Source organism: Natator depressus, chromosome 1 (assembly GCF_965152275.1).
Source record: "Natator depressus isolate rNatDep1 chromosome 1, rNatDep2.hap1, whole genome shotgun sequence".
Lineage (NCBI taxonomy): Eukaryota > Metazoa > Chordata > Testudines > Cheloniidae > Natator > Natator depressus.
The window spans coordinates 217,108,979-217,181,067 of NC_134234.1; the positions used below are offsets into that span (position 1 = coordinate 217,108,979).

General features: G+C 42.1%; 1 protein-coding gene across 1 annotated transcript; it reads right to left on the bottom strand.

Moving 5' to 3' along the window:
• Window positions 1-8,935: 8,935 nt before the first annotated feature.
• On the bottom strand, window positions 8,936-58,630 carry CCND2 (cyclin D2). Its single transcript, XM_074935742.1, has 5 exons — window positions 58,409-58,630; window positions 56,729-56,944; window positions 53,698-53,857; window positions 38,873-39,021; window positions 8,936-9,729 (listed from the first exon to the last, which is right to left on the bottom strand). Exons 1-5 carry the CDS (start codon window positions 58,601-58,603, stop codon window positions 9,574-9,576), a joined length of 876 nt encoding a protein of 291 aa, XP_074791843.1. The 5' UTR covers window positions 58,604-58,630; the 3' UTR covers window positions 8,936-9,573.
• Window positions 58,631-72,089: the final 13,459 nt, after the last annotated feature.

A 72,089-nucleotide genomic window follows, 5' to 3' on the forward strand; every position in this document is an offset into this window, starting at 1 on the left:
GAGTACACCGATGGTTAGATGCCGTGTTGAGAAACATACCACCAGCAGTAGGAGTGTTTGAAAAACTCCACAGCAAGTACTAGGACTGCCCTCCATGATTTAGGAAAACAAAAAACATAAAAGAAAAATCTCTGCCTTGATTTTTTAAAAATAAAATCAAGTTTCTAGTCCAGGCAATTATTGCTTGAAAATATAAACTGATATAATCCAATCACTGGGACTGAAAGGCAGAAGCAACTGGAATCCTCTTACTCATTGCTAAAGCATTCTTGCCTTCCTCTCCACAATTTTTTAAAATGTAAAATTAGTCAGTTAAGTTTGAAATATGTCCCAATGAGTCAGCTCACTATCCTATCCCTCCCTAAAATCCTTAGGCTGTCCTTGTGCAAAGTGATGTGATCATGATGGTCAGGAGTTGCCTACATTTGGGGAAGGGGATCATAATTGTTTCACATGCCCTGAAGTACTCAAGCTGTTTCCTGACTTTTAGCACTTCACTCAGCTAGAAGAAGAAAGTAAACTGGTCAGTGTCTAGTGAATTTCATTTTTTAGTTCTCAGGCACTCATTTGTTTAGATTGCAAATACATTATTTTTATAAACATGTTTGTTAAAATTAAAAAAAAGAAAAATAGCCTTTTTTGTTACTATAGGTTTGATAAACTCTCTCTTTAAAAAACAGAAAGGTCCTGATTCTGATCTCACACTGGTTTATATTAGTGTAACTATAGACGTTTCAACTGTTTCTGCTCATGTACTGCACACTAGTGTGAGATCAGAATCAAGCCCCCAAACCCTAAATTGAAGGCATAAAGCATCTCTTTAAGCTGCAGTTTGAATACATAAATGCGAGTTATAAAAACCACCCTTAGCTTGTTTCCGATCTGAGGCTTAATGGTGATATGTATGAAGCTGCATGGACTAAAACCAGACATTGTGCAAGTTGTCTGAAATGCAGTTTAACCAGCTGACAAAAAATCTCTTTATAGTGGTGTGACACTGTACTTCCAAGTAGCACCCAGTAACCCCCATATTCATCATTCCTATGTGATTGTGATATTTCTAACAAAGCATGCCATGTAAGATATCATATGAAAGGTCATAATCTACTGAAACTCACTGTTCTGTCAAAATATGTATATTGTTAGTGTAATATGAAGTTATGAGATGTTGCTATATGGTTATTATTGAAATATGTTGTGAGTTTGGGAGTCACCCACTGCTAGTTCTCCAGTGACAGCAAAGGAGGTGACCCACACCCAGGCAGGTGTTGAAAAACCCATGACCAGCAGGGGAATTGTAAACAAGAGATCTACAATTCAGTAAGGCCTTCTCTATACTACAAAGTTTTGCTACAGTTATACTACAAAACAGTGTAGGTGTACACACTACAAAGCTACTTTTGGTGGTAAAACCCAGGCAGGCAGGTAGAGTGGATTGCTTCTGCCAGGATGGGGGGAAAGACTGCTGTGCAAGTAGAGCCAGGGGCTGATGTCTCAGGATAGGTCGATCAGCCTGCTGTCCCGTCCCCATCCCCCACCACCACTCTCAAGAAACCTGCATCATGTGACACTATACATTCCCCATGAGGCATTGCAAACCCTTCCCAAAGCACCTTTAGGCCAGTTGCATAGTGGGATAGCAACCCACAGTGTACTGCTCTGTGTCTTTGCAAGAGCTGCTAGTGTAGATGTGCTCTACCAACATAAGGCGCATACTGTGGACATGCAATAGCTGTTTTAATTAAAGCGCTTTAATTAAAGTGGCATAACTTTTGCAGACAAAACTTTGTGGTGTGGACAAGGCCTAAGAGACAGTTGTGCAGCACACAATGAGGATTGCTCCACTCTGTGACTCAGCAAGGCCCACCAGGACATGTATTGAGAGTACAAAATAAGGTGCAGGGGCATCATGAGATCATCTTTCTCCACCCTCCCTCTGTTGAAGACGACAAGAACACTGGGAAGAAAAAGACTTTGAACTGAGACTGGTCCCAGGCTGAGAAGGAAATTCTTCCTGTGTATTAAGAACTGTAACCTACCTGCAACATCCAGTGGGGTGGAAAAAGCTGTTTGATTCAACTCTTGCTTAGTCTAAAAGTTTAGGATTTAGAATGCATGTTTACTTTTTATTTTCATACGATAACTACCTCTGATCTGCCTACCACTTATAATCAATTATAATCAATTAAAATTTATCTTTCTGAGATTAATAAACTTAATGTAATGTTTTATCCTTACCAGTGAGTTTGTCTAAAGTGCTTGGGGAATCTGCTCAGATTACAAAGGCTGGTGCATGTCCACTTTCCTTTGACAAAATGGCAAACTAATTAATGAGCTTGCACTGTTCAAGAAATGGTCTTGAGCAGTGTAACATGGTATATTTCTGGGGTGCAAGGCTGGCGGCTTGGGAGAATTGCTGGTGTTTCCCTGTGTATATAGTTCATGAGTGGCTTGGAGAGCATTCATGCAATTTAGCTGGGTGTGCCTCTGCATGCTGGTGGCTGAGGGATAACAGCGTCTGGAAGGGTTTGCTGCTTGTCACTGGCAAAGCATTGTGAGAGATAGCCCAAGTTGGAGAGTTAAGGGGTCCCACAGTTCCAGGCTGTACCCCGGGGATCCCGTCACAAGTGGTTCCTCATTTAGTGATGAATCTTGATCCTCCTTATGGGCAAACAAGACCTGAAATGCTGAGCCAAATTCACTCCTGCCATTAGCAGGAGTAACTCCACTGAAGTCAATGAAGGTATGCCAGCAGATAATTTGACCTGCTGTTTTTACTGAATAGGTAGTGTAAAGGCCACTCAGAGATCATGAAGTCTTTGCAGTGTCTCTTTAATAAGGCACTGTGGAGTGGGGGAGAAGGGGCACTGTGGTCACACCACACAAGTGAATGGGAAGGAATGGTCAGCTTACAGCATGTATCCATGAGCTTAAAACCCTGCATGTGAGTGTGAAGGAGGTGGTGGAACCTCAGAAGGTTGTGGTCAGTTCTCCTGCCCGAAGTCTGAAGCACGAGATTTGTTGCCTGGAAGCCCATTTCTCCTCAAATTCTCCATGTCTTTGTCCAACACAAAGCCTTTTTTTTTCTTTTTCTCTTTTTTTCCCCAAATTTTGCACAGTACTTATGGAAAAGTCCAACAGAACTTAAGTTTTCTGTAGGTTTTTCTTGTTTTTTAAAAACACCCTATAGAAACGAGTAGAGAATTAAATAAACTGCTATAGATAGAATTCTATAGGCCGGTTTGGAAAACATACAGAAAGGTTTTTTTTTTTCCAATAAATTATATACATTTTTAGAGAAATGTCTGTAGACCCCAAAGAACTCTTAAAACCCACTTTTTTTGTGTGGTTTTACCTCTATCAAATACTACAGGACCTTTCCATGAGAGAACATAGCAGAGTCTGGCTGTAAGTCTTGACCAATGAGCTAACTTTTAAAGTAGGTCTATTTTACTATGACACTCAGTTAAATATGGGGAGCCATTTTACATGTACAGTTTACCTACATAAGTTGCTTTGCTGTGGAGAACAATTTATGAAAAGAGTATTGGGCTCTAGAAATGCACCTCTTTTTACAGGATTTTCATGCTGAATGACTAAAAACAGGACAGGCAGTTCAGGTCAAGGTGAGTTTATTGTCCATACAGCATACCTAATCCCGTCAAAACACATTTCTTAAAACCATCTTTAAACTAGTCAAAACAACAGGTTATTAATAAAAATGACTTAACACTGAACAGAGACGACCTTTTAAAAGGTAATCGAGACTACACTTTATCAGAATCTTATCCATCAAAAAACAATCTCACATACTTTCTAAATACTTTTTGTTTACACTGATCATGTCTACTACCGCACTCTCTAGCATCCCCTGACCATATAAACATCCACACCTCTTAAAGAGCACATTGTGAGAGGATAACTTTGACTTGATATGGCATCACACTCATTAAAGCAAAAAAAAAAAAAAGTTTGAGAACAGAAACTGTGCAACTGAGAGTGATTTCTGAGGTACATGATAACATGGTAATACACATAGTGGAAAAAATCCAGTGGCCGGGTGAGTTGCTGGGAACTTTTGAGCTGTCCAATTATTCAAGCAAAGACCAGCAGCATTAGGTAGGGATAATAGCACTTCCCTACCTCACCGGGGTATTAGGAGCATGTATACATTAAAGATTGTGAGGCACTCAGATACTATAGTGATGGGGACCATATAAGTACCTAAGACAGAAGATAGATAGAAAAACCAAATATTCCACTAAAAATGACAAATATTTGCCATACTATATCAAAGATCTGGGAAGGTACAATCTGCAAGGCACTTTTTTCAAAGTGGGCTGTAGAGAAAAAGGCTGGATTATGGTATTTGAAAAAAATCACACACTGGTGCTTTGAGATAGCAGTTTTTGATGCCAGACAAAAAAACAACAAACCAATGTTGACTTTCTTGTCCTCAGTTTGAAATGAAAATTGTGCAAAACGTACGATAGTTTTCATTTTAAGTGATATTGTCAAGTTGTTAGGACCCAGATTTTACATACTTTGAGTGCTCTGTATTATAATAGTAAATGCCCTCTTGATTCTAACCACATAGTAATTGTTTATTTTTTACTACACCACTGCAGCATCAAATGTATTTGTTAAAAATGACTGCACACAGTGTAGGTCCTATGAAATAAATTGTGCATGTGGGCTCCAACTGTACTTTTTATGTGTCAGCTTTACACAGAATAAAGGACTACATTATTTAACTATATCATGCTCAGAGGCAGTTTTTAAAGGAATACTAAGGTACAAAAAAAACCTAACGCTACATGGTAATGCAGTGAGGACTTGATTCAACAAACGCATATACCCCTGAATAATTTTACAGTAGTCCCATTGTCAATGGGAGTACTCATACGGGTGAAGTTCTCACATGCACAGGTTTTTGCAGGATAAGGCTCTGAGTTATAATCTATCAGGTTCTTTAGGGTGAAATTCGCCCATGACTGCATAATGCCTGAGTAATTGTGCTATATGCAGGGCACAAACCTGGAGTGACGGGGATGAAATTCATCCCTAATCTACTGACAGGTCAAAAGCTCCTATGTAGCTTCTCCACATCCCTTTCTGGAAACTAATCTGTGTATTCACTTTCCTGTCCCCAGAACTCTCTTCAAGCTGGCCTATTCCAAGATGACGTGAAGACCCCTCTCTGCACTACACAGGGGTACAGAAAGGCAGTTAGCCCTCCATAACATAGGGAATTTCACATTTACCTCTCACTCCTGTAATCAGATCAGCACAAGTGGACTTCAGTGCCTGCACTGAGTTCCACAGAAGTCATTTGGGCTCCACATGGGTGCAAGAGACTGCCTGCACAGATCTGATTGCAGGAGAGAGGCCTTAATGATGAACCTTTCAAGGAAAACGTATGCACTGCAGGAAATGGTGCTAGTGATTCAGCAGACAGCACTCTTCCTTCTGAGTCCATAGCGAGCCAATGCCTAGCATGGTGCTAGAAGGAACTGTGCTTGGGAAAGTGCTATTTTTTGAATGAAATGAAAACCAAGGTCCTGACCATTGTGGTTGTTAAAAGTCCTATGATACTTTTCACAATTCTTAACCTTGCTGTCCTGGCCAAATTCCAGCGTTGGGTAATTACGTTCCATTCTGCTGGCCTACATTCTCTCCTTAAATTTCAGTTCTACAAACAGTTGTTTAGTGTTGCTGGCACACGACTGCTGTGTTCCAGACCAGAAGTAGGTGAAGTGATCTCCACACACACAGTGGCCAAATACTATGCTGACTTACACATGTACAGCTCCTCTAAAATCAAGGGCGTTTTAAGGGCACAAGTCAGCACAAAATTTGGTCCAGTCCATAAATCACTTTGGTATATGTCCATATGAAAGTTCTATATGTCACAGTAAGATCTTATAAGGAGCAGGGCTGTGCAGATTTTTGGGGGGCATAATCTCACTTTTCATGATTTTTTCATAATATGAGTTTTTTGTACCAGAACCTGCTAAATTTCATGTTTTTAATGTGAAAATGTTTACCTTTGTAAGAACTAAATTCCACAATTTGGAAAATGTCAAGGTTTCTGTTTAATTATATGGCCATTTTAGAGTGAAAATTTTACTGTTTTCACTTGCTCTATCTTTTTAAGCAAAATACCTAACATTTTGCAGGACGTTGGCTGCTTTGCAAAATTGGACTGATTTCAGAAAATTGAAACAAAATACAAAAATCTCAAATATCTCAGGGCCTGATGCTGCAAACACCTTTGCATGGACAGACAGCTGAAATTGCATGGAGTGCCCTCCAAAGGAATTTGTGGGAACTGGAGCTATGTTTTCTGTTTTCATTGAGAACACTTAACATAGCCCTAACAAAAAGGTGTTTTCTGTTATAATATGCAGTGTTAAAAGCATGTAAAATCTGGGGCTCAAAAAGCCTGGCAGTATTACTTTAAGACCATTTGTTTTGTCTTTTGATACCCAGCCACTGAGAGAAGACTGTTGGGCCTAATCCTGTAGTCCATACTCAGGTAAAACTCCCTTTGAGGATTACAAAAGTACTGGGCTGATTATTTCTAAATCCACTGCAAATTAAGGGCCTGATTCCACAAACACTATTGAGCCAAGTGCTTACTACCACAAGTAGGCCCATTGATTTCTATATGCCAAACCATGGTGTGGCTAACTAGCAGTATGACAGGCAGCATCGTGGGCAAGGAAGCAGGCGCCACACAGCTGGACAGCCCCATCCCTACGCAGGTGGGTAGAAAGGGGGAGAGACCCGGCTCCCCCACCCTCAATGTGGCCAGCCATGTCGCTGCACTGGTGCATTGTGATGCATACGCTGCACCGAGTATAGACCTGGTGCAGTTTATTCCCTTTTTGAAGTAGACAGGAGACCAGGAGGGGACTGTGACTTCAGGGGTCATAATCTGTTTTCTGGACTGCTCTAGGGGCAGCTTAACAATGCAGACAACCACAAAGTCATGATCTAGCCCTGTGGGATTACTTATGGTAGTAAAGCATTACACTAGGTAGCAAAGGTTCAAAGTTCACTGTCCAGCTCCTTGAGTAATCATTTGCATCGGGGCAAAGTAAGCGTAAAATGCTCCCAAACCAGAATTTTCTACGTATGTCTGAGGTAACATTTTAATATCCACAAGACACTCATTTTGCACAAATACAAATGACTAAATAAGGTGACATACAGTGGAGAATCAGGTCTTAAGTGCTTCCAGGATTGAGACCTATACATGCAGAAATCTTTGCTGAACGGATCCTCATGTTAATGTATTTTTTCCACTATGAAATGGACACCTAAGACCAAACGGGAGCCCAATGTCCCTGCAATCTACAACTGTTCCCCTACACAACTGAAGCAACTGTGCTTTGCTCACCAAAACACAGGCTTTGGCTGCCTTTTGCACTGACCATTCCATGAGGCTCCCAGCGGAAAGAACTGTAAAGTTGTGAGGTATTGTGAAAATGGGAACCTTTTTTGTCCAGTAAACCTGAGGTAAATATACTGTCTTTGCAGGATGTGATCAGAAAAATAAAATAAAATAAAATAAAAAAAAATCATGAGCACGCTATTAGAAAACAACTGTACAGGGCATTTCCAGTAAATCTAACAACTCATCTTATCTCCACTTAACCGTCTACTTCAGGATTTGAAATTTAAGCAGTAAAATAATATATTATAAAAATGTTTATAAAATAGCAGCACACTCAGTGAAACAATACAGCTAAGTACTGTTAATGTGAATAAGAATGAAACAAATCATAGCTTCTTAGCAGCGCAAAAAAAAAAAAAAAACCAAACAAAATAAACCCCTTAGATTCTTACTCCATTTTCTACCCTCATCTAGCCAAATATGGCAGAGTCCATTCATAAAATATTCTTCAAAGTAGCATGTTCTTTCTGGATTTTTATCTTTAAAAAAATGCAAACATTAACATTTCATCCAACAGCTTCAAACTGTATATTTGCAATCTGTTAATACAATTGTGCAAAAAAAAAAAAAAATTGCCCCATCTCCTTTGCCATCTAAATGCCTCTTCTTTACAGATGGAGCAGGAAAAATAAATTCAAGTACACTGAATACACCTTTGTAATAAAAATCAAAGTCACGCACCTTGATGTTTACCATTTGTGTCTTTTGCACCAGCAATTTTCTTTCATTGTCCATAGATAAGCATGCGGGTGGTATTAAGATCCTTCTGACACTGAACAATACACAGAATTGTCAGACTTTCATCCGGAATGTTGTGACAGGAATGTCATCCGAAGCAGGTGTTGGAATTTCCAGCAACACCAGAACTAGCAAAGTACATCAGATACTGGAAAATATTGACTATTAAAAGCTATATGCATTGCTGCTTTTTTTTTTTTTTTTTTTTTTTGCTCAGCACAATTGTCATAAACCATCTCATTTATCCCTTAGGAACAATTTTCAAAGTGCTTTTCGAATGAAATGGTTTATAATAATGCTAACTGTGGACCAGTAAAGTTATAAAAATCTGGAAAATGTGTTTTCTGGAGGGAGAGGGGGGATCAAAGGTAATCACATCTTCTTTAACACAGTGAGGATATGTTAAAAAGGAAGATGGGCAGAGCATCATTTAATTGCCTTTACACCAAACTAAGGAGCTGCCAAAAGTTAACATTGACGTGTAGCATTAGCATTGTGAATGAATATAATGCTTTTTCACAGATGATCCACTGCATCTAGGAATCCAAAGTTCTGAGGTGGTCTGATTTGTTGACAGGTCATTTTTAATCTGTATATTTCTGCCATCTAATGCAAGCATTCTATACTTTGGCTTGGACCATTGCTGGATAGCAGGATCAGCTTTAAGCCAAAGATGCTGTTGTGTTTAGAATGAACCATTTCTGGAGGAAAAGTAGGAAGCAGTGGTGGGGGGCGAGGGGGGGAGGGGGCGGGCGAAGAAACACCTGCTCTTCCGGCTGGCAAAATAAAGCATCTTCTTTCTTAGGTAGCAGCTACCACAGACAGCAAGAGTAAACAAAACTAACTTACAGAGATCCAACAAACAGTTCTGACTAATAACAGAGGTGATAGATCAGCAAATCTCTTCTGCATCCAAAATGGTTCAATCACTTCAGGGATCTTTTCCCACTTTGCCCTAACCCCTTAATTCTATTGCTTTGCAATCTAGTCAAGCCATAACATCACACACACAATTCCTTTCTTAAGTTTAAAAAAGGGTGTGTATGCACTAGGTCATAATGCACGCACAAAAAAGTATACTCTACTTTGTTCCCACAAATGCAGGCTTACATTTATCTAGCTACTTTTTATGCTTTTATAAGCACTTAATATCACCGATACATAATCAAACAGCAATTATCAAATATATCGTGGGATTCCCTTCTGTAGAACATCACAGGCACCAAATGCTTTTTTAAATTACTCATTTTTTTTGTTTTGTATCTAAAAGAGCTTTAAATACGTTCTATGTGGGAGCAGATTAAAAAAAAGATTTCACTCTAAAAAAGGGGGGAGAGCAGGGGGAGCAAGCATGACTGTCTGGGCTGACGTCCTCACAGGTTGATGTCTCTCACATCTGTGGGAGTGCTGGCCTGGTCCAGTTCATCCACCATCTTTGAAGGATTGCTTTGCTGTTGCTGCTGCTGGACTTGCCTAAGGTTGCTTACTAGCACCGACTCAATCTGTTCTTGGCAGGCTTTAAGGCAGTCCTAGAGAATAGAAGCAAAGTGATCTGTTAGTGAATCTTTTCCCACTGTGCCAATCAAAACTTCAAGACAAGCAGAAATGAGGAAAACCAAGATGTTCAGAGGCTATGTGAATGGAAATCATGCATTCACCCTAGAATCGTGCTATGAAGGGAAACAGGCTGCAATCACTAGAAGCAGCCCACGTATGCAGTCCTTTGGGTGGAGTAAAGCAAATACCACATTTGTTACAATCTTGGCACCTTAAAATTCTAACTCTCCTGCAAGAAAGTAGTGCCTTTTGGAATGGGAACTCAATGGTATTCATTGGCAATCTCCTGCAGGACAGGTATAAATCCAAAGGCAGGACTATACCTAGCTCTGCAGTAGCTCCTGCATTCCCTCTGCAGGGCAAAATGTGTATCATCCCTGTGCAAGAAGAAACATGCCTTTAATAAAATCAAGTCTACAGTACTCTACAGTAATGGTCCAAAGTACTACATCTTACAGCACTGCAATGAAATAGGCCGTTACTATAGAACACTGAAGTATTTTCTTTAGAAGGGTCAGCAACAAAGAGGTAAAAAGGAGATGCCCCCAAGCTCAGAGAATCTGTATCCAGACTCCCAAAAATGTTATCCTGCCTCCAAACACTGCTTGATAGTTGAGTCTCATGAAAGACAACCCTGGTAGAAACAGGACAAACGCAGTTGCGAAGCGACCCACCAGATAATCCACGACACAGAGCACCAAGACCATTGTCAGCAGTTTGCACAGACCATCTTCCACCCACGGAGTAAATTCAAATTGAAACAACCAAAATGATTCCAATAACAGGGGAAAGAGCAGGTCAAAGCTAGGACACCTATGTCTCACTGAAAATGGCACACTTATTCAGGGTGCAGGAAAAATTAAAATAGTAACAATAACAATATAGTAGGACCTCAGAGTTACGAATACCAGAGTTATAAACTGATCAGTCAACCGCACACCTCATTTGGAAGTGGAAGTACACAATCAGGCAGCAGCAGAGACAAAAACAAAAAACCCACCACCACCAAAATAAACAAATACAGTACAGTACTGTGTTAAATGTAAACTACTAAAAAATAAAGGGAAAGTTTTAAAAAAAAGATTTAAAAAGATAAGGATATTGTTTCTGTGCTTGTTTCATTTAAATTAAGAGGGTTAAAAGTAGCAGTTTTCTACCGCACAGTAAATTTTCAAAGCTGTCTTATGTTCAGCTGTAAACTTTTGAAAGAACAACAATAATGTTTTGTTCATTTGAACATTTCAGAGTTATGAACCTCCATCCCCAAGGTGTTCGTAACTCTAAGGTTCCACTGTAGTAATATCAGAAAACTACAAATATCCATAACCATGTTTCTGCCACAGACCTCAAAGCACTTTGCACAGAGGATTAGATAAGTATCTTTATTCCCATTTCACAGACTCAGCAACTGAGTTACAGAGGAGAAGTGATTTGCATCAGGTCACACATGGTGTCAGTGGTTGAGTCAGGAACAGAACAAAGTACTGCAGCACAACGGATCAAACCAGGGACCTATCTGGCAAGCCCCCTCACTCTCACCCACATAGTGGCAACCAGTAGAGTTTGAAGTCTGCACACAGGTATGCTTCATCCCAGGCCTGCAATGTATATCTGTTGTCCTAGCCTGACTGGGAAAGCATAAGTCATGTATGTCTGGGCATGTCCGCTCCATAGGTGACATTTATGTGCTTGATACAATTTGTGCTGGTGTGATTATTCCAGGTGATAAAATTCATTCTGTGCCAGGAATACCACTTTGTGTTGGACCCTGGAGACTCAATGCTAGCAGTAAAGTCACACCCTCTCTCTGCAAAGAAACTACCATGCCTATATCCTGGAGCACCATTCCCAAACATTATTTGTACATATATATATATATATACCAGCAAAAGAGTACAAGGGGATGGTTTGTTATGCTGATCAGATTCAAGGAAGAGTGGACTGGATGAGACATTGGTCCTATCATGAACAAGAAACTTACCAAGGATGTGGAGGCCACTACCCAATTCTAGGTTTCAGAGTAGCAGCCGTGTTGGTCTGTATTCGCAAAAAGAAAAGGAGGACTTGTGGCACCTTAGAGACTAACAAATTTATTTGAGCATAAGCTTCCGTGAGCTACAGCTCAATTCTAGCATCAGTAAGCTAGGTACAGAGCATGGCGGCACCATTAGAACATCAGTAACAAGAGGCCAGTTCATCACTATTGCCTGGGCATAACTGGACCAGGATGGCGTCGTATTTTCCAGCTTAATAGTCAGAATCAACTGTTATCAAGAATAACGTTGATCAATACCATTGTTAGATCAGTAGCAGAGAGCAAGGCAATACTTAAAATCTGTGTTGCAGTGTCATGCCCGTGTGACGTGCAGTGGGTGGATTGTTACTTCTCTGTGTTTGTCATAGCTATGTGCTTCTTTAACCCACGGCTCTGTGCTCCAGAGATGGATGCCCCAACAAAGATCGGTGAGACTGATATTAAACACTTAACTATAGGTGAAGAAAGTGGCAATTCCCATAGTTCAAGTTGCCTAACACTTTCCATTGTAAGCCAGTGCTTTCAGTTGCTTGTCACTTTGCCAAACTTCTATCCCTTGGGCTGAAATTTGCCATGTTTACTCTGTGTCTCAGGCTGAATTGATCTGGGAAAAATTCAGCAAAAACAGCTCAGCCATTTCCAAGAATGAGGCTAGGGAAAGCAGGTAGTTTGACAAGAGTTAATAAAAAATCCCAACAGTTTCTCTGAAGAGTTCTAGCACCTTCAGGATTTGGAGCAGGACCTTCCAATTTGGATTAGGAGAAGTGTGGGGTCAGGTGCCGTATGCTCTCCCCAGGAACATACACCGAGACATAACCAAGTTATAAGCCTCCGAAAATTGTCATTTGCACATGCTCAGTAGAGCCCATGAGATCCTTGCTGCTAAAAGCCCCAGAAAGCCCCTTGACATACCAACTACACTGAAACATGCCTCAGGAGTAGAGCTAGAGTGCTAGATTTAATGTGGATGTAACAGATGGAGTAGCAGCTGCTGTGGCCTCTTAGCCTAGGAGAAGGCAGAGATTAAAGTGAGGGGAAATGACATTCTCTTTGGCTTGAGATGCCAACACTCTACCTCCTGTTTCAATATACTTGCTCCATTGGAGGAAAGGTGTGCTGGGCATCAGGGAGAAACCATAAGTTCTACTGTCATCTCTTCCACTTGTTGGTGTTAATAAGCCTGTGCACTTCACAGTCATTACTGAGCAAGGCCTCATATCCCTACCATAAGGAGGCAGGCAACTCCCATTCTCCCCATTTTACAGAAGAGGAACTAAGTTTACACAAGGTCCCTTTGGAAAAGCTTTGGCACAGAATTCAGGGACCAGATTCTAGACTGTATGTCACATGAAGTGCAGTGGGGACAATGATGTCTTTTAAGTCACCTTTGCACTATGCAGAATCTGGCCTGCTCTTTGGCATCAGTGTAGCCCTTATCATAAATTAGAGGAACCCCAGAGGCATGCACTAGTTTATGGCAATCTGTCTGAAATAGCAATGTGCCCCTAATGACAGATATAGTCACTCTGTACTGTTCTGATTATGAGACAGCCCTCTAAGATGTACCCTAGCCTCAGAAGAAGGAGAGTGTAGATCATGTATTCATTCCACAGCATACTCCTTTTAATTTCCTGGGGTCAGTTTTTCTTAGGACATCTGACCAGAATGTAATTCTTCATCTTCACTTTTCATGAAACACCCTTATTTCTGTCTCTCTGCATTCATACCCACACTCTGTGTACAGGCCTGTTGTCCTCTGGAAATTAGAGGTATATTGTGGGCACAAACAATGAGTAACAATGTAAGTTAGCTAATACTCAGATGCACTGAGCAACCACAACTCCAGTTTAGTCAATGGGAGCAGGGGATGCTCAGAAACTGAGAAACTCAAGATAGTGCCTCAAGATGGACCCCCCCCCCCCCCCCCGGCCCCAGACGCAGTGCCCAAAGTGAGAGGTCGTGTCTAAAAATGCTGGCCTATATGACTTGCACTAGGCCACACAGTGAGTCAGTGGCAATGACAGGAAGAGAATGCTGATCTCTTGACTCATGGTCAAGTACCCTATCCACTGGACTACATGTACTGTCAGCACACTGGATCAGTCATTGAATGGACATGTTTCAAAATGCTAAAACTGCACTCCAACAACAGGTATTCGCGCACACTGTCTATGCACCATACCACAGCAAGAAGGCTTGCCCGTAATCCTGTATTAAGAATTCATGTAGAAACCATGCCAGCAGGAATTACCCATATTAAGACGCTTAATTACCAAAACCACGTTTTCTCTGGTTTCGGTAAATCTACAAAAGACTTCGCTGCCTTATTGGAAAAGGAGTCCTGTTGAGGATGGCAGGCTAGGGTTGCCAACCCTCCAGGATTGTCCTGGAGTCTTTGGGAATTGAAGATTAATCTTTAACTGAAAATTATGTCATGTGATGAAACTTCCAGGAATACGTCCAACCAAAATTGGCGACCCCATGTCAGGCCTAAAATTAGACCTCCTACCAACTTTTTTGGTATGAGGTGCACTGTACTGTCTATCCCTCCTTATACTCTGCATACATGCTACATTCTTATCAGAAAGCAAGGGACTGACACCTACAGGATTCCTGCTCTTGGAGAGATGTGAAGTTTGAATACCCGGTTTGCTAAGAATGGAGCAGGAAGACTGATGTGAAGGAGTACCGTACATGTCACTGACAAAAAGAAACTAAATACCCTGGATTTATTGGTGATGGGAGGTGAAGCAAAAAAATCTGGATTTTTTACAATGCTGCAGCCATTACATGTTGGGATATTTCTATTGGGTTTTTTTGCAAGAGGTGTGTAGGGGGACTGATTGTTTTGTTTTTAATGGTCCTGCTGGTGATGACAAATCTGTCTAGTTATTGTAAGGTGAGAACTTTTGCTTTTATTCATCTTGCTGGGAAACGGATGGATGCTTTCTATAGTCAGGGAATTGATCATTTAATGGTGAGGGCTGGGCCTCTCGCCCCAAATATATTTCTGCCAAAAACCCTAAAAAATTCAGATAAATCCCATGCTCAAGAACACATGTGCATTCTAGGTCCATTACCAACATTCACATATTTAAGAGGTAGTAACTGTAACATCATGTCCACCAGTTAGTAAAATGACTGGGCTTATGTTAAAATGCCCAGTGAGTCCATTATAGCATATTCCGGCAACTGCTTGTTACAATAGAATTGGGTCTTCTGTTTGTGGTCTGTTTCCCTTTTCCATAAACTGGTACTGGTGTGCTTGTGTTCACTGGACAAGACCTAAGCAAATGCATATAAATGTATCATCAGACACAATATCTCGTTTTCAAACAGCTTTTGCAGATAGATTGACAGAAATGCAAGGTAATCAAGGGATGAGCCCCAAGGTCACAAAGAAGTTTACTAGCACAGATGACCCCCCCCACATTAGAAAGATTTCATCGAGCGTGTACATCTCCCTCTCACCAAACAGAAGTTTCCAGCCATGCTAACCTTCCTTCAAACAGGGCCTACGTTACTCCCATTGAAGTTGATGGCAAAATAGTGAAGATCAGGCTCAGACATAAAAAACTGGAAGTGAGGATATCCATTTGCAGAATATCATAAAACGTTGCATTTATAAAGCACGTTTCATACAAAGATCTCAGTATGCTTTTAAAACATTAAGGGCCAAAATTGCAAAGCAGAATGTCTTTCTAAAACAAATCAGGCATTTACACAGCCAAGTACCCATCTCAGTGCTTTACAACCCAATTCTCTACATAACTGCAGAGTTTTTGCATGTAACGTAAATCCTGAAAATCTTCACCCAGTTAAGTCAGTTTCAGAATACTCTTATAATATTAAACATCTTTTAATAGTAATAATTAATAGCAAAAACAAATAAAGATCCATTTAATTTATGCAGAGCCCTAAAATGACACTTCCCAGGGCTGTGAGGCACCCTGCCCTTAGCGTGAGGAAGTTTTGTCTGTGTCTGTGGTGGATCAGCTCCCTGAAATCACCAGTCTCTGGTAGCACAAGTACTGCCCCCAGGCCTCCACAGGCCTTGCTCTCTCTGTAAAGGTTAACAATAGGCACACACCAACCCCAAGTTCTCCGAGCATTCTCTGTAGAGTCCAGCCCCCTTATCCACTGAACTCTCCCAGAATTACCAGGCTCACTGTTTCCAAAGGAACTGTACACCGCAGCTCACTAGTTACACCTTAGAACACAGCTCTGCTGAACACACAGCATTTAGATGTATTTATAGTGAAAACAAGAATAAATTTATTATCAAAGAACAGAGATTCAAGTGATAGTGAGTAAGAATACTGGAAACAAATGGTTACATATAAAACAAAATAATAACATGCTTTCTGAAAACTAAACTTAACTAACAAGGAATGTCTATCTCCTGCAAGAAAGCGTACCCCAAGTTCTTTCCCCAGCATTTTCAACCAGTCTGGCAGAGACCCGTTCTCATAAAAATCAAGCCCGCTGACAGCTTGTCCTTACAGACTGAACAAATATCTAGAGGTTCATCTGTACCTTGGGTACAGTTTCAAAAGTTCTTGTATTACCCCTAAACAAGCTGATTTCTGTTGTTTACCTCTTCTTGTTAATTTCCTCTCTGAAGATTTCACAATCCTTCATTAGCATGCAGCCCAATCTTTTGAGTGGAAGCCTACTGTGAACCATAAAATACTTAATTTACAGGTAAACAGCCAGACAGATAAACGTTCCTTGTCTGAAAGAAAACCTGCTTTTCACTGTTGCTGGTGACCACTCCCTTAATGCTGACCTTAAGAACATAATTTTCAGTGTATATACATAACTCCTTACACAACATCTGTACATGCATTTCGCAGTGATATTGAAGACCAGGGTGACACATAGGCTTTGAGTCCTCACATGACACTCTTTGGTGAATTAAAAATACCAGACCCTGGGATCCCTGTAACCCATATGCACCTGTTATACCCTCTGCCAGTTGGCATCAAAAGGTCTCTGGGTCACAATTACATCTGAGGCCTGGTCCACACTATATAGAGTTAGGTCGACATAAGCTGCTTTACTCTGTAAGTGTCCACACTACAATGTTGCTCCTGTCGACGTAACTCACCCACTACGTCAACCTAATAACTCCACCTCCACGAGAGGTGTATCGCTTAGGTCGACATAGTTGGGTTGACACAGTGGCAGTGTAGACACTGCATAACTTACGTCGACTTTAGGGGCCTCCAGGAGGTGTCCCACAATGCCGCACTGTGAGTGCTCTGGTCACTGGTTTGAACTCTGCTCAGCGGCCAGGTACATGCCCCTCCCCTTTAAAAGCCCTGTGAATTTTAAATTCCATTTGTTGTTTGCTTGGCATGGAAAACTCACATAGCAACTGCCCAGCTGACCATGCCAGCTCCACACAGCAAACGTGCTCCTGCCTGGAGTACACAGGAGGTGGTCGATCTCCTGGGTCTGTGGGGAGAAGAGGCTGTGCAGGCACAGCTCCGATCCAGCCGTAGAAATGTCGACATCTATGAACGGGGGGAGAAGGGCTACAAGCGGGCCATGCAGCAGTGCCATGTGAACATTAAGGAGCTGCGACAGACAAACCAGAAGGCAAGGGAGGCAAACAGCTGCAGACATGCCACTTTTCCAAGGAGCTGCATGCCATCCTCGGCGGTGACCCAACCACCATCCCCAAGACCCCACGAATACTTCGGGGGAGCTGGAGTCACAGGCCACCACAGTGAACCCTGAGAACGAGGTGTTGGACAAGGAAGAGGAGGAGGAGAATGGGGAACAGGCGACCAGGGGATCCAGTGGCGCTGCATCACTGCAAGTCAGGACCTCTTTTTGACTCCTGAGCAGTCAAGCGAGTCCCAGCAGTCCAAGGCTGGTGAGCCTGATGCAGGGGAAGGAACCTCTGGTAAGTATGTAGTTTGCTTTGACATTGCAGGACACATCTGTTCATTTACTCTTTTTTAGTCATGTTGCAAGAGGTAGTGAAATAACCAAGAGGTAGAGTTGCTATCTGCTTCTCAATAGTTAGGCAGAGGGAGCCCTGAAGAACAGTTTGTTTATGTGCACTGAAGGCCTGTGAATCCTCCACAGAGATCTCGAGGAAGCTTTCCTGGAGGCAGTATGCAAATCCTCTGCCAAAGGTTTCTGGGGAGGGCTGCCCTATTTCTTCTGCCACAGTAGGATGCTTTCCCACACCACTCAGCAATTACTTCAGCAGGCACCACTGCAGTACACAGGCTAGCACCATACACACTCAGTCTGCACCGGATGTGTACAGGAGCTGTTCCCTTTCAGCCTCTGTTACCCTCTGGAGTGAGACATCAGCTAAAGTCACAAGCAGAAGTGAGAATGTAGTGCTTGTAACTTGTGTGATCAAGCAGAGTGAATGCACTCACAATAGTACCTCTGTCCACTGTTTCTTTCGCAGTGGCGAAAGTGGCCTTGAGGGTCTCTCCATCCATACCAGTGGAGTGGTTCAGCCAGAAAAGGAGAAAGAAGAGGACAAGGGAATACATGTTCCAGGAGATCCTGAAAGCCTCAGTGCTTCAGTTACCAAGCATAGGGCTTGGAGGATGAAGTTCGAGGACACAATGGACAGGGATAGTGAGGCCAAGATAAACGGGCAGCAAGAGATAATAACCCTTCTCAGGGAGCAAACAGACATGCTGCAGTCTCTGACTGACCTTCAGGCTCAACAGATCCGTTCTTGTCTCCCCCTGCAGCCCACAGAGAACTGCATTCCGGGACCTCCCTACACACCCCTTCCTTTACTACATGGCATCCGGGGCCAGTGCAATACCCCTACCACTCCACCCTGGGGGAAAGTACAGACAATCACAGCTGCACATACACCAACTGTGTCTCTCACAGGTCAGTGTATGTGTGTTTGTGAAATGGAAATTACTTTTCTTTCCTTTTCAGAGGTTCTTTCCCATGTATTTATAAAATTTCATTCAGTTTTAAATATGTTTGTCTCATAAAACTGGGTGACTGGGCAACAAAATGGCAAATGAAGTTCAATGCTGATAAATGCAAAGTAATTCACATTGGAAAACATAATCCCAACTAGACATATACAGTGGTGGGGTCTAAATTAGCTGTTACCACTCAAGAAAGGGATCTTGGAGTCACTGTGAATAGTTCTCTGAAATCATCCACTAAATGTGCAGCCGCCATCAAAAAAGCAAAAAGAATGCTGGGAATAGTTAAGAAAGGGATAGAGAATAGGACAGAAAATATCATGTTGCCTCTGTATAAATCCATGGTACGCCCACATCTTGAATATTGTGTGCAGATCTGGTCGCCCCATCTCAAAAAAAGATATATTGGAATTGGAAAAGGTACAGAAAAGGTCAACAAAAATGTCTAGGGGTATGGAACAGCTTCCATATGAGGAGAGATTAATAAGATTGGGACTTTTCAGCTTGGAAAAGAGATGACTAAGGGGGAATATGATAGAGATCTATAAAATCATGACTGGTGTAGAGAAAGTAAATAAGGAAGTGTTATTTACTCCTTCTTATACACAAGAACTAAGGGTCACTAAATTAAATTAATAAGCAACAGTTTAAAACAATCTAAAGGAAGTATTTCTTTACACAACACACAATCAACCTGTGGAACTCTTTGCCAGAGGATGTTGTGAAGGCCAAGACTTATAACAGGGTTAAAAAAAGGGCTGGATAAGTTCATGGATGATAAGTCCATCAATGGCTATTAGCCAGGATGGCAGGGATGTAAAATCATCTATGAAGTGTCCCGAGCCTCTGTTTTCCAGAAGCTGGGAATGGGTGACAGGGTATGGATCACTTGATGATTACCTGTTCTGTTCATTCCCTCTGAAGCACCTGGTATTGGCCACTGTCGGAAGACAGGATACTGGGCTGGATGGACCATTGGTCTGACCCAGTATGGCCGTTCTTATCTTTGTATGGGTTCAGAATAAAAGTCTATTTATGGAAACTTAATTCATCTTTATTAGTTCATAATATATGCTGGCTGGGACTGATGTCATTCATAAATAATAGCAATAGGTGCATTTGCAATACTATATTACCACATACAGAACACTCATTACAATGTTCATACTAGGGTGCCAGGCACAGCAGACTACAGCAACATACGTTACTGTGGCTCATTGTTAAAATGGTCCTTCAAAGCCTCCCTGAGCTGTATAGCCCCCCGCTGATCTCTTCTTACAGCCCTCGTATCTAGCTGCTCAAAAGCAGCAGACAGCCATTCCACCTCCACTCCTGCAGAAACCGCTCCCACTTTGCTTCACAGATATTATGAAGCACACAGCAGGCAGTTATCACTATAGGGACATTTTCTTCACTGAGGTCTAATCTTGTGAGTAGACAGTGCCAGCGGCCTTTCAAATAGCCAAAGGCACATTCAACTGACATTCTGCACCTGCTGAGCTTGTGGTTGAAGCACTCCCTGCTCGTGTCATGCTGGCTAGTGTACACCATGGGAGCAAGGGGTAGGCTGGGTCTCCCAAGATTACTATTGGAATTTCAACATCCCCAATGGTAATTGTCTGGTTTGGAAAGAAAGTCCCTGCTAGCAGCTTTCTCTACAGGCCTGTGTTCTTTAAGATGTGTGCATCATACACCTTCCCTGACCAGCCCCCAGTGTTGATGTCAGTGAAACGACCCCGTGATCCACCAGTGCTTGCAAAACCATAGAAAAGTACCCCTTTCCGTTGACGTACTCCATGGCAAGGTGGTCTGATGCAAAAATAGGGATATGCGTGCCACCTATTGCCGCACCACAGTTAGGGAACTCCATTACTGCAAAACAATCCACTATATCCTGCATGTTGCCCAGAGTCACAGTCCTTCGTAACAGGACACAATTAAGGACCCCACACACTTGCATCACAACAACCCCCACAGTGGATTTTCCAACTCCAAATTGATTCCTGATTGATCAATAGCAATCTGGCGTTGACAGCTTCCACACGGCTATCACCACTCGCTTCTCCACTGTGAATGTAGCTCTCAATTTGATGTCACAGCGCTGGAGGATTGGGGTGAGCTCCATACACAGCTCCAGGAATATGGCCTTAGGCGCCGAAAGTTCTGCAGCCACTGCATAACAATGCAATCCCACCAGTCAGTGCTTCATTCTTGGGCCCAGAACCGGCGGTCCACTGTGTGAAGTTTCTCCATGACTGCCAACAACAACCTTAAATTGTTTCTCTCCCTGGAGCACAGCAAGGCAGCCTGCAAGGAATCAACATATTCCGCCTCATGGCTCTGGAAATACTTCAGGATCAGGCATGTTGTGGTCATAACGCTCATCACAATACTGAAGAGCAGAGCAGTGCAGGATCCATGCTTCTCGCAGAGATGGTGGACGTGCAGGTTTGCAGAGCTTTTTACAAGAGATGCACACGGAATGATGGGATGGAGAAAACTGCATCATGGGACGTTGATCCCATGTTCCCAGTCACCCCCGCACCACTCATTTGCTCCCATGATGCACTAAAACACTGTGTGCTACATGATGGCGAGATGCACAGCAGGATAGCTACTCCTGGTGCACTGCTCTCTGCATCGATGCAAGCGCTGTTAGTGAGGACATGTACCACCGACACCAGGAGCGTAGTGTTGACATGCAAAATCGACATAATTACTGTGGCGGCTGTATGTCAACTTAATTTTATAGCGTAGGCATGGCTTGAGAATCTCAAAGCACTTAATACAAAAGTGGGTCAGTACCTCTGTCTTCATTTTATAGCTGAAACCTACAAGGTATTTCAGGTCAGAATTTGGACTACTATTTATGTGCATGGCTTTTTATATTATACTGAGACCCACAATAAGGTTGATGTTAGTGTTTCTGGATATGGTGTTCAGATTGAAGATTGGTTTTAACACAGTAATTCATCAATGAAATCCATAAGACAAGGCCTATATTATGATTTAACTATCATTATATTGTCTGTCAAGTTCTAACAACTTCAATATAATTTACTAATCAAAATAGTAATTTTTATTTATTCATCTCTATAAAGCACACATCCAGGGATTGAACCTGGCTAGCTAGTGCCAATTTACCAAGCTGGGACTTCATTTTGGAGGCTGTCACCTTGTGTTGCAGAAACGAAGTGTTTACTTTAAAAAAAATAGGGCCAGATTCACCACTGGAATCCAGCTGCTTAGCATTGCTGTGGCAGCAAAATCGACTGGAGCATACAAATGAAACTCATCCTAAATCACTGGCACTTATGGTTGAGAAGATACACTCAAGTTCACAATCTGAAGGCTAACTGCTGCAAGGACTGTCTGTCTGACTGTGCACAGAGCCTGAAATAATAGCTCTGAGAGGTGTGAATTGCCACTATTCATGTCAATGGGATGCTAACTATTATGGGAGAAAGGAAAAGAATGAACATATTATGAAGATCTGCAACAATTTACTGAAATATCTCATTTTGGTGTATCAAGGAGGTGGGCTTGGTTTGTGGGTGGAACTACCACTTCTTTCTCACTTTAATTCGGACTCTGCTCCTATCCAAAGTTACTGGTTACAGAATTAAAAACAACTCAGCAGGGTCAATAATCAGGCTTCCAATGATGCACAATGTAGTTTCTCAAAGTCTGGTGTTGCTTTGCTGTGTTTGTATGTAATTTATTTCTGGATTTTATTTTTAACTGTTGCAATTTTACTATGTACAGCACCCAGAGGTAGGGAATGCTGCTCTATAAATTAAAAGGAAATAAAAAAATAGAAGTCAGGGAATTTCCTTTAAAAACAACACTATAGCATACTACAGTAATGGTCCAGAATAGTATAATAATTCTATTGTAAGATGTGGTAATTGTGACCATTACTGACAAATACTCTGCGGTTTGTTTTGGTTGTTTTTTTCAGAAGGGTTGTTAAGTCATGTGTCACATGGATCAACTTCCTCATTTTTCTTTCTGGTCTAGTAGTTTAAACTATTAAAATAGTTCAGGTAGTTTCCATTCCACAGTTTTATTGTCATCATAGCATGTGCAGAAGAAAATAGCACTTAATTTTTTGTGTGAAACTTCACAGTCCTTGGGCAGTTTATTCCAGTTATTTTTTTATGTTTGGAAAAAAAGATAAAATTTTGTGCTTGGCAGCGAGTAACCTTTGCATAGTGATGGAAATTCACATGGAGAAAACAAACAGGAGGAGAAATATATTGCACTATGTCACGATTTGGGTTATTCAACATAGAAAGTCCAGGTTCTGAATTTCCAGGCACAATAACCTAGAAACAGGGTTTAAGCATTTGGAAAGGCCTGGTACTATACGCGATTCATTTCTTTAACTTTTCAGCACCAAGTTAATACATTTTCTCGCTGATTTTTCCATATTTTACTTTTTTAAACTTAAATATGTTTGTACTGCTGTTATGAAGATGTTTGCATCTGGCAATCTGGTATGTGAGCCTCCCATCCATCTCCGCAAATAGGGTCCAACTTTACATCACTGAAGTCAATGGAATTTTGCAATTGATTTCAATAGGCGTTAGAACAGGCTGGTACAGAACTGAACTTGCATGACATTGAGTGCCCTCAACTCTCATTGATTTCACTGAGGTAAGTAGGTGCAGGAAGAACTCAGCACCTGGCAAGATCAGGCCCAAAGTGAAAAATAAAAGCTAAAGAAGGGAAAACACATATAAATATGTATTGTTTCAGCAGCTAGTTTATATAGGGCTGATCTTGAAGTCCTCTCTCAAGCCTCTTTGGGTCTCATCCTAAGCCCATTGAAGTCAACGAATGGAGTCTTTCAACTGACTTCACTGGCCTTTTGCTGCAGCCTTCTATCCACAGAACACCATGGGAAGCAGCAATGCCATCTTAGCCCCTAAAGAATCACAAGAGACACTGTCGTCTAATGCTGAACAAGGACCGTTATCAGAATAAGGAAAACAGTTTTATCCCTAAATCTTTTCGCTCACCTCCTGCCTCATTTACTGTGAGTATGTACACATACTGCACCCACTGCCTCTGGGGACAGGGTTCTTCAGTAAGAACTAGACTGGGATCACCAGATTCATTTTAACATAGGCCACCAAACAGTCATCCAGTGGCACAAAAAGATGCTTACTTTTGGTAACTGGTGTTCTTCGAGATGTGTTGCTCATGTCCATTCCATTGTAGGTGTGTGTGCTCACCACATGCGCTGGTGTCGTAAGTTTTTCACGCAGTGGTAACCGTAGGAGACCGGCTCTGGCGCCCTCCGGAGTGGTGCGCATACGTGCTGGTATAAGGGGTGCCGCCAGCTCCCACCTCCCTCAGTTCCTTCTTGCCAGAATGCCAACGGAGGGGAAGGAGGGTGAGTCATGGAATGGACGTGAGCAACACCTCTCAAAGAACAACAGTTACAAAAGGTAACCGTCTTTTCTTCTTCGAGTACTTGCTCATGTCCATTCCATTGTAGGTGACTCCCAAGCAGCACCACCAGCAGCGGGTCTAAGTTCATGGACGTGTCCACTGCAACACAGCTCTTCCAAATACAGCGTCATCTCTAGCTTGCTGGGTGATAGTGTAATGCATTGTAAACATGTGTACCGAAGAACATGCCGTGGCCCTGCACATGGATAGGGACATGCGCCAGGAAGGCAGCCAAAGATGCCTGAGCTCTAATCGAGTGAGCCTTCACTATCAGTGGAGGCACAGCCTGCCCCAACTCGTAACAAGTACAGATGCAGGTGGTGATCCAATTCGAAATCCTCTGAGATTTGAAAGTCCCTTCAGCCTGTCAGCTGTCATGATAAAGAGCTGTGTCGAGCTGTGGAAGGGCTTTGTGGGCTCCAGGTAGAAAACCAGGGCGCGCCTGACATGTAGAGTGTGCAGCTGCCTCTCCTCATTGGTCATGTGAGGCTTTGGACAAAACACCGGGAGGAAGATGTCCTGGTTGGCATGGAAGTGCGACACTACCTTTGGCCAGAAGACTGGATAGGACCTCAGCTGGACCTTGTCCTTGTAGAATACCGTGTGCGGGAGCTTCAAAGTGAGGGCTTTAATCTCGGAGACATGTCTCGCCAAGGTAATAGCTACATGGAATACAACCTTCCATGACAAGTGGGAAAGGGAACAAGAAGCCATAGGCTCAACGGGTGGACACGTGAAGCCTGGAGAGGACCAGGTTGAGGTCCCATTGGGGATCCAGGTCCCAGACCGGAGGAAAGAGTCTTTCAAGGCCTTTCAGGAACCAGCTTGACATCTCGTGCGAGAACAATCAAGCTCCTCCTGCCTGTTGACATAGAACATGGAAGCCGTGTTGTCCATTAACACCTGCACCACCCGACTGGACAATTGGGGAAGGAAGACACTGCAAGCCAGACAGATGGCTCTCAGCGTAACTTGGTATACTGCAGACTCAGGGGTTATGGTCTCGAAAGGAGCTCACATTACAGATAACCCCTGAGTCTCCACTGTACTGAGATACAGTCCCCAAACGAGGTTGGACACATCTGAAATGGAATGGACATGAGCAAGACCTCAAAGAACTTTCAGTCACTACTGAACCAGCGTGAATCTCTATTGGCAGCTTAGGATCCAATTCTGCCATGTCCTGAGCACCTTCTGGGAGGTGCCTACCTCCATTAGGGCCCACTGACTTCAAATTGAGGGATCTCAGTACTTTTCAGGACTTATCTCTTGATGAAAGTATCTTCAGTTTGTTTCCAACCTCTCTGTGCCATTTGTCCCCTGGAACTTTTTTATTTTAATTTTCATATGTCCTTTCACTTCCTGGGGTAGGAGTAGAAATACCAAAAGAAAGCCTGTCCCAGCAAGATTTCTGGCCTGTTTTTTTTTTAACCAAAGATGAGGTTTAGAGAAAAATCTGAACCTCAGAGCCTTTTAGGTTTGCCCATCAAATAGTCAGAGAGTAAATACATCTGGGAATATGAATGAGGCATAATGGAAGTAGATAACATGCTATGGAACATTGTCTAAAAAACAATCCAGAAACTGTAGGTCTATTGATGCAACAAAGTTTAATTTTATTTATGCTCATCTGTGTACACTGAAAGCCTATTAAACACCATCCTCACTAGGCAACGGTGTTCATCAAGAAACCATCACAAAATATCCCCAAATGCTTTGAATACAATTTTGTTCCACTTAACCTCTTCTAAGCAAATACTTTTGGTCTGACTATGAGAGATCACTTAAGAGAGGTGTCACTATATTTTGGAAATCTAACACAAAACAATTTATCTAGTGTTTAGAGCAGGTTTAGACAATCTGGTGATAAAAATGCTTGCAGACAATCTACATTAGCACTGAATGAACAATGTTATTTTTGAACTTCTTGCAAATCAAACATCTGTAAGCAAACCACAATTTTTGCCCTGTACAATAACTAGCTGAAGAACAACGTTAGAGTGGGGTTTTTTTAATTTGTGTGTTTTTTTTTTTTAAATTAAATTATCTGAAAGACACCACTGAGCTATAACTACACACCCCTTTGTTTATACCATTACTTCACAGTTGCTGCTGAAGCTCAAAAGCTTAAATTCAGAGTTGGGATGCTTTGCTGAGTGATAAAATTCAGCAATCTGAAAACACTGAAAAATTCACAGGACATCTCTGTGCAAAAAAAGGTGGGTTTTTCCTAAATGTTTGCTGGTATTTGAAGAAGAGAACTGTTAGCCTACCTTATGACTATTCAAATGTCTCTGATTCTCTTAAACAACATTCCTGAAAAGGAGCTCTTTTAAAAAATTAAAGAAAGAAAAAACAGCAGGAAAACAGGAGAGGTGCTTCTTTCAAGAAAGAGGCGATATGTAACAAATGTAAGGGGGTGCAGTAGGTGATTGCTGTAACAGTGCTGGTCTCCTATTATTTACACTTTGCTTTGAGAGCACAGGAATGCAACTACTCATGCATTTAGGAATAAGGATTTGCATAAATTCCAGCACAGAATGTGTGATCCACACTGCTAAGGACAAAAGATGACTGGATTCCCACTTGGTCCACATTTGGGCCCCAATTCCTAAAAGCCCTTAAGCACATGATTAACTTTATGGAACTTTGGCATGTGCTACCAGCATAGGGATGCTTTCCTGAATTGGGGACTTGATTTGCAGTACATGGGTCCCTAACTCTGAGACACTACTGTCTATACAAACCAAGGGCTTGAAAAGTGACAATGTGAAAATGCCATCCTGTGTTTCATGTTGTTGGTGTCTTATTGATTCCAGATCAAATTGATTCAGTTTACTAACAGAAAGATGCTTTTTTTTGTTGCTCTCACTGGTGATGAATTATGGCTACAAAGTTTGCTTGTATACCCCACTTTACCCATCCCTATACAGGGGAAATAATATTTTGCTCTCCCACAGCGGTGTTGTATAGGTAAATTAATTTAAGGGGCATCATCATACTTAAATAAGTAAAATCACACTTCTGCCAGAATTTGTTTACTTACTGTGTTACCAGGACTGCCTAAAATGACTGTAACTGAAAGGGATTAGGGAAAACAAATTTTTTCCTCCTCTAATTTTTCAGTTTTATTAGTTCATTTGACAACACTTTGTTTATATTCAGTTCCACTATTTCCCCAGAATAGGCGGTTTCTCCTGTTGTTCGGAGGGGAGTCTTTCACAATCGAGAGAAAAACTTTTTTTTAGGAAAACGTGACTTTAAAGCCAAAAAAATTGGCAGCGGGAATTCAGGGGCATATATCACACCTCAAATTAACTCATTTTTTAAGCTGAATTGAGATTTCAAGTTGACAGTGGTCCTTTAATGGTAGAAAAATACTTGGAGATCTTCAGATGACAGAAGTGCATATTAAATAACAAACAAGAAGAATGTCAATAGTAATATCAGAGTTTATAAAAATTGGGATTCCTAGAAAACCTACAATATTTGTGTTGCATCAGACAAAGTTAAACTAGGGCTATGTGGGTATATGAGAAGGAATCTTTGCTAGCCATTATCAATGTCTTCTGTCAGCTTGAACAGGTCACACATCTGCAGTGGTGCAGGTCGGGGCAAGCCTCCAACCAGATGATCACAGTCTATCACCAGTCCATGACATCTGACAGCTATGTTTGTGATGGAGAGCTCATTACTTGGAGGCCTTACTTCCTCTGCAAGCTGGCTCGCTTTCACAGCACTGCACCCTTCTCTGTATTTATGAATGGATTTGACGGAACTCCACTATTAGCCTACAGTGTAACTGCATCACCCCATTGTTACTACACACGCACAGCACTCACTGGAGAACAAAAAGCTGAATGAGCTAGAGCAGCTGCCAACTCAGGCAAAGACAACTTAGGAAACTATCTCATTCTTCCTTTCTTTTGAGGCTATTTTGTCTGTTGTTTCCTTGCATACAAAATGCAGCCTGCAACAAATAAGGCAGGATAGGACACAGCAAGCCCTGTTACATGGCTCCAAAACCACAGGCCCTAAACCCTACAAAAGAGGGAATAAATGACGTATGTGCCTTAGGAACAGTGCTCAAATGCTATCTATTCTAGACAGACTGCCAATGGATATTCCATGATTTTATAATGTGGCTCAACAAAAACTTAATTCTAGAATGTGGCAACTCTGAACTTCAGTTAGATCTAGAGATTTGCAAGGATCTGTGTGAAAGTATTATCAGAATTATTTCTTTGTCTGAAAAGTAATATACATAGCAGATTTAACGTAGGATGTTTGAGGAAGGGCAAGAAGAGAGTGTTTATGATATCTGTGGCAGCGGTTGTCATTTACTATGGGCCAGATTTTCAAAACAGATCAAAGCCACATTTTGAAGGGCCAGAGTTTCAGAACCCACCAGTCAGGCCAGAGTTTCAGAAGTGCTCAGCTTCCAGCAACTCCCACGGTGACACTTCATAGACAGATTTTCAAAAGTCCTCAGCACCCACCCTGCACCAAACAGGCTGATCGCTCCTGAAAATCTGTCCACTTATTCTTGTGCCTAACCTCCCCAACTTTGAGTGCTGACCTCTGTGGAAAATTTTCCCTATATATTTGTACAGAGGCAACCACAATGGGGCCACTATCTGGTTGCCCCATAGGTGGTACTGAGGCACAGAGAGAGTAAGGGTGGGATCCACAAAGGTACCTAGGGACCTAAATCTCAGGTTTAGGTGTCCAAGTCCCAGTTCTGGCTACACTGCTATCCACAAAACTCCCACCAAACTCTGTAGTCACCTAAACTCACTGGGTGACTACATTTCGGGATAAATCTCCCTCAGCACTTATGTTTCAGCTCCTGGGCATGTACGCTGCTGATGCCTTCTGGGAGTCCAGGTGCCCATCTCCCCACCTAAGCCCCAGAGTGATTCACAAAACAGGGGAAGATAGGTGTTTGTCTGACTACATCACATGTGGAGCCTGATCCTGTAGGCATTCTCAGAGGCTGCATACCAGATCAGGTCAAAAATCTGGCCAGAAGAGGAGATGCTCACCTTATAATGTTTAGCTCACATTCAATTCCCCCCCTCACTACCAGAGGGGGAGCAAAAAGGATTTGTACTGGGGTGTTCCATCTCTCAGGAAAGTGCTCTAACCACTGAACTATGGGATATTCTGATGTGAGGCTCCCTCAATCTCTTCTGTTGAAGCTTTTCAATTGGACATAAATAAAGAGTTATTAAATCAGGGGGACTGGATCCACGGTCTCTCACGAGGGTGCCCTAACCACTGGACCACAGAGTCATTCTCTCATGCGCTCTCTCTCTCTCGCCTAATGGCTATTTAATATTTATCCACTGTGGAAAAATCATTGGGCAAGAAAGGGAGAATGATTCTGAAATCTAGTGGTTAGTGCACCCAACTGGGAGGTGAGAGACCCTGGGTCCAGTCCCCCGCCTCCCACCACTCTTATGTTACTTAGCCACAATAGAACAGCTTCAACGGGAGAGACTGAAAAAAAACCCATACCAGAGTATCCCATAGCTCAGTGGTCGGAGCACTCGCCTGAGAAATGGCAGACTTCTGTTCAAATACTTTCTCCCGCTCTAGCAGAGAGAGGAGAATTGAACCTGGGTCTCCCACATCCCAGTGGAGTGCTCTAACCATTGGGCTAAAAGTTGTAAGATGGGCACTACCTCCTCTGGCAGCCATTTTGTGTGGAGCAAGGCAGTCACCTAACTCATTCCAACAAGAAACACAGTTTACGTGCTTAAGCCACCTGACTCCAGGACAGGGGGTGCCATTCTAGTATTGCTAAGCAGAGCTAGGCACCTCCGTGCAGCCCAGACTTAGGCCCTATATCCAAGGGGGTAGGCTTGACACCCCCCCCCCTTTTGGTTGGCGTCTCCCGTTGGCTAGTTTAGGTGACTCCCCACGTAGCATACTAGCTTTTGTAGATCTCTCCCCATTCATTGTACTGGACGCTGAGGTGCTTAACGCGGCTTTGTGGATCACAGTGTTGTTCCTGTGATCTTCTAGACTCTCTGATGTTCAGCATTGCAACACCTAAGTCCCTTCATAGATCCCACCCTAAGCAACTTGCCCAACATCACATAGAAAGTCTGTGGCAGAATATAGAAATGAACTCAGGAATCCCAAGTATAGCACCCTAACCACTGGGCCATCCTTTCTCATAGTTCATAACTGTTCACAATAGGGTTTCTTGCCCCTTCCTCTGATCCATCTGGTACTGCTGGAGACGGGAAGCTGCAGTAGGTGGAATGTTGGTCTGGTCCAGTATGAAAATTCCTATCTTTTCACAGGTTTCAGAAGTAGCAGCCGTGTTAGTCTGTATTCGCAAAAAGAAAAGGAGTACCAGTGGCACCTTAGAGACTAACCATTCCTTTTCTTTTATCTTTTCACAGGGTTGCCAGGTGTCTGGTTTTTGACTAGAAAGTCTGGTTTGAAGGGGATCTGTACAGTCTCTGGTCAGAAGTATTGACCAGACACCAAAAGTCCGGTTATCACAATTTTCCAAGGCCGTAACTAAGGCAGGGAGAGAGGGGCAGCAAAGAGCTACTGCGGGAGAGGGGTGCAAAAATGGGGTGGCGCAGGATCGGGCCCAGCAGTGTCAGTCCAGCCCAATAAGATCGGGCCTGGTGGGATCAGCTGGAGCCCGGGGCAGAGCAATACCTGCCAGGCAGGAGCAGGGAATGCAGGGATGGGCCGGCCTGCCCCTAGGCTGGCGGCACATTTGGTTCCGCTTTGCCCTGACCTCCGAGTGGGGCTGGCTCGGCAGCTGCCTTGGGCCTGGAGGAACTGCTGCCAGGGTAAGAGAGCAGGGCCTGGCCCCTGGCTAACAGCTGGGCGGGGGAAGGATCCCTGAGGGGAGCTGAGTGGCCCAGGCAATTCTGCCCATAATTGTAGTGCAGGGCTCACCGGACGGGGCGGGGAGGGCAGGGCACAACCCTCCCACTTATTACCTGCCTTAAGGGCGAGCGGCTGAGGGGGAGGGGGAAAGCACCAGGTCACCAACCCGCACCAGCCCCTGCTCAGCTGTGGCCACCTTCTACCTGCATCTCGTGGGCAGTCAGGCAGGCTCCACATCAGTCTTGCAGCTCCCAGCCCCGGCCCCGCGGGTGGCAGGAGAGTAGTCCCCTTATGGGCAGAGGGAGCCCAGCTCGGGGACGGAGAGGGTGGGGAAGAGGATTGAATGACGGGAGAGAGGGGAGAGCAGCAAGCGACGGGGGAGAAGCGAGAGAGAGGAGTGAGTGGGGGCGGGGTCTTGGGGGGATGAGGCAGAGCAGGGGGTGGAGCCTCAGGGGAAGAGGAAGGACAGAGGATGAGCAGAAGTGTCACTACAGTGTCCTGCTGTAGTGTCTGGTTTTGAGAAACTGGAAAGTTGGCAATGCTATCTTTTCAAGTTGTTTATTCTTCCATTGCAGTGATCAATTGAGGGATGGAGAGAGCACTCCATGAACGTCATGTGGATAGAGGTGGGGGGTTTTAAACTTTTCCCCAACCAGTTACCACTTTCACAAATAACAGAAGAAACATTCCTACTCTGTTGAAGAAAATGAGATCACAGTAGAGGCCCACAACCTTACAGTATCACATACAGCTGTGTGAAACCACTCTGTACAAGCTACTATCTTCTGTTTGGAAAAAGCACTTAAAATGTACCACACAAAGGTAATTTCACTACCCATAAAACTGTCAGGCTTCTCCACTTCTCATTAGTATAAGGTCCTGATATTTATTTTGGTAGCCAGAAGGAGCAATAAAGCCTAGCTCTCACATAGCTCAATTATTCCCTCATAGAGTGTGAAGGTCACAGTTCCTTCACACTGCATTTTATTTTTTGCCAAATGTTGTATAGCCACTATTTAGCAAATAATCTTTATCAAATGATACTGGCATAGTATACCACCACTATGTAATGTAACAGCTATTGGGCCAGGTTCTGATCTCACTTATGCCAGTGCAAATCCAGAGTAACTCTCATGAAGTCCATGGAGTTACTCCAGATTTACACCAGACCAGTACACCAGTACCTTGCTCTCTGTTTTAGAAAGAAGCACTCACATAGTGAGAGTTTATTTATTGAAGTGGAAGGAGTCTAAACTAAATTCTCTTCATTAATAACATATTTTGGCCTAATTCATAATGAAACACCTATTAAAAAATATTAGAGCACTACATACCAAATTTTCCTCTTAGTTATGTTATAGTAAAGACCACTGATTTTGGCATTTGAGTTTATGCAGCTCTGGTACAGTTATTTCCTTGTAAACAGGAAGCATCCTCATATACTTCAGCAGAAGCCTAGGAGAGTTCATTATAGTTAAGGCTACATCAGCTTTTCATTATAACCTTCTATTTTCACATACTCCTAACTCTGGAGCTGAAATTTTTCATGCTTTATCTCAGATGGTGCTTTTTTTTTTTTTTTTTCAAGCTAAAGCAAAATCCCTTTGGCAATTTCTGAGTTATGCAAGGGTTAAAAAATATGCTTTTTTTCCTGTTAAGAAAATAGTAAGATGCTACTTTGCTCATGCATAACTCAAAAATGGCTGCAGTTTAAAATCTGAAATGTTCAGGGTAGCTAGTCCTCACTAAGAATTAGACAGTCAGTTCTACTAACCATCACAGCTATGATGCTAACTGCAGCAGGAAGAGACCCATGCTAACCTTTTCAGAGGGTAACATAACCCAGCAGCTCACTGCCCAGGGGCCATGAATGAGATTAGTGCAAGTCTGCTGCCTGCTCCCTCCATCCCCTCCCCTCAGGTACTCTGCAGGGTTCTGAAGGTTGTTGCTTGTGTTGGCAGGGGGAGAAGTTTTTCATTTGCAGAGCCTGTAACCTCTGCAGGATATTAATTATTATTATTATTATCTATTTAAATGATAATAGTGCTTAGGAGCCACTGTGCTGGGACCCCATTGTGCTAGGTGCTGTACAAACATAGAACGAAAAGACCGTCTCTGCCCCAAAGAACTTGCAATATAAGAAGGATCTTTTACCATATGATGATGCTCCTGGAGCCTAAAAGTCCTCCGTTCTTCCCTCCTCCCCGCCCCTTTTGAAAAACAGGGCAGTTCACATAGAAAAGCTGAAGTTATTGTAACATTACAGTTACAGGTTTAAGTGATCACAAATCAGGAACTGAAAGCAAACTATGGTTGTATGTACAACTTTAACTCTGCCCCATTGCAGGACATTACGGTAGTCTTTACCCTTTACTAATACAGCCTGATACTAACCCTTAAACAATGCAAAGATAGCACATTTTTTCTACAATAACAGATATGCATTATAGGCAGAGGTGGTAGAATCACCTACTAAGGTTGCCTAACGCTTCCCATTATAAAACTCTGTTTTCAGTTGCTTATAACTTTGCCAGACATTAATCGTTTGGGCTTAAATTGACATACTGGGTGTATGGAAAATTTCAGCCAAAACAGTTCAGCCACTTCTGAGAATGACGGTAGGGAAAAATACACTGTTTTGCTCATGTTCTAAAACTCTAGGGACCTTTTCTTTGAAAAGCTTTAGCAACCACATGCTTTGGAATAGGGACCGGCAATTTGGTAAGAGAATGGCCTCTGTGTCAGGAGTGTGCCCACCCAAATTAGGCCAATTTATAACTCTTTGTAAAAAAAATCACCATTTGCACATGCTCAGTAGAGACTTCTTAGATTTTTAGCAGCTAAATTCCCCCAAAGAGTCCATCCACACTGAGCATGCTCCAGCCAGGGGCTGAACAGGACCTTCCTTGCAGCTGCAACTCTGGGCTGCTGCAACTGTGCCGGGTTCAGGTCCCGTCATCTAAAGTGAAAGCAGTGAGCCTGTCTCTCCTATGCCCTTACTGAGGCCCCTGCTGGGTCCAGGCAGTGCACAGAAGGAAGTTGCCAGATTAAAATGCAGTGTGGGTGGGAGAAAGGGTACAGTGGGAAATGGAGCCAGGGAAGGTGGAGAGGCTGGGACTAGTAATTAATGTCTGTATTTTAATGCATATGCATAAGGGACGCAAATTAAGGTTGCATAGGCAACCTTAATTTTGAGTGCTTGACTCTGAAACCTTAATAATATTTTTAACTCTCTCTTCCCCACCCATGGATTCTCATCCCACTCCCATTCTCCTCACCTGCCCAGTTCCAGTCTCTGCTCTTGGAGGTTGTCCTCCCAGTCCCAGTCTCACTCCTCCAGATTCTTCGTCCCAGTCTGTCCCCCACCCCCAGTCTCCCATCCCAACCATTCCCAGTTCCTCCCACCAATCTCCCAGCTCCTTGTTCCCAGTCTCCTTGCTCACCAGTCCCTGTTTCTTGCTGGCTCCTCATCCTCTCTCCCTCACCCTGACCTCCAGTTACCTCCCTCTTGTCCAATCTTGGTGTTCACCCCCAGCATCTTGCCCCAGTCTCCCCCTGTTCCCAGTCCCAATTTCCCACCTGGCTCCTAGTCTCCTTGCCCAGCCATCCTCAGTTTTCTCCTACCCCAACTCCCAGTTCCCAGTTTCTCTCACCTCCACTGCTAGCCTTCAGTCCCAATCTCCCCGCCAGGCTCCTTGTCCCAATAAACTCCTCTACCCTCCGCAAATCTGGTTATTGTCCTCTCTGCATTTGAATCAGGCAGCTTCTTCAGCAACGCTGCCTGGGCCCAGAATGGGGGTGGGGGTAGTCAATGAGAGCACAGGAGAGACAGCTCCCTGCTGTCAGTTCAGGTGCCAGGACTTGGACCCGTCCTGGCCTGCAGCAGTCCAGAGCACGGAAAATTACAGCCTAAATAGTTAAAGTTTGGCAATTTTACAAGCAACTAAAAATAGGGTCTTATAACAGGAAATGTCAGGCAACTTTAATAATAGGTGGCACTACTGTAGGGAACCACATGCATTAAAACATACATTGACAATGTCAACTGAAAAAGATGCATAGAACCTCCCTAAGCCACCAGAGTAAGCCAAACCTTCCCCTCCCTCTCAGGCTTGGTCTTGGGTACACCCGGCAACATGCCCTGAAAATCAATTAATTTGGGCTCTGTGCGAATAAGGGGAAAGGAAACTCCACAGAAAAGGACACTTCACTGTGCCCTTTCTCCAGCCAGCAAAAAGGCACATGGGGAGATTCAGTCTCTAAGGCAGCCAGAATCCCAAGGCAAGCAGGGCTTTCTAGGTGAAATCTCAATACTTTGAATTACATCTGGAAATAAATAAAAATAATACAACAATGTAGCCTGCACTAGTGGGGTTTCTGATTGTTTTTCAAGGGTAGAGTGAACTGCAATAACCAGTCTGGAGGCGACTAGGAATAGATTACTGTAGCAAGGGCTACATCAGAGAGGAATGGTCACTCTCTCTTTGCTTGCAACAATGAAAAACATGCTTTTTCCTAATATCTAGAATCCAGGAGCAGCTAAAGGTTCTGCAGCACCCCTACAACTGCAAACCTTGTTAACCCCTATAGGGTGAGTACTGCCCCTCCATCCAGGGAATAGATATGCCCTCTATACAATCCTACCAACATTTCTCCCATTCTACTAGTGTCATTTCTGTCCTATCCAGAATGAGCTTTAGCCAACTAGCAATCTTCCAAGCCACAATCTTGGCTAGACGCTAGGTCTGCAATGTCTGGGACAGATGAAAAGGAGACACAGAGCTGAATATTGTCAGCATACTGATTCCACTGCAACCCAAACCTCCCATCCATGCTAAACAAGAGGAATGATGGAAAAGATCTCCATGGCATCCTGCGCAAGAGAAACCTTACAGCAGATGAGCAACTGCCCAACACAGGACTCATTGAGAAGAAAGAACAGAGCCACTCAAAAACAAACCCATCTAACGTTACCAGGGCCTGCGGACACATCAGCAATATATCCGGGGCTCTTTCCCTCCTTTGACGAACACTCATTACTATGGAAACAATATCCAGAGCCTAGATGGAGTTCAGTGATAACTGAAAATGTAGTCCTGTGACAGCCTAGGCAGCAGCCTGACGCCTCTCTTCCACTAAGTGTCACCAGGGAAAAAGCTCTGAACGCTGATGAAGACTCCAGTTCTAAGATATAGGGCTTGGTGGCTGCACTTGTTTCTGTTCCCAGAGAAAATACTTCAAAAATACGATGGGGGAATTTTTAAAGGCACAAAGAGCAGTGAAGTGCTCAAACTTCCACTGAATGTCAATGGGAGCCAGTGCCTTCCTTAGAAAAGTTCCCCCTAAACTTTTAAAACGATTCCTTCTCCAGGGAAAGGATAAGCAAAGACATGACAGGAAATGTAAACAGACTCTACCTAATCCCAATCCTAAAAAATGCTCACTGCATACAACTACAAATAAAGTTGGGAGAAGTAGAAAAGTATTACTGTAATCCTTTTAAAGAGCACAGGAACTGCAATAGCAAATCAGATCCATGGTCCAATATCCTGTCTCTAACATTACCAGATGCTTCGAGGGAAGCCACAAAAAGCCCCACAGTAGGTAGATATGGGATAACGTATCCCCCATGAAGGCCTCATCCTAATCCCTATTAGTTACAGTTTGTGGTAATATGACGTTTTATTTCCCTTCTGATACTATTTTTTTTCAGCACTATTACCAGGGGAGTACACACTTTGCAGCTTATGTAAGACAAACTCACTGCATATACCAAGGGTTCCTTTTGTTCCTTCATCGCCCCCACAAACTCCCTGTGTGCCACCCTCCCATCCCCCTCTATCTCAGGGACCACCACCTACACCCCATCCCTTCAAAAGCTCTGTGTGCCCCTTCATCCTCCCGTATGCCAAGGGCGCTGTGTGCCTCCCACTGCCCCTCCACCAAATGATAAGGGTTGTGTGTGTCCCCCATTGCTAAAGGAGCACTATATGATAATTAATTTCCACTTTTACCAGGCCATGCAGCCTAAATAACATACGTGATTTCTCTTACTGCATTATCCTGCTGCATACTGCTATATATCACTCACACAGCCTCTTGCCCTACATGTGTCTATAGTAAAGATGTACAAAAAGCAACAAATACTTTGTGTAAAAAAGTATTTCATTTCATTACTTGACCCAGCAACTGAGTGTGTGAAATTTCCACAACCACTTTCACCTAAAAAGCATGTGAAATTCAAAATGTTGCCTCTTTTCTGTGCAAAGTGGTTTCCAACTAAAAGAAATTCAAAATGTCACATTAAAAACAATGAGACACGGGGGGAAAAGTAAAAAATTCTGCCAATTTTTTTTGCAAAACTGGACCATTCTTGGAAATCAGAAATGAAATGCAAAGACTTCAATTAGCTGGTGAAAAAACAGCAGGGCTTAAACAACAATGCATCCAAAAATATAATAAATGCACATAATATTCTTTTTGCAAGATAAAAGAAATACAACAATTTATAGTTAATACATGTTAGGATGGCATGCTCTAAACAGATGGGCTTATGGTAGAAGAGCGTCATCTTGTCAGAAGCCAGCACCCATTTTCTTGTCGTTTGAGTGCTCGTGAAACATGCTCAATTAACAATCCTAGAAGTGAAAGTCCCCTGTTTATCCACAGACTGGGTGCACCTTGGACAGCAGCAATGAAACTCCCCCAGCATAGCTCAGCCAAGAACTTGTGGGACTCTCTGCCCAGGGTAGGTCATTCTCAGTGATCTTTTCACAGTCCTTGAACTCTCTGCTGAGACTGCCAATAAGAGTGTGGGGTTTTGGTTTGGGTGGTGTACTCACTAGAAACTGACCTGAGACCACCAAAATCATTTCACATAGACCATCGAACAACTGCCAGATTCCCCTCTGTTATTTCTGAGATTTTTTCATAACCTAAGAAGCATCCTCAAGGAATTTACAGTAAATGGAATAAAAAGAGAATTGACTTCTTTATCTTGATATACTGTACACAGTGCATGAAGACTTTAAATCAAGGACCTTTAAAATAGGTGCATCAATGAAAGATCAAAATAACAGATGCACCATCCATGGACTGCAAACACAGGCCCACATTTGACCAGTCTTGCATTGGTCCCTGGTATCGGAGATGGAAAACTTCATTCCCAGGGGGATCTCAGGGAAACCCAATGCCTTCTGTCTGCTCACATCATCACCCCTCATAAGGATGTAGGGTGCACTCTCCTCTGTGACAGGCCTGCTTTGCTGGCCACTGTTGATGGGAGTCAGGTCCAAGGCCTTCTTCCTACTCCCTCTGGGGTAACTAGCATTCCAAGAGACACTAGCAGGGACTGCCAGATGCCCCCTTGTTGCACCCACTTCCTCTCTCCAACAAACACACCCCTTGTGCTTTCACAGAAAAGCCAGGTAGAGTGTGACTTAGGGTATGTGTACATTGCAGTTAGACACCTGCAGCTGGCCCATGCCAAATGACTTGGGATCGGGCTAAGGGGCCATTTAATTGCAATGTAGATGTTCGGGCTTGGTCTGCAGCCCAAGGTCTGGGACCCTAACCCCTAACATCACAATTAAACAGCCCCTTAGCTCAAGTCAGCTGGCATGGGCCAGATGACGGTTTTTAACTGCAGTGTACATATACCCTCAGAATTTTGGGCTGATTCCAAAGCTTTGTAACAGTGTCTATGAGCTCAGTTCTGCAAGTCCTCTGCCCATGGAACTCCCATGGGCTAGCAGGATCAAGCAAATTATGTTGATCATATTTTCCACAGCTTTCTCAGCAAAGAAACAACAATGCTTTCAGGACACTTACCACATCTGTGTTTGTGATCTTGGCCAGGAGTTCCGTTAGGCTATCACCGGAGAGTGAACTTTCCCCATCATCAAGCTGAAGGCCACAGATGGCTGCTCCCACGCTTCCAGTTGCTATCATTGATGGTGGATACATGGCGAAGTTAAAATCTGCAGAAACGGACCCAAGAATTATTCCAAGCACAGACCAGCAAAGCTGTAAGACACAGAGACTACCAGCCAGAAATACTGAAGTCCTTTCTGCTCTGACTGAGCAAGAGAAGCTAGATGCAGATAGATGAGGCTTAAAGGTGACCTGCAAAAGAAAAAGAAATTGTGTTTGTGCCCTTTTTTCCTTCCTTGTGATTAGGCTTGGCAGAATTCAATTTTTATTTTTTTATAATTTCAACAGTATTTTAAACACTTCTATTTTTATCTAGTTAAATTTTCATTTGTGCATAATTATGGGTTTTATTCATTTTTTCCCAATTTCTAGTTATTTAAATTTTCAGTTGCAGGAAATTACTTGGGTGAGGAGGTCAGACAATTATTTAATGACAACAGACATTCAGATTCAAAAAGTTCAAGCTTTATAACCATTAAAACACAAATTGTCAACATCACAGGTCAAATATACAAAATAAATATCCTTAAATCAAAGTTCGCAAGCAGCATTTTTCTTACTATACATATTTGTAAATTTTGATTATTATCAATGGAAATATTTTTCGGGGGGTGAAATCGACATTTGCCAACATTTACCAATAAAAATCTATCTTCCAAACCCACTTATGATGGAAAAAGAAGGCCTAGATGGTTCTTCCTTCCCCCCTTTTTAAAAAAGAGGGAATGAGAGATTTCTGCTTGTTTTTTACATTAACAATTCAGGTCTCATCTACCCTGGATTTCTATGTATAACTGGAGAACTAGTTGGAATATGAAATCAAAAGGAATTGAAATCTAAGCAGTTGGGACAGAAGAGGTTTTTAGTGATGACTATTTGTGCTTGTTTTTACTAATACATAGGGCTGTCAAACGATTAAAAATATTAATTGTGATTAATCGCGCTGCTAAACAATAATAAAATACAATTTATTTAAATATTTGTGGATGTTTTCTACATTTTCAAATGTATTGATTTCAATTACAACACAAAATACAAAGTGTACAGTGCTCACTTTGTATTTATTTTTTATTACAAATATCTGCACTGTAAAAAACAAAAGAAATAGTATTTTTCAATTCACCTAACACAAGTACTGTCGTGCAATCTCTTTATCATGAAAGTTGAACTTAATTTTGTAAAATTATGTACAAAAAACAACTGCATTCAAAAATAAAACAAAGTAAAACTTTAGAGCCTTCAAGTCGAATCAGTCCTACTTCTTGTTCAGCCCCTCGCTCAGACAAACAAGTTTGTTTACATTTGCAGAAGATAATGCTGCCTGCTTCTTGTTTACAATGTCACCGGAAAGTGAGGGCAGGCATTTGCATGGCACTGTTGTAGCTGGCGTCGCAAGATATTTACGTGCCAGATGTGCTAAAGATTCATATGTCCCTTCATGCTTCAACCACCATTCCAGAGGACATGCTTCCATGCTGATGACGGGTTCTGCTCAATAACAATCCAAAGCAGTGCGGACCGATGCATGTTCTTTTTCATCATCTGAGTCAGATGCCACCAGCAGAAGGCTGATTTTCTTTTTGGTGGTTTGGTTTCTGTAGTTTCCGCATCAGAGTGTTGTTCTTTTAAGACCTCTGAAAGCATGCTCCACACTTGATCCCTCTCAGATTTTGGAAGGCACTTCAGATTCTTAAACCTTGGGTCGAGTGCTGTAGCTACCTTTAGAAATTTCACATTAGTATCTTCTTTGTGTTTTGTCAAATTTGCAGTGAAAGTGTACTTAAAACGAACAACATGTGCTGGGTCATCATCCGAGACTGCTATAACATGAAATATATGGCAGAATGCGGGTAAAACAGCAGGAGACATACAGTTCTCCCCCAAGGAGTTCAGTCACAAATTTAATTAACACATTATTTTTTTAACAAGCATCATCAGTATGGAAGCATGTCCTCTGGAATGATGACTGAAGCATGAAGAGGCATATGAATCTTTACTGCATCTGGCACGTAAATATCTTGCAACACCAGCTACAACACTGCCATGCGAATGCTTGTTCTCACTTTCAGGTGACATTGTAATTAAGAAGTGGGCAGCATTATCGCCCATAAATGTAAACAAACTTGTTTCTCTTAGCAATTGGCTGAAGAAGAAGTAGGACTCAGTGGACTTGTAGGCTCTAAAGTTTTACATTGTTTTATTTTTAAGTGCAGTTATGTAACAAAAAAACTACATTTGTAAGTTGCACTTTCACAATAAAGAGATTGCATTGCAGTACTTGTATGAGGTGAATTGAAAAATACTATTTCTTTTGTTTATCATTTTTATGGTGTAAATATTTGTAATCAGAAATAATATAAAGTGAGCACTGATCACTTTGTATTCTGCGTTGTAACTGAAATCGATATATTTGAAAATGTAGAAAAACATCCAAAATATTTAATACATTTCAATTGGTATTCTATTATTTAACAGTGCGATTAATCACGATTAATTTTTTTGAGTTAATCGCATGAGTTAACTGTGATTAATCGACAGCCCTACTAACACATATTTAACTCAAATCTGTGGTAAACTATTTGGAGAAAAGAAGTCTTTGTTAAAATTCATCATATCTCTTACCCCCCTGCCCTTCAGTCTGCCACACCTTTACAATTAAGGAGTGAGAAAGCCCATAATGCATATTTCAGACCTCTAATGAGCCATCTAGCAAAATCAAGGAAGACCAAACTGACATTCCTGATACTTTTAATAAAGAAGCAGGAAAAAAATTTTTTTAAATTTTTTCTAGAATTCTTTATATGTCAGAAAGAAACAAAAGAACACAATCCCAATTTGCTTTGTCCTTTATAAGTTACCTTTCTAAGGCTTTTTCAGCACTGACATAGTGAATGGTATATCCAAATTGCCTTTACAAACTCCTGTTTCCAGTTTATCTTGATTGCAAACCGCTGCTCAAACTGAAACTTGGTTTTCAAGACTTTAGTTCAACAGTAACTTAACAAAAATCATCTTTTTGCTGGTTTTTATTCATAGGGATTGGAGGAGAGTTTAAACAAGTGGGTGGGAGGAGAAAAAGTATTGCATGTTTACAATCAACTTTTATTTTATTATTTAGAATGAGTACTCTCAAAACCCAATTAGTACATAGTGTGAAACAGATCCTTGTCAATATATTCAGTTTATTTACAAAAATAGAGACTGGCCCTGCAAACTACCATGGTGGAGATCCGAGCCAAACCTTCAGCTTGTGTAAATGGGTGTGGCCCCATTGACTCAGTGAAGTTACACCAGCTGAGGATTCGGCCCTCTGGGTTTGATTCCCTGTGTCAGTCCCTCACACACTGAGTTGGCTGTGACTGGAGTAGCTGTGGTGACACCATGCTCTTCTCAGGGAGGAATGCATCATTTGCTCACTAGCAATCCCTTGGGTCAATTGAAGAGGACAGGGTAAGAAGGGACTGGGAATCTGGTCGGAATACTCAGCCAGAAAGATGGTGTCTGTGACACAGCGGGGCCTCAGGAAGGAGGAAGAGAGGTGGTATGACATGGATTCCTCATAGGGCTCTATCTGGAACACAGAGGATCATTGGAGCAGAGGAAGTTGTCATCTGAAGCCCGGCCAGCCATTTCACACAAAATATGTTCTATAAAGCTCACCGCACTTTCCCTCTAGGAGCTCAGTGCGCTTTACACTTTACAAACAGTAGAGAACTATGTCTCACAAAATTCCTGTGTGGCAAGTAACTATTGTTTTATCCCATTTTACAGATAGCAAAGCTGCGGCACTGAGAAATAAAATGATTCACCCACAGTTATGCAGTAAGTCAACTGGAGACCAGGAATAGCATCAGGATTCCTGCCTCCAAGTCTTCAGAGCTAGACACAATGATCTTAGGTGTACCAGCATATATCTGAAGTGACTCCACTGAAGCAAATGGAATGATCCGAATGAAACTGAGATCAGAGTCTAGCACGCTACTTCCTTATAAGGACTGTAAATGCACGTATTCATAATGGATCAAACCCTGAACGCCTTCCTCAGGGCCGTAACATACAACTGAACTTCAAGCAGAGCTCCCTATTATCTTCCACAGGGAGTTCTGCTTAAAAATGGATGGCACAACTGAAGGAACACAGGACTTGCCCACTGATGCTATAGCAGTTCTGTACTATGGGCAGATATGGTATCTTCTAAGAAGTATGTGAAAGAAGGGCTACAGGGCCCCAAAATCCAATTTAAAAACAGAAATGGCTCAAAAAAATCAGGAAAATCGGTGTTTTTAAAAATGTGTAAAGATTTATGTGCATGAGTGACTGTCCAGGCCCCACTCCCAGTCTAGGGAGCACATAAATGTTTATAAGATTTAAAAAGTGTGCAAAACCATATTTACACGATAGAATTAGTGCCCAAAGTCTGCTCTCATTTACACAGGTGTAAATCTACAATACATCCATTGACTTCAATGGATTTACAAAGGTGAAGGCAGACTTTGGCTCAATGGGCCTGATTCTCCTTTCATATGTACTGGTTTTACACTGATCTAGTTCCCTGGGGCCGGCTGATGTAGGCCCACTGACTGAAGTGGGTTTAATCTGGATTTACATTGGTGTAACACAGAAGTCAATGGATCTGATTTACAGCAGCTGAGGATCTAGTCCATTGAGTACACTGGAGATGCTCCTGATTTATCCCAGTGTAAATGAGAGAAGAATCAGGCTCAATCAGGCTCTTAACAAGGATATTAAAATACGATAAAGAACATGGGACAAATTCTGATATTAAGCAGATCAGTGCAAATCCAGTGTAACTCCACTGAAGTCAGTGGGGTTAGCCTAGATTTACATTGGTGTAACTTGGGATAAGAATCTGGCCCTAACTTTTAAATTACCAAATTATGTCATTACTACATATACAAATAACAGACGGTTTATGTCTGTAATATAGTGTATCCCTGCCTTCCTCCTTTTTGAGGAAGTCACGGTGCTATAATCAAAGAAATTAAATCCTCTCCCTGAAAATCAAGTCAAATACCATTAGACATCTGACTTGTACACAGAGACGTAGAGATTCAGAGTTCAGAATGAAACTCTGTCCTTCTCTCACCCTCCCTGCAGTGCCAATAGTAGGTATTGGAGGAGCCCTCAAACCTTGGGATATCATACATACTGTGCCCTATGTTTCGGCACAATGGGCTAAGTGAAGGGTGGAATCCCAGTCTTCACTCTGAATTTCCTTGCCTCCTAGGGGTTTACATCGGGCCCGTCACGTTATTTGAATGTAGTTTTTCTCATAGTTTATTTTATATCTATGAGTTATGTACTCCCAGAAACTCTCCTCCTAGGAAGCCGAATAAAGAGCCATAGTGCCCCTGCCAACTAGCACTGCTGTAGGTCTGCTTCCACGTGTGGTCGGTCACATGAGAACATTTCTATGCCCAATAACCTTGTTAGTTCCCTTAATGTCATTCATAATGCAAATGAGACAGCTCGCGAATGGCCAGAGGCCCAGAGTGACTAAAGCTCAGCATCCAGAAAGTCTTACATTGCTTCTAGCTCTACACTAACTTCCCTCCATAACAAGCACCATAAACTTGGCTATCAAAGCTACACATGCCCAGTCTTTGTTGTACAACAGGCAGCGATTTGTATCACTGGCTTCTATTTTTAGCATATTAATTAACTACTGCAACTGGTAAGGCAAGTGTCTCCAACTGGAGAGTGTGGCGCCATTGTCTGAAGTCATCACCTCATCTCGCGCTATTGAAAATCATGGCAGTGACCTTCCTGCTGATATGAATTTAACCTGACATGCCCACAAAGGAATGGGGGGCGGTGCACCAATTTTGTGCACATGGTTCTCCACATCACCCGGGACCCTATTAGCGTGGAAAGAGCTCATTCAAAGAAAAGAAGCCACATTGTGCTGGGCCACCTAGAGGGTTGAATAGAAAAGGCTGAGGAAAGGAGCAGACAGCAGAATAAAGGCTGTAATTAACATATTTCCATATTCAAGCAAAGCAATAACTACGTGAAATGTTTGTCAAGGTGCAACCAAAACATAAATATTAAGCACCATATCTGCAGGGACGCAGGACCCCCTCCAAGCCCCTCACATTCCAGCAAGAGATTTAAAACAAGCTTTTTGTACAATGTTATTTTCAACTACACCCTCCCTCCTCCCCCTACAATTGACACTGAGCCAAATCTTGACAACCTTTGCTCAGTTTTTACCCAGGCAAAACGCCCATTGGGGTCAAGTCAATAGAACTGCCTTGGGGGGAAAAAAGTAAAATAAAAGGAGTAAGGACTTCAACATTTGGCCTGAAGAATATAGAGGAGTGTTTTAATTGCTTGGTCGAGATGATGACGATAGCCATACCGTGGGAATCCTATGAAAGCACTCCCTGTGTGATACCCACGTCAATGCTATGAGCCAAATTCTTCTGTCAGATGTAGGTGTGGCTCTCATGGAAGTAGTGGGAATCTAGCACATGCATCCAAGGGAAGAATTTGGCCCTAAATCTTCATAATGATTTATGTGATTGCAAAGCAAAGTACAAAAGAGGGTTAATGATGGCAAGGGCATTATTTTGAAGTGCTACAATATGTCTGAATAGCAAAAAAGTATAAAGAAAAGAAGCAGATTACGAGAAACCACAAATGGTTTCACTTTCTATTCCTACCCAGGGCAAAATCCACATGGAGTCATATTCTACCTATCATCAGTGTATATAGGAGCTTATTCCACAAGCCCTTTAAAAACTATGGGTCTGATCCTGCAAAATACTATTGACTTTTGTGGCAACTGTCAGAGGACAGCACCTTGTACAATCCAGGATGCAGAGCTATTCTGCTGACTCAGCTGGCATCCAGGCCCCCTGGACCTCATTACCAACCTAGGAAAATGAAGGGTTGAAAGTCTCTCTGAATCAACAGGGAACTAAGGGCTGAAACAGAGAGATCCTGCAAGTCTGAACAATATCTGGTGTGTACGTGCACACTGTGTCAGAAGCAACGTGGGAAGCCTACCTACTTACAATTACCTTTTGTGAGTGTCCTGGTTTCAGCTTTATAATAAGGTAGATTTCATTTCTAGGATATAGTAAAGAATTTTTTCTCAGTGTTACAAATGAAGAGCCTGCAGTTCCTGTCTTGATGTAGGTAGAATTCCAACTGAAGTCACTGGAAGTTTTACCTACAACCAGGGTGGATAAAAACCAATGATTTTTAAATTTAAATCGGATTTTTTTTAATTTAAATCGGATTTTTTTGAGAAAATACTTTTTGAGGAAAAAACCTATCTAAAGATATCTCATCATGGAATAGGGATCATAAATTATAATTCTATAGTATGAGACAATATATTCATGTAATGTTTAAGACAAGTTTTGTAAATGAGTTCCAATAGTTAATTATATTTAGGGACCCAATCTTATGGGGTTCCAGGAGCTTCTGTATAGATTATTTAGGTTAATCTTTCTATCTACCCAATGGGACTCAGCATCAGAGACGCTTAGTTTTGCAGTTCTCAAACTGTGGATTTCTGTCTCCAGAGATAACATGCTTGTTAACAACAAAAATGTTTTTAAATAAATAATATAGAGAGTTGGGAAATAACAGACCTCAACCCTATTGTCCCTCTGAAAATTTGTGTACACAGAGTCAATCCCTTACCGCTCTCTAAAAGTGCAAAGTTTAAAAAAGTTCAGTGAATAGATTATTGGGGGCGGAATAGATCTGGACAAGGAGAAGATGTCTGGAGTTAAATTTGAGAAGGGAGGGACAGGCGGTAGAAACAAAAGTGAAACTGTTTGAGCAGCATATTCCAGAAGTCTTGAGGTCTTTCTGAGTGTGGCCTTCATTGATTTGAGATCCACCATACATTTCTCTCACTAGAAGGGAAAACCTATAATGGCTGCAGGCCATAAAAGAGACCCAGTTTGGGAATATTTTAATGAAGTTCCTCTACCTGTGAAGAATATGTATTAAGGTTATAACAACCAACAAGAATGCACTTTTATGTAGAAATCCATGATTAAATCGAGTCTTCCTGACTAGCGATTTAAATCAAATCCACCCTGCCTACCACAGGACTACAGAATCAGGTCAGCAATCTATCCAATTTGAAAATTATATTTACTCTCCAAACCATAAACAGGCTAAATGAATCCATCATGAAACTCCACCCAGCCAATGCTGTAACCCCAGAGACATACGTGGCCCAATATTTGAAAAAATAAGTTTGGAGGAAACGAGAGGAGGAGTCTAAACGGTATGTTTAATTGTTCCAGGTTCTGATCCAACTTCAGTTGGACAGTATGTGTATTGTTTTCTTTATTATGCATACATGTTGTGAATTCTACTGTGTTCGTCAGTAAGTTTCTTGCTTTTGTATTTTTAGTAGTCATAGCATTTATATTTTCCACGTTAACTACTTTGTTTTTAAAAGGCAAAAACAGCCCATTTTTTAGCAATTACGTACTAGAACCACATACAACCAAACAAAAGGCTATTAAGCAAACATGACACCGATTTAAGTGCTTCATTCCTTTGAGTAGACAGGATGGACGGAGACCAAATTCTATTTGCCTTGAAGAGTCCCAGTGACTTCAATCACTTATCACATAAATAAGACAAATTAGATATGACCCTATATTGGCTTTGATCAGAAATCCCCAAGGAAAGTCTGACAGAACATTCAAGCACCCTGAATACTAATGTTTGGAGTCAGTACCACTGCCTTTCATAGGAGATAAATGGGGAAAAGTATGTTTAACATGATCCAAGTAACGATGTATAATATGGCAGCTTAACAGAACATGCTGCTTAGCAGATCACGAGCTCTGTTTTGTGGATGGTTATTCTGCTTATTAATTATTATTATTATTTATTGTGTTTTGGTAGCAGTAAGGAACCCCGATCAAGGATCGAGACCCACCTTCTGTTAGAACCTGTACAAATGAAAAATCTAGCGACCAGAGCCATAATTGGAGAGAGTCAGAGCAGCCCCACTGAAATCAATTTACGCCAGGGAGGGTCTGATACAAAGGGTTAGCAGCAGAAGGATCCAGTCCTCCACTTCCCCCCAGGCATCTTCCCAGTAACAAGTCCAGCAACTCAGGTTCGGAGCTGCAGGGAGTGGGTTTGCCCCTAAATGCCACACTATGCCTCTGTATTAACTGTATTGACCAAGATATGAAAGCATTATTGTATACTCTTAATCAATTGCAACACTGTTAGTGCTGGCTAGAGTTGGGGGGAGTGGGAAAGGATTCCATATGTGGTGATATTCTATCTGCTGCGTCTTATCTGATTCTTCAGATGTAGTTATACCATATTTGGAGCCTGATCCTGTGCCCCAATGAAGCTAATGGCAAAACATTAACAGCAGCAGGACTGAGCCTTTGTTTGTTTTGCTGTGAAGCCTGATATATTGCTATATGCCACCTTCGCCTGAATTATCAAAAACCCTTCTTTGTGTCCCAACAGCGCTGTATGGCTATGCCTGTTTCAGACCCCATTATACCAGAAATAATCATGTAACCATGGCCACTTCACCCTGTATGCTTTTTTCAAAAGATTAATATCTGCAGCAAAGCGTTTATTGTATCATTGTTTTTTCCACTGATTTTAGAAAATCCAGGCTGCTGTTGAGAGTTACTGCATAGCACCATGTATTCTCTTTTGGAGGGACAGCACCTTACAGAGTTCAGCACAATGGCCCTGAAAACAGGCAGAAAGAGGGAAGGCTGGGTGAAAACTGAACATAGCAGGGGTGCCCAGGGCATGTCCTGAGGCACAGATATGGCCCTCTCTCACAATAGAACAACCAAGCCAAGTTCTCTTCACTGTGATCTGGGGCTTGTGACTCAGAGCTCAGCATGTCCAAAGCCTGGTCTGGCTGCCTCCACTTTCATCCAAATATCTGTTTACCTGGAGGCCTTGGAGTAAATGGGGTAGCACTACCTTAAAATACTGGCACTTCCTGCCTCTCATAGGCGAACATATCATAAGGTGGGAGCCAGCAATCTGGACTCTGACAGACCTGAAAGAGGGGGGAACAAATGGAGATTTCAGGTCAACGAAATGCTGACTGTTCCTCTTTCCAGCCACAGTTTGGGATGTCCAGCACACAGCTCTAAAACTAATGCATCTTTTGGCTCCGCAAGGAGCCATTCCATGGCTTGGAGTGTGGTAGCTCCAAGCAGACAGGGTAACGCAAGTAAAAGAACAACTCCAAACTGAACTAGGGAGCCTGCAAAGGTGAAAGGATAAGCGATGATCTAGTTCCACTCTGTGGAGGGAGTATCTGGACACAGCAATCTGGCACCTATCAAAATGTATAGGACCACTGAAGAAGGGAAGTATAGATACGACAGGAAGTGATTAAGGGATGGAAACGGATTTAAGAGGAGGCAGAGTGTCAGGGTAAGGGTGAACTCTGTGTTCAGGAGGTGGTGATAGGCAGATTTAAAGACAAGAAATCCTTGGAAGGGAAACGAAAGTTTGGGGTCAAGGATGACCCTGAGATTTCTGACCTCAATTTTCAGGCTAAGGTCTAGGTTACAGAGGGTGTGACCTGAGTCAGAGAGGAGGAACAAAGAGAGCTTTTTATGCTCAAGATGAGCTCCGGTTTTTCAAATAATTCAGTAGCAGGATGTTATAGGGCAGCCAGCAGCAAAGAGAGGGATGTGTTCTTATGTCTGTTGCACTCATGTAAATCTGGAATAACTCCACAGACTTCATGGAGACACTCTGGATTTACGTCATGCAACTGGTTTCAGAAACTGGCCCCAGAGTCAAGACAAACAAATAGATGGGAGACAAGGAGATGAAGGATTGAGTTAAGGGGAAATATAGAAATGGGTGTCATCTATAGTATGTCATCTAAGGTTACTATCTAACCCTAGGAAGAAAAAGTTAGGTAGCAAAAGAGGGCAGAGTTCCTCTCCATAAGAACGGCTATACTGGGTCAGATCAACTGTCCATCTAGCCCAGTATCCTGTGTTCTGACAGTGGCCAATGCCAGATGCTTTAGGAGAATGCACAGAACAGGGCAATTAGCAAGTGATCTGTCCCCTGTCATCCAACTCCAGTACCTGGCAGTCAGAGGCTTAGGGACACCCTGAGCATGGGGTTGCATCCCTGATCATCATGTCTAAGTGATTCTCCTATGAAAGCAACCCTAATCACGCATCACAATCCAACACTCCACCACTGTCCACCCAGCACTCCCATCCAAAACTAGCAATGGTTGCTTGCTGTGACGCCAATCCCTTTGCTGACACAAAGGATTATGGGACTGCGAACAGGACAAGAGATCACAGCTGGTCACGGCTGGAGAAAACTTGAAAACCTCTGATATAAAGGTTCCACCAGAAATGAAAAAGGAGTAGTTAAAGAGCTAGGATTCAAATTAGAGGAAGAAAGTGCAGGAGACACCAGTTTCTTACATGAGACACTCAAGAGGAGAAAGTGATTGATAGTAAAGAAAGCTGCACTGGGGTCAAACAGGAAGTGAAAAGAGAGGGATCTATGATCCACAGTCAACGGCAAGGTCATTAACCACCCACAGAGGGTCAATCTTGGTAGTGGGAAAAGGTCAAAAGCCAGGCAAAAAGTGGCTAGGGAAGTTGTACTGTGAGAGATGGTCATAGGTTGGAGGAGGCCACCGTGCTCAGAAAGGGTAAATGGCGATATAAAAGAGTAGGTTTTACCTGAACTGAGTAAGATGTTTTGTATGAGAAAGGGAAAAGAAATCAAGTGACGATGGAGTGGTTGATGATAGCTATGAAGTAAAGAGCAAGAAAAGGTGACAAGGACTAGAGTTGGAAGAAAGTCCAACAAGAAGGGACTTTTCTTCATACGCAAGAACAATAACGCTTTTGAGGAGAGAAGTTGAGAAGGGGAAATATAACAAAAATGTGGCATTTATTGTAAAACAAATAATACAGCAATACCAGATTGCTAGTAAATCAAGGGGGAATGAGGCCCCCAATCTTGAAACTGTAGTGAGGTTATGTACACTGAAAAAGCGAATGTAATCATTTCCTCACAACAAATTGTGGCGAACGGGATGGGAGGAAAAGAAGGTAGTCTATTGTCCACAGCCAGTCCCATCAGTGTGCACAGTGATAATCCACGGACTCTGAAGATATTATATACAATACACTGGGCTTTCCATATCTCCTGATGGACAAGGAGCTCTGATAAAGCCAAGGGAATTGAATTCATGAACAGGATCCATGCACAAAAGAACACAGGTAGGGTAGGAGGAGATACAAGATGGAGGAAGGTGCAAACTGGTCATTGGCTGAGTAAAGAATAGAGTTATATATATTGATAGTTGCTTGGGAGGGAATGGAGTCAACAGCCAGAGAAGTCATTGAGAGAGAATGGAGAGGTATCCAGGCTTTAGGACACTGGTTCACAAACTACGGTTGATGGCCCTCCAAGGATCTGCAGTATGAATAATTTTGAGAAGTAGGGAACTGGAGACTGAAGTCTGGTCATCTCTCTGTCACAAAGTGCCCTGATGAATGAAAAAGCTGGAGAACCACTGCTTTAGTGGATGAGTGCACCAAAGCAAAGGCAGGAACAGGCTGGTTTGAGAAGAACAAAACCAAAAGTGCCGAAGGATTGATCACTGACGGCAGAACCAAAGCTACAGCGAGGGTGTTGTAACTACTGGATGTGTGGGGCAAGAGAGCCTGTGAAACACCAAGAGCTTCCAGGAGAGAAAAGACGTCAGGGATGTTAGGATTAACCCCCTAATGCTGACACTAGAAGAGGTGAAGCCAGTATATACAGAACAACAGATAAATCCTGAAGGAAAGAGTTCATCAGGTCAAAACTGGCTGATAAATGACCAAGAGTGCTCCTGCAGTCCTTAAGCATTACTCCCATTGAAGTCAATGGAGTCTTGCCCGAATAAAGGGTCTGATGGCAGTAGAAGAAGATCAGAAAGGTGTTTAAAAAACAAAAAGGATGGGTAGTTATGAGTTGAGACTTACGTCTCGTAAACACTCAAAACTGAAGCTGACACAGCTACAGTGCTCAGGGGTGTAAAAAATGTTGACCGGACCCCCAGTTTAGATGTACCTATATCGATGGAAGAATGCTTCCATCAACCTAGCTACTGTCGCTTGGGGAGGTGGCGTTCCAACAGCAATAGAAAAACCCTTCTGCCAGTGTAGGCTGCATCCACACTACAGGGATATACTGGCATAAATGCTATATAGCGAGGCTGCTATAGTCCCCACAATGTAAACACAGCATAAAGAAAGTTGAAGTCTACATTTGACAATGTCAGCCATGGGTCTGTCATATATTGTGTGCGTGCACATGTGTGTGTGTGTATTAGTCGAGTGTGTGTGTTAATCTCAATGGTTAAAAAGTTAATCAAATTTAAAGCATATACATTTATATAGTCCATAAAATTAGTATTTAAAGATTAAAATCTATACAAGTAGCAGAACTAGCCTACTGTGCAAAGGATGGTTATCAACTCTCAAATGCCATTAAATAATAGTAATTATTTATATTATGGTAGCACCTCAACTGCCCAGTCTAGACTCCACTCTGCTACATGCTGCACAAGTTCATAGGTAGAAATAATCCCTGTTCCAAAAAGCCCCATACATTCCGTCTGTAACATGACTGATTGTCACTGAACTGTATGTAATTCTGCCTCCTCCTCAAAGAACTAATGACTAGACCTATTGTAAGCAACTGAATCTGAATCAACAACAGCACGATGCAGAATTTAATAGGGACGCTGTTAAGTAGTTTAAGGCTCAATGTCTAGGTTTTATTTTTGAAAGAAGGATTTTTACATACATTAAAATGACTAGAAATACGTTGAAGATTTAAATAAATAAATGTAAAGACGAAATTAAATTTAATTATTTAAACACTTCCATGGTGTATGTTAAACCTAAACACAGGAGAAGCAGAAAATACGACTGTCCATAAACACAAAGTGAAAATGACTGCCTAGTTTCTTGGTTAACTTTGGAGTGAAGTAAAAAAAAAGTGTTGTTTTTTTTTAAAAAGTGTCACAGACACAAAACAAATTGTGATGTTGTTTCCATTCCTTCTCCTTCCATAATCTAGTGGTATCACAAATAAGACATATGTTTACATATATTTCACCTTGGCAATGTCATTATAACGTATATATTTGGCAATTTAAAACAAAAAATGCTCTCCCCAATTCATCTTTTTCCGTACAATACTAAAGAATGAAGTCCCTATAATAATACATGAAAACATTCAGAGAACAAGAGACTTCATAAAGAACCTGTTAACATTCCATCGCAGCTTCTGATATTATTGGATGTACCATATCTGTCCTCAGAAACCACCTATGACCAATTAAAAAATGAACAGATAAAGCAGAAAAATCAAAGGTTCTGATCCAGCATCTACTGAGGTCAATGGCAGTATTTCCATTGACTTCAATGAGAGCTGGCCACAATCAGGCCACAGTGATTTAACTCATTATTGCTGTTCTCCAGTGCAAGAATTCTGCATTAGCAAACATACGATCTCAAGGCCTGATCCTGCAGCCCTTATGTGAATAGTCCCATCGTCTTCAACAGGCCTTCCCATGTGAGCTAGGGATGTAGGACAGGGCCCTTTGTATCACCATTGGCTGTAATCTATCTTTCTCAGACCACTAAAAGCAGGAAGCAGTGACTCAAAACACCTTGTCTTACCTGTGGCACAAAGGGCAATAAATGTTTGTGCATGCTTCCGGATCAAAAGCAACTTGTCTTTAGGTAGAGGCAGTTTTCTTAGAATGTGTTCAATGAAATCATGTGGAGTCACTGCTGCAAGATTCCACTTCAACTTTCCCAGCACCACCAGCTCCCACTCCTGAAGGAAGAAAACAAAAGAAAAACCATAGGCAAGTCTGACGAAAAAGAACAAAAAGCTTACTCATTTTACTGACTGTAATTATATCACTGCTAAATTGGTTTTGCTTAAACCTTTTTTCAATATGCCTCTGAAGCTTTGAAGTTGTTGACTTTGCTTTTCCTTCATTTTTTTTTAAACACTGGAAATGTCAAGCTACACTGAAAATAATGAGGCTTGTAAAATCCTGCCAAGATTTTACTTTTTTTGTATCCAGTTTTGAATGCCCACCCAGAAACTTTATCCTGCAATTAGATATTGCCAAGGTCACTGTGGTCCTTCCCTAGTAACTTATTTTAAATGGCTATAGTGCTTAATTTATTGCCATTTAAAGCCCAGTGGATAACTATGCACACAAATAAGCAACACATACATTTTCTTTTTCCACTGGAAAAGTTAGCACCACGGCATTTTCTCCACATTTGTTTTAGAGATGTCTTTTGCTTCACACGGTATTTCACCTACGCCACAACAAGTTTTGCAGAAGGGAAATGCATATGACACATCCAAGAAGACTGTACGACATCTGACAATGTACCACATAGGACCCAGTCCTGCATTCTTTGCACACACAAAACTCCCAGAGAAGTCACAAGAAGTTTTTAGGTGCACAAGGAATGATGGTTCAGGCCCTTAAAGTGTGGTTATACTTCAAAAAGCAGTTATATATAAAAATGGCACCTTCTCAGGCAACAGATCTGCTCCTTGGGTGCCTTCAGAGCCATGTTTCCTTTAGTCTCTAAAATAATTTTTTCATACATTTTACTGCTATTAGTCCTACAGAGGCCTCATAGATCAGAGAGAGGGAGCTGGATTCCACTCCACTTCATGCATCATCAGAATTATTAACGACATTCCATTTATAGACTCTTTAATCTCCAGGATGCATGAGCCTGCAGAAAGCCAGCAGCACTTGCAGAGCCCAGGTTGAGTTTGTAGGGCTGGCGATTGGAAAAAACATCTTTTTTACTGTAAACTTAGTCGATCTGAACTGGCATCTGTGAGAGACAATAAACATGGAACCCCACAATGGCATTTTTACAGTCACTTTTCAGAGAAGAACCCTACTTTAATAGATAACAGCTGCACCAGAACATTGCTATTCAGATAATATAGAACCCTTCAAAACCTGGAAATCTTCTACTAAAACGTTTCCATAAGGATAACCTGAAACCAGTCCTACGTAATTTCTCAAGGAAAATCATAAAATATTTTAATAAAATGACAATTAAATTCATGAAGGACTGATCTTTCTAACACTTATTACCAGACACAAGCCCCAAGTCAGGAAAGCATCTTTATTCAGCAAAGTACTTAAGCATGTGTTTACCTTTAAGCACATGCTTAACTCCCTCTGAAATCAACAAAGGTAAGCATGTGCTTAAGCGCTTTCCTGAATTGAGGCCACAGTATTTATTGCTATAGGTAGAACTACTGGGGGAACTACTAACAGTGCATTAAGCACAGCAGCATTTTTGGGGCAAGGCCCTTCCTTCTAGATTGATTTTGCAACTTTTCCACAGGTGGAACTCCACTGGCTTCAATGGGTGTTTCACATAAGAAGTACTTGTGTGAATTCAGGGCCAGATCCTACAAATTAGGATCTGTGAGAATAGAACTATTTGACTGAAATATGCACTCTTATAAACTAATAATACTTAGCACTTACACAGTACTTTATATCTTAAAAGCACTTTGCAAATATTATTTAATCAGAAAGCGTTTTAAAAAAAAAGTAACTTTATTCAGCTCTCTCATCTTAAGATCTGAGCCTGAGCTCCTCACGGCGGAGGAGGCCCTTCTTTACAATTACGCTTAACAGAGCTGAATTTCGATAAATTTCACCCTTATTGAGTTAACACTGGGAACTACATGTACAAAAAAGGCACAAATGCTACCCATGATTTTCTAAGTTATAAATGTATCACTTGTACAGGCAATTTGTTAATTTCACAGTATGAAGCACTCCATCCTACTCTCACTAGAATCAATAGCAATACTCCTGTTGACTTCAACAGGAGCAGGATTCAACCATAAATGAAAGAAATTTAGAAACAAGGCTTACTGCATCAATAGTGAAAAAAGTTTGAAAGCAAATTTTCCAAAGGGTGATAAAAATCCTCCATGCATATTTATTTTATTTGGTACCTAACCTGAATAAAGCCAAGTGACATAACATGGGTTTTTAAAAAGTCCCTCAGATTGCAGACAGCTCCTTTAAAACTGAAAGCAGAAAAGAAACTACAAACAGAAGAGATTCTGGCAATGGTTCAAAGATGAGGTCATTTCCAGTTGTGCATGTCTGACACTGGATGGCAGTGCAGCACCAGAGCACCAGAAAGAAAGCACCTTTACAAAGAACCCAGCTCAGAAAGTTTCTTGCCCATTTAAACACATGTACATATATGTATGTGCATGCTATCAAAAAGAGATCTTCTGCTAACTATGTATAAATCTCTTAAAAAACACAAACAGTAACCAAAGCCTTCAGATTCCCTTTGAGGGCATTTGCTAAGCATTGTGTTAAATAAACAGGAAAAGGACAAGACTATTAAATATTAGGCAATTATACACAGGACATTCAAAAGGAATGGGGAGATCTCCCCCTCAAACAATCATGCTATTTTCATACAGGAAACTTATCTTGATCACTTTCTATCAGGGCAGGAAAATCTTTAACACCTTCAACTTTTCAAATATTGTTAAAAAAATTATAAAGGGGCTGAGACATGTATCATTTGCCGGGCTCTGGAAGGAGGGGGGAGGTTGACAGGACAAGTGCTGATGGTGGAGGGGGAGGGGGGCACACTGGAGTAGAGTGGGGCTGCTTACCAGCAGCTCTTGGGGTTTGATGGAATTGTCCGTATATATGCAAAGTTTCTCTGCAGTGAGGGGGATTGTCTCTTTCAGCTTGGAGGCCAAAAACATGCAAACTGCCCCCAGCAGCTGCAGATGGCACTTTCTGGTGGGCACCACAGCTAGAAATCTGTCCAAGTAATTCATGGCTAGGGGGAAAACCTCTTCTTCACACTTCTGCTCTTCACAGACCTGCAATCAAGGAGTGGGGGTGGGGAGGCAAGCGAGAGAGAGAGAGAGAGGGAGAGAGAGAGAGAAGAAAATGAGTGATCACATGAAATTTACCAATGGTTCTAAATGATTTTTCTTTTCTTTTCTTTTTTTGCTAGATTGGGGGGAGGGGGCGATCTCTGGAGAGGCTGGGAAGGCTGTCAATCGGCTTTCACATTCCTTTGGTTCATTCAGTAAGAAATGAATTAAGTCACAGTGTGGGAGCCGAAAGCCCATCGAGCAGCAGCAGCCGCCTCAGACTTTGCGACCCAATTTTTTCTTGGGTGTTTTTTTTTTGCCCTTTTTGGATTTCGTCATATTTTCAAAAAATAAATAAAAATATCTACACCGCCCCGGGGGCCCCTGTTTTTGCAGCGATGGCATCCCCAGGCACCCCCCTATCATTCCCGACAATTGTAAAAATTCCCCAGCGGGGTGTTCCCCCAGCCCTGGGCCCGCGATTCGGCAAGGGGGGGAGGTGGGGTGGGGAGAGCCTAGATCCTCAGCAGGAGAAAATGGTTTCAAAAAATGATCAAAAATCCAACCCAGGGGGGAAAGGGGAAAATTTCACATGAAAACCAAGAGGAGGGTCTGGGCTTCCCAGCCTGGGGGGGATGGGCGGGGAGGGGTCCCCCCAAAGCTAGATCTTAAGGGGAAATGATGGGGGCCAGCGCAAGGCTGCAAAGTCTGGAGGGCTCTGGGCCCACAGCCGCCCTTGCAGAGTAAATATTGGGGAGAGGGAGCGATTCCCCGGCTCACCGGGCGCCCCAGCAGCCTCCCATCAAGCTGGGGGCCAGCCGTGCTGAGAAAGGGGTGTATTTCAGATCCTTTCTTTTTGGGGTGGGGGCGGCTCGGCGCTTCTGAGCTGAGTTGCATGCAAAGCAACATGGCGAAAAAATGGCACGTCCTGAGCACTGCATACGTGGGCACAGAAATACTTGTTGGGCAAAAATCGGGGGGGGGGATCGGTCACCCCTTGTTTTTTGCACGGCATCTGGGCCAGCTCCCCTCGCCATAAAAGCCTCACTCGAGCAGATCCAGTAGCCTGGGGGAAGAGGAGGGTTTTCTTTTCCTTGTTTTGCAAACGACTTTTGCAACTTTCCTTCTCCCCCATTTTGCACCCCTCTTTGCAAAGCAGCAGCCCCGGAAGGGCAGTTTTCTTCACAGGTTCGCACTCAAACGACCGAGACACAACCATTTCACATCCCCGTCTGCCTCCCCCCCTCCCCCCTCAGAAAAGCACTGAATGAATTAGCAAAAACCATGATCTGGGGGAAAACACTGCAAGAAAAGAAGGGACAAAACAAACTCAGGAGCCTGCAAAAGGATGAGGTCTGCAGCCACCACCCCCGTGCAAAGGAGCCCCCTAAAATCCCGAACCGGGAGCAAAGAGGGGAGACAGACCGATGGGGGGGGGGAAGCTCTGCCTCTCAATTTAATACAAACCTCCAACATCCAGGTCGCCACCATCCTCCTCATAAAGGGCTGGATGTCCTTCTGGACGCATTTGAAATAGGAACATTGGGGCAGATACCTCTCTTCTATGGTTAACAAATTGTGCAAAACGCGGTCATCATAGAGCAAGTTCGGGTCGGGCAGAGCTCTCCGCATGGGATCCACCTCGCAGCACAGCAGCTCCATGTTTCCAAAGAGATCTCCCTCTTCCTCTGATGGAAAAGTTTTTGGGGGGGAGGAGGAGGGGAAGGAGGGGGCAAAGGAGGAGGGGTAAGTGGGTGGGCGGCAGGCTGCAGGGCTTTCCAGCTCCCTCCTGCTTCCTTGAAAGTTCTCTCTCCTCTCTCTCGCTCTCTTGATTTCTAGCCTAAAGTTGAAGCAAAAGTGACGCAACTCACTAGGGCAGGCAGTATTCTCTCTTGTTATTATGGAGAACAGCAGCTGGTCAGATGTAACATCAAACGCGGTTTTTTCCCCCTCTATAAGCTAACAAGGAACCAGGAGGCCCTTGTATAGGGCACACACACACACACACACACACAAAATGACAGCTTCTCTTTTTCTTCGTTACAGCGACCAAACAAAATCGCTCCAGACTTTCTGCTGCACCGGGCAATCTGGATCCATATAAGTTTTTTTTTCTTTTCTTTTTTAATTGCTTATTGCAAGAACAGAACCGAGTGGCTCACTAAATATCAGCCTAGTTTTGTGCGTGTTAACCATGACATTTCCTTGCTCACTGGAGATCCTCCTGCTTCTTCCAGGTTAAACAGAAGGTTTCGGATACCCCTTTCCCCACACACCCTTTCTCCCTCCGTCTGCCCCCCGCCCCCGCCCCCAAGCCTGCTGACCTGCAACCAGGAGGAAAACTTTGCTTGCCAACTAAAGACTAAAGACAAAACAGAGACCGTACAAAAGAAGATTCCAAGGCTGTGTGCTTGTATATTTTGCAGTATTTTCACGCTGGTGTTTGGGGAGATCTAGCAGTGGCCACAATGCAACTTCCTCGAATATGTCTATGTATTTCTGACTAACAGCCAGAACGGTGTTAGCACTGCATGGTCACACTGATATAGCTTTCTAGGAAATATAATGGGGGTGGGGAAGCAGAGGGGCGGATTTGTCCCGCACTTGCTCTGTGACTTTCAGCCTTCAACACTGCATTTTTCCTGCTTCAGTTATTCTTACTGCTGTCCTTTATATTGCATTTAAAAAAATTGCACTTGGCAATAAATGTGATTTACATCATGCTTGATTTGCTATGAGGATCGTTCGTGCCCTTGCTTTTTTTTTTTTTAATCTATTATTTTAGCCATGGAGTTTAACTTTTATTCTGGGTGTTTTTTAACCTTTTACAGCACACCTCAGTTCATTGCCACTCCTCTGTGCCTCCCAGCCTATGCAAGGCAGCATTTTGCGAAGTGTGTCAAGTTTGTTAAGTCTCTGTTGCAGCTTTGCTGGAACCAGAGAAGAGGAACTATATGCTCCTAAAGATGGGTTTGCATGAAAAGTAAGATGGCCAAGCAGAAAATAACGAGGTGTATGTGGCTAGCACGCCTCCTAATCACCCCTTCCGTCCCCCCAGTAAAATGAAGGTGAAGTGGAGGGAAAGAAAATATCACTTTAAAAGTGTGAGTTAAGAGTTTGGGGAGCTGCTTCCCCTCCCTCTATTTGCATAGCCAATAGCTCTGGGGCTTTTGCTGCTGCGCGCTGATTGTTACTGGGCAGATTATATTTTAAGGAAGAAGCATTCCTCACTACATCAAAAGAAACCAAGGAGGGGAAAAGGGGGGGAGACACACACACACAACCTTCTGACCTTATCAACTGGGGGAAATCAGTATCCGGTCTACTGTAAAAAAATTAATAAAAGAGCAAAGAGCAAAATTGCTGATTGGAAATTAGCAATCACCCCCAAAACCAAAAACAAAACAAACAAAAAAACCCACCCACCCACAACCCTCAAATTGCAGTTCAAAACGAAACAGTATGTACTGAGGATGAAACTGCCTTGGTTTAACTGCATGAGGAATAAAGTTACATTTAAAAACAAAACACAAAAAGTTTGAGAGGGATTTCCCGAAACTGAGTAGATATTTTAGTCAGTGACGTGAAATGTTTGTTTAACCACCAAAAAGACAATCTGAACCTTTTCTACAGCACCTTTGATACTTGCTAATGAGTAGAGCCATCATAGTGAGGTATACACTATTCATATTATCTTTCATCAAAAGTCATCTACCTCCTCCCCCCAAAAAGCAAAGAACCACATGTGATTTCAAATCCATGCGTCATACAAACTATGGTTTAAATCATTTTTAGCTTCTTATCACGTCATTGTCTGAGAGTTTATCAATAAAGGTCTGCCATAGAAAGCACTGGAAACATATCTACTTTGCAAATTTTATATTTTATTACGGCATTTGGGGAAAGGAAGGGGAGAATCCCGCACCCATGCATATACATTAAGGTCTATGCTACTCTGTGCTACTCAATGAAAGGCTCTTGACTTTATCTTCCCTCATTCATTTCCCCTTCCTATTGCCTGGCTGCTCGTGTAAACAGGGAGCGCGTTGTACCAATGAACTTCCCCCTCCCCCCCCCCCAAATCTTAGTGAATTCATAAACTCTCTTGTCTGGCTTTGTAGCCCCAAAAGCCCGTAATTGTGATTATTTATTATTATTTTCAAGGAAAAGGGAGAGTGATATAATGTCCTATTGGCGCAAGATAATTGACAAAAGTTTCTAAGTTTTAAAAGTTGATAGATTTCTCGTTGGTTTGGAGATAAATTAATACTATGTTGTTAGAAAGCAGGATTCTTGTAACAGAGAGATAAATATGCGGGAACCTTCACTTACAACAACCCCAATCATCAAGGGGAATAAACTAAGTGATCATTTCCCCAATTGTATATACATCTTTCAGAGCTTAGAGTCCAGGTATGCTAATTCAGCTTTTATTTTTAAGTAATGCGTGATGATGGAGCATTTCAGAATTGTGTAAACATTTTGTTCATTTTTTTTTAAATAAAAACCATGCAAACTGTGGATCAGCAACGTGGCTTTTACCTACTGAGGTGTTGTGCAAAAAGAGTTATCTAAATTCATTCCAGTACAACCGCTTAAAAAGCATTATTATTTTAAGTAACCGGTTTTAACTCCCGACGTCTATTCTTTGAAAAGCTAACGTTAAAAAAGTGTACGAGGTTCTCATTTTCCTCCATTAGGGTATAGAAGAGGCTTTTGCTTTGACTGTATGTGGCGATGAGGGTGGTAGATGCAGTTATGTGCTGCATGAGAAATCCCGTCATTTCCCGACTGCTTTGTGAGTTATCGGTCGGTTTCAGAATAAAGCAGCAAAAACAAGTTGTCTCTTAATTTTGTCCTTATGCCCGGGGCGCTTCCCTAATAAGGCTACTTAAAAAAAAAATACCGCTTAACATTTGGAGACAGCAGATGTTTTAACAGTCTCAATTTAGAGATTAATCGAGTGCCATATGTTGAATACCACCCCCTTCCCCAAAAAACTTTTCACATACGCTCCCTCTTCTTCTGATGAGCTGGTCTGGCAGTCAAAGAGCAGAAATGATTAAACCAACCACTGTTCGTATTTTTTTTATTTTTTTTTTAAACAGACACGCATTATGTTTATGCCCACACCTTGCAAAAACGACACCAGTTTCTGGAAAGGCTGGGTGTGCAGCCTCTGGGGGGTGCGGGGGGGGGAATCGCCCTCTGCAGCGATGCCCCCAAGTGCAGCTGCAAGCCGCAGACGCATGCTGGATTTTCGCGGAAATGTAACGTCATCCTGCCAACAACACGCTGGAAGCATTTTTCCCGGGCGCCTCTGCTGCCGCGGCTCAGTGTCATGCGCCCCGGGAAGCCGCGCGCTCTGCGCTAGGGGGGGTGCTGCGCCGCTGTGAGCCCGGTGGCCGCGGCTTCGAGGGCAGTAGTCCGGTCGACAGGGAGTTCTCCTCAGTTGTAGGAGCTTTTTTTCTACACGCTAGAGTTCTTTATGTTAATAATGATAATGAATAGAGTAGTAATAGCGGAGGATACTTTCTTCTTCTTTTTAAGACGAAAGTTCTAGGGAGAGGCTTCATTTTGTGTCTTGTACAGCCCCGAGTTTATCCAGGAGTAATTTAATTCCCCACCCCCCAGCTTCTCCTTTGGGGGGAAAAAAATAAGGGAACTAAGCAGCCTGAAGATATTTCCAGGCACACTGTCAGATCAAATGGGAGGTTTCAGAGGAGCAGCCGTGTGAGTCTGTATCCGCAAAAAGAACAGGAGGACTTGTGGCACCTTAGAGACTAACCCATTTATTCCAGCATAAGCTTTCCTGAGCTACAGCTCACTTCATCGGATGCCTTTTCTCCAAACCAAAGACAAGCGGAAATGTGTGCACGCGCTTTTTTTTTTTTTTAAAGCCCAGTGGAGAGAGGGTTATTTAAATAAAATAAATAAATAAATAAATAAATAGTCCCTTGCAGTGTATTTTTAACATGAAAACTGGGGCATTAGCTGGCATGGCTGGGGCATTAGCATCTGAAAGTGAAACTGACTGGAAGCAATTCACCCTTCTCCCCTACCCCACCTCCACCTAAAATAACCCCCTTCCAGCTGTATGGGTTTTTTTTCACTGTGGGAGCTGAGAGAACTGCAGAAAGGAAACAAACAGCGTGAATCATAACATGTAAAATAGATGTAAAAATATTTCAGTTTCAGTCATCTCAAGTGTTATTTATGAGCTCACCTTTTGTTAATGTGATTTTTAACTTTTCAAAGTTGTGCTTTGTGTGTCCACAGTCCAATTCAAAGTAGGCAGCATAGTAAAAATGTACCTTTCCACCCCCTCCCGTTCTTGGTTATGTGTGTGAAAATTAGGATTTAGAAATCATAGGAACTGTGTGCACCCCACCCATACAGCTACAAAAAAGTTGTAATTGTATTGCTAATTTTAGACTCTTAATTCTTTGGGCAAGAGACTATATCATTTGAGATATTATACTTACATAAAAAGAAAAGGAGTACTTGTGGCACCTTGGAGACTAACAAATTTATTTGAGCATAAGCTTTCGTGAGCTTATGCTCAAATAAATTTGTTAGTCTCTAAGGTGCCACAAGTACTCCTTTTCTTTTTGTGAATACAGACTAACACGGCTGCTACTCTGAAACCTATACTTACATAAAATCACCCATGCAGCAAGCAACATTTGCCCTCCAATAAAATAGTGTCTGTACCTGGATGGTGCTTTCATTCAGGCAGAGCAGTTAGACTGATAAACAGATGAATTCCAAGGTGAGTGTTGTAATGAATTTTTAAATGAATTCTTCCTTTCCATTTTATGCAAAATTCACCTGTTAATGTCTTCTCTTTAATTAGTGGAAGTTCTTCAGGGCAGGGACTTTCTTTTACTATGTTTGTACAATGCCCAGCATGTTGGGGCCATAATCCTTATCATAACGATAGCATTAGTTTGGAAAGGGGTTCACTAAAGCGCTACCAGACTGTTTCTAGATGTGGAAAACATGCCTTATAGTGGGAGACTTAAGAAACTCGTTATATTTAGTTCATCCAAGAAAAGCTTAAGAGGTCACTTAATCATCATGGTATACAAATATCTATATGGGTAAGAGATTCATCAGATGGCTCTACAATCTAGCAGAAGAGGATCCAGTGGTTAGAAAGTGAAGGTAGACCAATTCAGACTAGAAATAAGGTGCACATTTTTTACACCGAGAATAACTAACCATTGGAATACCTCACCTAGGGACTTGATAGATTCCCCATTAATTGAAGTCTTTAAATCAAGACTGGATAGCTTTCTAAAGCTGTGGTTCTCAAACTTTTTGATTGGTGACCCCTTTCACATGGCAAGCCTCTGAGTGAACCCCCCCTTGTTAATTAAAAACAAGTTTTTATACATTTAACACCATTATAAATGCTGGCGGCAAAGCAGAATTTGGGGTGGAGGCTGACAACTTGCGACCCCCCATGTAATGGCCTTGTGACCCCCTGAGGGGTCCCGACCCCCAGTTTGATAACCCCTGCTCTAAAGTGTAAGATATACCTTAAACAAAAGTTATGGGCTTGATGCAGAAATTACTGAGTAAAGATCTATGCATTGTGTTATGCAGGAGGTCAAACTAGATTATCATAATGGCCCCTTCTGGCCTTAAAAATATACATATCTATGAATGTATAATTGCCAGTAACATAGGTAGATGAAGATATAGGGCTCAATCCTTACTCAAGAAAAAACCCATTGAAGGCAATGAGCATTTTGCTGAAGGAGGGCTAAAGAACTGCATGTTGATTGCCACCACTATATGATACCTATGGAATCTTTGATTGTATTGGTTTCTACTTAAGTTCACCAGTTTTATGGCTTGATCCCATAATGGGTTATGTGTACACTGCAAGGCATTAGTGACTTGATCTTTCACCCACTGAAGTCAGTGGAAAAGCTCCCGTTAATACCAGGGGGCAGGATCAAACACTAGGTCTCCTGAACTCCCAGTGAAATCAGCAGAAACTGAGAGCGCTCAGCACCTTACAGATTTTGGGCCATTGGTGTGTGGAAACTTGTGGGAACAATTCCATTCTTCTTTCTTTTTGTGTGGAAAAGTTCATTTTGCAGCAGAGAGTTGAAAGCAGAGCAGGTACATGTGTGAAGGGGTAATTATGGAGGGCCACTGATATTATTTGTCATGATTATTAATTAATAAATAATAATTTACTGACATACTTTGGTGCCTACTACATTTAGCATAGTGATGCTTTGGTGCTTTATTTTTACTAATTATTGATTTGATATTAGTGATCACAGAAGAAGGAAGATCCAATGGTTAGCACACTAGCCTGCACTGGGGGAGACCCAGGTTAAGTTTTGCTCCCCCACAAATGTACTATATTGAAGTTAATAGGAGTTTTGCAAATGACTTCAGGAGGGTCAGGATTTCACCCACAGGGGCAGATCTTCTGCTGTTATAAATTGTCAGAACTCCATTGACTTCAGTGGAACTATGACAGCTGACATCAGCTAAAGATCTGTCCCACAGAGTTTAATAGAGTGAGATTTATTATATTGATTTTTTTAATAATTCTATTAATAGAAATGGCTATAGTGGATCAGACCAGTGGTCCATTTAGTTCAGTATTCTGTATCTGACAAAGACCAATAGCAGCTGCTTCAGGGGAAAGTGCAATAAACCCTGTCATAGACAATTATTGAATAACCTCTCTATAGACAAAATTCCTTCCTAACTTCCATCATTTGGAGGCTGGTTTACACCCTGCAGTATGATGGTTTATCTCCCTTCCAAACTGGCAGACAGATCATTTTCTTTTAAATTCTGTAGGTGAGTCCAAAAATTTATAGAATAGTCATTACTTTCTATTAAATTCCAAATGACTTTTCTATAAGGGTTTGCTTGTCCCTATCTATTATGTTTTAGTAGCAGTTGCTAAAGAGCAGCATGATGAAGACCAAAGAAACCATGACAAGAGGGAATAAGACTATTTTTAGCCACTTTTCTGAACTTTGGTAGATGGGAGATATTAGTTAAATCCACATCAGCCCTAAATTGTCCTTTATTTTCACATTCTTGGGTGCAGAGAGTTTGAGAGTCTAAAGAAGTTTAGCTTCATCAAAATGTAAAGTCTTGTTTCTTCTCTTTCGTCAATTTTACAACAGTGAAGTTTAACTGACTTCACTCTTATTATTTGCTGCCTAAAATCCCAGGTGTCGTCTGGGCCCCATTATGCTAAGAACCGAACAAACCCACCCCCCACCCCTTGCCTTTTGAATCTTGTACTGATTGTAAGCTCTTCAGGGCACGAGATGTCTGTGGTATTACATGCCTTGTACAACACCCAGATATAGTTTGTGTTTAACAAATAATAAGCAATGACAGTTTCACTAGATCACACTCTTGATTGAGCTTCCATTCATTGCTGTCCTGACAAATTAGGTTGCATTTTTTAGGTTGAAAGTTATTTGGTTATTATTAACCTATCAAAGTCTTGTTGTGTTATTACTCTGCCCCCTCCAGCTTGTGCAACCTCTCTCACTTTTGAGACTTCTGGGAAAACGGGGAAAAAACACTTTGTTTTGTTTTTTGCAGATCATTCACGGGGGGAGTGGAATAAAACACACACCCCAAAAAACAAACCCATGGGTGATCATCAATCTTTGCAGCTCCTTGCTGCATACATCCCTCCAATTGGGGTGGCTTGTCTCTTTCTCATAGCATATCATCCAATATCCAATGCATAAGGTATTGGTTCTATTCAAGCCAACATTGAATTAGCATTTATTTTTATAAATGTAAATTGAAAGAAAGATTGAATGTAAAGCTACAAAATAAATCAAAGTTCAAAACACAAATTCTTCAAGTAGTGGGTTGGGAAGGAATGTTACAGGAAACATTTAAAAAGGGAATCACTCCCACTAAATCTAGTATGTTAAATGGGAGGGAAAGAGTGACTGGAAGACTATAAAGATCTTTTCCCCCAGTTTTATTTTTTGCGTGCATTCAAAATTATGAGTGGGTGGATTTTTCTTTTCCTTTCTGTTATGAGATCCTAGAAATGCACAATTGGAAGCTGGGTGGTAAATAACTGATATCATCACAAAAGGCCCAACTACCTAATCAGATAATCTGCGATAATCCAGACTCTAACAATAGTCAGTGCTTTATGAATATTAACTACCACCACTGGGAGGTAGAGAAGTAGCGTGGGATTTTCCCAGGTGCTCAGTGTTGACCTACCTCTGCTCTCATTGAAGTAAAAGAAGATTCCCTTTTACTTTAACGGGAGCAGAATTGGATCGATACCGAGTGCTTTTGAAAAATTCCATCCATAAGTAATATTCCTACTTCACAAAAAGAGAAAGCTATATACAGAGGACCAAAGTCATCACTGGCATAAGAAGGTGTGCCTTCTAACAGTGTGAGTTGTATCTATTTACATCCACACTGAATTTGGCCCAGATACATTAAGTGACATAGATTGAAACTCAAGGGTTTCAGATTCCCAATTCTGTGTCTCACCCAATAGACCACATTGCTTACCATTAACCTATTCAGTGGAACTGTTCACAAATATGGTGATGTTAGTTGTAGTGTCCCAGCCAAATCACAACTGGTATAATTACATTCTGCCTCCCTAATTCTCTCTGGGATTTCAATTGCATCTGTTATTCTCTTTCTCTTACTACCCTAAATAGTAGTGTAGTATTTCTGTGAGCTATTAAACAGTTATCATGTTTATTCTGAGAAGCAACTGTATTTTAAAGGCAAGTAGAGTGATTCTACTATTCTGCATGGTTATCCTGCCACTGAGCCCTGCGTAGAGTTCGCTACTGAAGTGGATGAGGCATCTTGCATAAAGACAAGTTGCAGGATAGCTTATAAAGAGTATTGCGATCCTCCAGGCTCAAGTGTTACAAAAATGCAAGGTATTTTGGTGCTGCCATGTGAATCATTGAGTCTAAGGATACTATGGTACTACATATTGGGGACAAATTGGACTTTTCCCCATTTTTTATTTTGTACAGAAGAATATACAGCATGCAAATGAATCATGAAAATGAGTGGATTTTCTGAGGGGGAGAGGGCTTTTTGTTTGTTTTTCCACTGGCATTTGGATTATTTCTGTTGCAAACTTGATAAAAATCCATCTGTTGGAAAATATTAGTTTTATAAAATATTCTGGCTTGCTTGACCATCGGGACAATACTATAGAACTCCTCCTTGCATTCCTGGAACCATGGAATCCTCCCTGATTCTTTTAATGTAGGTCTTATCTCATTAACTCAATAAAACATCAAATAGAATGAACAAAGTTTAATTGTCTAACCAAAAATTGAAAAATAACCAAGGGACATAAAACATTTAAAAAATAAATAACCTGTGTCAATGTGAACAATTAAACCATTCATTGCTGTTTGCAGAATTAGCAACTCTTATTAGAATTAAATATTTGAAATACTTTGCTGTTGGGAAGTGAACCAATTTCAGAAATGTTGGGTGAAGTAAACGAATAACGTTGCATGTAATAATAATGTCAGCAATATTGTTTGCTTCACTCATTTTTCATGTGTAATGTTTTATTCTTGTGGCTTCTACGCATTACTGTAATACAAAGTAAGACTAAGAATATAATTTTAAAGTTAATTATAAAATAAAAGCATTTTAAAACTCTGACTCTTGATGGTGATGTTTACAGCCAGATATTTCAGTTAGCTGGCAGTTGGCCCCACTGGGCATTTCAGTGTGCAATTTATAGACATAGTAATCAATCTATGTATGTAAGGTGAAATCCACCCCATTCACAATATGCGATGCACTCTGTAAGCTCTTAGGGCACAATTCTGATGTCTCTGCTTCCTCACTGATTTTGGTGGAAGTTTGCCTGAGTAAACGCCTGTGTTGGCCCTGTGTTTAGCCCCTGAGCAATGCAGTGAATTCCTCCCTTAGTTCTAAACTCTGCCCTCTGTTACATCTAGGCAACCCCCCCCCCCAGTTTTAGATTCTGATCCTTGGGGTTTAGAAAAAAACATTTTGAGTGCAGGTATTTTTAGGATAAGTGTGTGTTTAGAGGTATAGCTTTCTCTCCTGTGTGGTGGGCCAAACCCCAAATACCTTTCTACTCCCATTGACAGCAGTAAGAGTTTTGCTTGAATAAGGATTGAGTAAACCACTAAGATTTTTCCCAGTGTGCAAGAAATTAAGGCCCATTACAGCCCTTGTGCTGAGGTGAGACTAGATCCCCCACAGGATTCATTAGAGCCAAACCCACTGCTGCAGGCCTCTTGGGAGTTACATAGACTGCTCCATTGTCCAAAAGGGAAAGATCTCCTCAGCAATGACGGAGGTGGTCACTTTGGATGGGCTATTACCAGCAGGAGAGTGAGTTTGTGGGGGGGGGGGGGGGAGAGGGTGAGAAAACCTGGATTTGTGCTGGAAATGGTCCAACTTGATGATCACTTTAGATAAGCTATTACCAGCAGGAGAGTGGGGTGGGAGGAGGTATTGTTTCATGGTCTCTGTGTATATAATGTCTTCTGCAGCTTCCACAGTATGCATCCGATGAAGTGAGCTGTAGCTCACGAAAGCTTATGCTCAAATAAATTGGTTAGTCTCTAAGGTGCCACAAGTACTCCTTTTCTTTTTGCGAATACAGACTAACACGGCTGTTACTCTGAAACCGGAGGTAACAATGATTTTTGTGTGTTGGGTTTTTCTATGATTCCCTTTTCCCAGAGCCTGTGGTAAAGACCTGCCGAATCTGATGGCCCTACTTGGGAGAATGGTTCTGTCCTGATTGACTGAATGCCCATCTGTTAGAGATGACATCTGATAAGGGCTGTGTGGTTAGGAAAGTTCTGTCTCCATTGGCCTAGGAGAAAGCTGGTGGTCCTGGAGTAGTCAGAAGGAAGGAGGTCACCCAGCTGAATTCTGTTGGGAGCACCTACCTGTTTGTCCTGATGGGGGAGCTTCCAACCAAGAACAGCCCCAGCTGCAGATCAAGAGTTCCTACTGATGCTCCATTCTTCCCAGATAAGTGAAAGATGGTCTTTTCCCTACCAGGGCCTTTTTGGAATAGGCTGGAGTAACTCCCATGGGCTGCATGATTGTAGCCTGCTGGGAGACAATGTGATATGGGAAAGGACTGGTTCCAGCCTAGTATAGGGAGCTGTGGTGCATGGGAGTCATTCATACGAACAGCACCTATGTAATACGGTGATCGGCATACTGTACGTTCCCTAGAAGAGAGACTTCCTTTCCTCCCTACCTCCTCCCAGCAGCTCTACTGCTTCATTTGGAGGAGCCAGGATTTTTCTTCTTGGCCTGTAAATCTTTCCCCTTCAGTACAGTTCTCTCCATTCTGCCATCAGCATAGATGGCCATGGTTTGCCAAGAATGACCCATGCCTCCCAGTTGGCTCTGTCTCTGTTCATCTGCAAGTATTCAAATCATTCTTCTGAATGCTAAATGTTGTTCAGCTAGTTTGAAATACAGTCTTTCCATAAGAGCAGAATTGATCTCGCAGTTTACAAATGAGCAGCTCTAAAAATGGAACAGAAGATCTGTAGGATTGGGTCTTATCAGTGAATGGAGCTAAGTAGAATTGCCATTTTTACTAACACCACAATTAACACTGAACCAGTCTCCGCTCTTCTTTAATCAGACCTCCCATTTATCTCCACTTGGTTTCAACCTTGGTTTCTTCCTTGACCCTGAATTGATCTCCTCCCACCTCTCCTGTGTCTGCTAATCTTCCTGTCATCACTGGCATAAGATTATCAGTGTTGTTTACCTTGTCTCATCTCTACCTCTGCTGAACCCTCATGCAGGCCTTCATCTCCTCTTGCCTTGACTATTGCAACTCCCTTCACTAAGGCTTTTTAGACTCTAGGCTTTTCAAGCTAGAGGCTATGTCTTTCTATGTGTTTGTACAGTGCCTAGCACAATGGAGTCCTGATCCCAGCTGGAGTCTATGGGTCCTTTCTTAACACTACTAATAATTTAACACTGAGATTCAAAGTGTGTGTGTGGGGGGGAAGGGAATCCATCTGTTCTTTGGCAGGTTTTCCTTTTTATTCATAGACTTTCTGATAGCACTCCCTCCAGGATCTGCACACCTTACGAGCTTCAGCAAGTTTAGACTCACAACACTTTGGAAGCTGGAGAAGCATTATCTGCATTTTACAGGTAGGAAACTGAGGGACTTAGATATGAAATGAAGTATTTAATGTCACATAGGAACACCAAAATAGACCTTGGAATAGAACCCTGATTTCCTGAGTCTTGCTATAATGCCTTATCAACAAGACCATCATTCCATTAACAGTGGGGTGTAAAGAGAAAAATCATGTAGTCATCAAGGATACATAGGCTCGCTGGGGCTCAACAGGTCTCCACCGCCTTTCCATTTTCCATGGGGGACAGAGACAGATTGAGATTTGCTGACTCTGGCCTTTAGAAGTTAGTGCAAAGAACTTTGTACCTGGCTCATACTTTTCTGCCCCTGCTGGGGATTATGGCTTCTGCCCTGAAGAGCATGAGATACCTGGAAAAATGCTGCTTCTTTTCCAAGTTTAATCACAGTTCTAATGTTTACTGACAACTTTCTGATGCTCATTGTAACTGTAGCTATTTTTTTCCTCACACTCCAGAAACAGCATATTCTTGTCATGCAGCTGTTGCGTGCTGTGTCTTCATTCTGCTTTGGTTGGATTTTCCCATGTTCATATCCATAGCTTTTGAGTCCTTCTGTCACCGAACAGCTGCAAGCTGATATTAGATAGAGCTGAATTTTTTTCTTTGCTCATACACAAGTTTGTGAACAAAAGATTTTTAAGAAATGCTGATAAATGAACAAGGTCTTTTGGATGATGCAATGTTACCAACATTGCAGACAATAAAAATCCTTGTACTTTTACTCTTTCAAAGCAAAGAAACTTCATAACTCAATGTATTTTATCTGTGAGCCTCCAAGTTTCTCTATATAGGCTTGGGAGGGGACATTCTTTCATGTATCTGCAGGAGGAATATTATCTGATAGCCTATTGCTTGCTTTTCTTTCTGTCATTTAACTTGACCAAATATTGATAATAGGAGTCATCAGTTTTGGTTTCGAATGGGTAGAGCATATGTGAGAGAG

Excerpts from the sequence above, each read along its gene's own strand:
- CCND2 (XM_074935742.1), bottom strand. The coding sequence starts at position 58,603 with ATGGAGCTGCTGTGCTGCGAGGTGGATCCCATGCGGAGAGCTCTGCCC. Across the intron at positions 56,945-58,408 it reads TGGCGACCTGGATGTTGGAG|GTCTGTGAAGAGCAGAAGTG; the intron begins GTTTGTATTAAA and ends CCTTGATTGCAG. Across the intron at positions 53,858-56,728 it reads TCAAACCCCAAGAGCTGCTG|GAGTGGGAGCTGGTGGTGCT; the intron begins GTAAGCAGCCCC and ends TTCTTCCTTCAG.